The sequence below is a fragment of the Megascapheus bottae genome, unplaced genomic scaffold, assembly GCF_031878675.1.
Source record: "Megascapheus bottae isolate mThoBot1 unplaced genomic scaffold, mThoBot2.hap1 HAP1_SCAFFOLD_40, whole genome shotgun sequence".
Classification (NCBI taxonomy): Eukaryota; Metazoa; Chordata; class Mammalia; order Rodentia; family Geomyidae; genus Megascapheus; species Megascapheus bottae.
The window spans coordinates 2,812,966-2,885,054 of NW_028327715.1; the positions used below are offsets into that span (position 1 = coordinate 2,812,966).

The 72,089-nt window shown below is 39.5% G+C and overlaps 1 pseudogene; it reads right to left on the reverse strand.

The window, feature by feature from the left end:
• Nucleotides 1–24,810: 24,810 nt before the first annotated feature.
• Nucleotides 24,811–58,058, reverse strand: LOC150039352 (vomeronasal type-2 receptor 116-like; annotated as a pseudogene).
• Between the last annotated feature and the right edge of the window lie 14,031 nt (nucleotides 58,059–72,089).

Genomic DNA, 72,089 nt, shown 5'->3' on the forward strand with positions numbered 1-72,089 from the left:
GATCTGTGTGCCAAAAGCAGGCAGCATCAGGGAGCAAAGAGCTTCTGCCTCCCAACTCAGTATGACCAGTCGTGACTTGGCTGCACCTTCATGTGAATCCTTCAGTCCCACTCCTCTTTAGTGGTGGAAGTCCTGAGACAGTTTATCCCTATTGCCTTTCCCCTCAGGCTCTTGCAAGCCAATGAGTTAATGTTGGGGTGGTACCACTGTGGCTTCCTTCAGGGACAATGTTTTTGCATGCTGTTGAAGCATGAGGTTGAAAGGGCCATGCTTAATGCCTGAGCTATCCAGCTTCCACTTACCTCTCCAGAGCCACCATGATGCATTTCAAGATCTCTGCTTATAATAATGGTCCGTGTGTTTAAGGCACAGGTTGTGCTGGACCTAACCTCGGTGATGTTTTTTTTCTCCCTGGCCATTGGAGAGCTGATATGGTCACAGGCAATATAACTTCTCTGGGTATGATTTTCAAGTGGAGCTTGTGCCACATACTTGGCAGTGCTGTTGAGCGGAAGTGGGGCCTTTTCTGTTTGGAGATGCTGGCAGTTTCCGTCTGTGGCCTTAAGTAGAGAGGAGGAAGATGGGAAAGAAAGCTGAAGGGGAGGACCATCCAGATTCAGCCAGCAGGTGTTGAGCAGCTTTGGAGGCAATAGAGTTGGATCAGGGGATACTGAGAAGGGAAAGATGAATGGTAGAACGGGAAGGAAGGGAAACAAAGGGACCATGGTTTTGTGGTCTGTGGCTTTAAGCCATATATTGCCTTTGGCCTCCAGGCCTGAGTAGTGAAGGAACATGCCCTCCCCATAGCTGGTGACCCTAGCTGGTCTGGGTTTCACTATGTTCTTCCCAGAGGGTCACTGGTGGGCAGTGCCCATGAGTTTGTGCATAGCTGCCAGGCTGACAGATATGCAAGGACTTGTTGGGTACAACTAATGAGCCTGGTGGGGGCTGCAAAGTGGAGTGGGGGCCCAGCAGTACAAAGAGAAGCCAGTGTCACATGATAAAAGGGCCTCATGTTTAGGAAGCAAGCTAGTGTTTTCAGAGCACTCTCATATCTATCTATCTATCTATCTATCTATCTATCTATCTATCTCTCTATATATATCATCCCATCCTCAGAGTGAATCTGTGCATGTATCATCACCACTCTGTTCTGTCCTGAGGAGACATTAAAGGCATGGAATAATCCTGCCATTTACCTAAGGTGGCAGCCATTCCTGCTGGGGCCTGGGCCTAGCTGCTCCCAGACTCCACAGGGAGAGTCATTTGTCAGCCTTTGTTCAGAAAGCCTGCAGTGCAGAAAAGCCCTCTTCTATCTATCCTCAGGGGGTGAAGGTAGAGACAACAGTGAGCTTGCAAAGCCTCCTTCCACTCCCCCAATCGACAGCAAGCTCGGAAGTTCCCAAAAGCATGAACTAAAACTAGACACTGGTAGCTCACCCCTGTCACCCCAGCTACACAGGAGACTGAGACCTGAAAATTGTGATTTGAAGCCAATCCAGGCAAAAAAAATTAGTCAGTGACAGCCTTATCTTCAATTAATGAGCAAAAAGCCAGAATAGAGGTATGGCTCATATGGAAGAGTGCCAGGCTTAAGCTAAATAGTTAGGTGCGAGTGTGAAGTTCTGAGTTCAAGCCCTAGTATTGGCACATACACAAACAAAGAAAAAGAATGAAATAGATATTTTTTTTCCTGAGACAATCAGTGTGCAAAACCGAACATTCAATGGAAGAAAGTAGAGATTTAATTTAACGAGTTGGTGGTGATCCAATTATATCAGGCTCCTTGTATTCATTCATTCTGTTATTTATTAGTTGTGCACCAGCAATTGGTGATGCTATGCATTCGTCAAGATCCGTGGAGATGGGGGCCAATGAAAGAGACAGACAAACGTAAATAAGATGGGTCCCTCCCTTCATCCTGAGGCCAGTAGAAACATTTAATGCTCTCTCTCATGTGTCTGTGCCGTGATATAGCATATCACATGAAGGAAATCTTAGTCAAGAGCTGGACAAAACTTCCATCAAGAGAAATCTCCTTATCTGGCCCAGAAGTTCTGCCTCACTGAGTCAGTCTCAACTTTCTCTTGCCTCTTCAGCCTGAAGCTATCACCTGAACACCTCTTCATCTGTCTGTGTTGGTGGAAATGGAAGACAGTGCAGGCACTTTGGGGGCTGTCTCTTTCTTACATACATTTATTTTCTGACTTAGTTAAGCATACATTTACTTTCTGACTCAATTGTGCTCCTATTTTTCCAGAAGAAATGAAACAAATATCTTTACAAAGACATGGACCAGAATGTTTTAGGCAGCTTTAATCATAAGCAAAAAAAAAAAGAAGAAACAAATTAAAAAACATCCAAGGCCCAATGATGCATGAATAGATACACAAAATATGATGTGCTTAAGTTGTAGAAAAGTACAAGTGATGAAAGAAAACTTGTTGAAGTCAGATATAGTGACTCAAGCTTGTCATTCTTATCACTTGGGAGGCAGAAATGGGGTGGGGGGACTCACTGTTCAAGGCAGCCTATGCATAAAAGTTTGTGAGACTCCATCTGAACTATGTCTAGATGCCAGCTACAAGAATACAGTGCCTAAGCCCAAATGAGGCCAAGTTGCTTCCTCGAGGTCAATAACACACTCAGTCCCCACTTGCTCCCATGTGAAGAGACATTCTGAGGACCTATTTGATACTTTTTGATGACCTGACATTTCTATAACTCCACCCCTTGAAGTTGGAAATATTCTCATGAACTTTGAGTATCATCAGCTTGGAACTTTTCTGTGACTGACTGTTGGGAAGGTTTGGGCTGGCAAGAGCTTGGAATTGCTCAGGAAGAGAGTTGATGGTGCCAACCACAAACTCACACGTTTCCACAGTGCCCCACAATAAAGGAACGTATTCTGGCTCTCCAGAGCCCAGGGCTAGCTCAGCAGGAGCAGATCAGCAGGGAACAGTAGCTTCTGGAAGGATACCCAGAGGCAACTCACATTGGCGAAGCTGGTAAGAAACTGTGGTGCACAACACAGCCCGTTTTCCTTTTTATATATGGGATGAGGAAAGGCTTGGAACCACATTGCCTGGCTCTCCTGTCGTAGAAGCTAAACCAGGGAAATCTCCACAATGGATGGATGGTGGGAGAAATAGAAGGATGAGTCCCAATCCAGGCAGCATCGCTGTCGATGGTAGTTTTCGGAAGAGTGGGGTAAAATGTGGAGCAGATAGTGTGCTCAGGATTGCGGCCACTGATGATCTGGATGAATGGGTGAATGATGGAGAAAGGGCAGCCTGATGCCTCCATCAGTATTGTCCAGAGAATCCTTTGGGATTCTGCCTGTGGCCAGGAAGAAAACCTTTTGTCTCCCTTCACTATTGCTGGCACAGTGAACCTAAGGAGGTAAAGTTCAAGTATCCAGGCCCACTATTCCTGCTTTGAAGGTGTAGAGCCTTCCAGGCAGGGGCCAGGAAGCCAGCAGTCAGATCTGTCACCGCTCATCTCACCCTTCTGATGCTCAAGGACACCCTTGTGTGTGGATTTTCAATCCATCCCCACACCATGTGTCAGGGCGGTGGGTAAGATCTGATGCAGGTTCTGAGGGGACTTGGTGCCTCCAGTGGTTTCCTGTTCATGGCTTGAGCTTCCCTAACTTGATTTGGGCTACTAGCCTCGGTGGGCTGGGACATAAGCATGGGCAGATGGACTTTGTACTAGTTTCTGTGAGTGTGTAAGTCCTCCCTGTACTCTCCAAAGGCAGGGAGAGGGAGTCTTTCTTTTAAGTTCAGAATGGGGGCATCATCAAGCGAGGGCCTCCCCTGAGTCTTCCTACTGTGTTGCATGTTTGTGCTTGGTGTGCAGGAAAATGGAGCTTGTACTTGAATCTGTGGAAAGCCCATCCATGAGACTGACTATAAAATATATATTAGGAAAGGAAGAATAGTTCCACGAGTATCTGCATAGGTTTGGGTCTTTACAGGTATGTGCCATTTGACACTCACAGCACCTTGGGGAATGACATGTGCTAGGTCACACAGTTAGTGTGTGACCTTACACCATTCAACATTTAGTCAGTGTAACTTAGCTACTTGAATTTTCACTTTGCTGGTTCATAGTTCTGTAGCTTGCAAAGACCCAAAAGATTGTGTTGGGACAGTGACCCTGATTTTGCTATTTGCTGTCCATAATTAGACACTGAGCTTGATTGAGAATGCCCCTTTGGCACTAGTGGCATATGCTGTAATTCTAGCTACTTGGGAGGCTGAGATTCAAGAATCACATTCCAAACCAGCCTATGCAGGAAAGTCCTGCAGACTTTAACTCTAATTAACCAGCAAAAGGCCAGAATAAGAGCTGTAGCTTAAGGGGTAGAGCACTATCTGTGAACAGAGAAGCTCAGGAACAGGCAGTGATTTTAAGCCTCAGGATTTTAATCAATCTCTCTGTCTCTCTGTCTCTGTCTATCTGTCTCTCTCTCTGTCTATCTGTCTCTCTGTCTGTCTCTCTGTCTCTGTCTGTCTGTCTGTCTCTCTCTCTCTCTCTTTCTCTCTCTCTTTCTCTCTCTCTCTCTCTCTCTCTCTCTCTCTCACACACACACACACACACACACACACACACACAGTGGGGCAGTCAATACAGAACATAGTATGAGATACCACATGTCAATTTTGGGGAGACAACTTACTCAATTTGTGGGGACAGATCCTTCTACAGATGAAGAATCACCTGTGTATATTTCAGGAGCTAATTCTTTTCATAATAAAGAAGATAAGCCAGTATCTTTTTATGCATAGAATGTTAACAAAATGGCCATTTGTACTATTATTATTATTATTATTATTATTATTGGAGTTTTCCCATGGATACAATTTGTAGAGAATTCCTATTGCTCTAAGTTTCTCTCACATAGTGAAGTAGGGCACAAGAAGTGCTTATAAATACTTGGCATACCTATTAATGTAATAATTGGCAGAAATTGATTTGCACTAGTAGTAATGATACAGATCTTTCTGTTACATTTTGATTTAGGGCAACATTCTTTCTGCCATCACCCACCAAGGAGATGCCACCTAACTATGAACTTCTGTAGTTTTCATTGCATGGTGTCTTAGGGTCAGATTCTCCCATTGGCTCCTCTGCTTTCCTCCATTTTTTACATTGATCAGTTTCAGGTCATGATCAGCCACTTCTATAAAGTGTTTTAATAGCCACCGTCTCCTTTCTCATCTGAGTTGATTGTGAAGTGCCAAATTCCAAGTTTGGAAGGATTTGTTATTTGGAGATTATTTTGTCCTCTTTTGTGAATTAATTTCCTCTCCTGCTAAGGCAGCCAAAGCACGGCAGTGATTTTCTACCACAGAGAGGTAATGAGGCTTAGGGGAAAATGCTTAATAGGAAAACATTGTCCCACACTGAGAATTAAAAGCTCTGGATGGAGAAGCAGCCGATGAATATTGAAACCAGACAGTGTGATGTTTGTGCTAAGGGCTTCTGTGAGAGAAACATACATCATGCCTGGAGATGGTTTTGTCTGTGCCTTTACTCGTACTAGGGAGGTGCCTAAGTCTGTGGTGGTTAACACTCAGTCCTCAGGCACTGGAGCAAGAGGAGCTGTAGCAGTAGGCAGTGAGGCTGGGAAGCCCCTAGTGGAAGAGTCCAGGATTCTGCACAATGAGGAGGGCATAGCCTGGAAGATTCTTCTTACAAAATATCCTGAAAACTATATAAGTCTCCCAGGGTGAAAGCCCAGATAAGTAGAAAAGAAAAGTATATGAGAGAGAGAGAGAGAGAGAGAGAGAGAGAGAGAGAGAGAGAGAGAGAGAGAGAGAGAGAGAGAGAGAGAGAGAGAGAGAGAAGGAGAGAGAGAGAGAGAGAGAGAGAGAGAGAGAGAGAGAGAGAGGAAGAGAGAGAAGGAGAGAGAGAAGGAGAGAGAGAGAGAGAGGAAGAGAGAGAGAGAAAGAGAGAGGAAAAGAGAGAGAGAGAGGAAGACTATTACTTTTTTCTCTATCTCTGTCTATCTTCCTATGTCTGTTTTCCTCTCCATCTCTGCCTTTCTGTTTCTGTCTGTCTGTCTTTTCTCATTCCTTCTCCCTGTGCCTTTGTCTCTGTATCTCTCTGTGTAGTTTCGCTGTCTCTATCTCTTTGTCTTTCTCAATTGCTGTCTTTTTTTATCTCTGTCTCTATCTCCTCTTTGTTTCTGTCTTTCTTACCTTCTCCTTATGTCTGCCTCTCTCTTTGTGTCTTTGTCTCTGCCTTTCTCTTCTTTCTATTTGGTTGAGAAATCAAGCTTTGGAGACAAATAAACCTCCTGAAAAACTAGATTCCCTGCAGATCCTGTCCTTGGTTCTGAGGTATTGCAATGGAGTTGAGATTGATGTCTGGGCACTCCTTTAGCAAAACAGCAAAGATGGTCAATAAAGGAGAAGAAGAATTCCAGAAGGTGTAGATTTCCATGTCTAGATTATCCTCTGGATAATGCCCCCAAATAATAAGTTCCTTTTGTTGTTCACTGAAATGTTGACAGATGTTTTAAGCTTTTCTAGAAGTTTATTTTCCTAAGCTGGGTTTCTTGGAACTGTTTATTGACACTGTGAAGTCCCTGATTGGACAGCCCCATCACTCCCACATCCCACTCCCCTCCCACTTGTCATTAGAGGATGCCACTTCCAAGTAGCTATATGAGACAGGATTGGCCTCTGTCTGATTTTTAGGAGGGTTCTTGTGGGCTTAGTGATTTCAGGTGGGTTTCTTAGAAGCAGAGTCTGGCATGTAGGTTTGTTAATGCCTTATGTCATGAGGGAAGTAGATGGAGGCAGGATGAGCCCTTCAAGCTAAGCTTTGGTGGGGCCAGAGGGGCAGGATGTCTCCTGCTTTGAGGAAGAGGCAGGTGTTCTCCAGCTGTTGGATTGTCCTTGGGCTGTGGATGTAGCCCTTGGAGGACAATTCACATGTGCCCCAGGGATTCAATTGCTCCACAGCAGATTGGAGATGTGAGGTTTTAGCCAGTGAAAGGTACTGCATTTTTTCTAGTATCTGCTATAGTTGTGTAAACAAATATCCTTAAGGCAAAGGTGAAAATGAGACAGGTTGCTAGCAGAAGTTTTAGATAACATGAGAAAGGAAGTTCCAAGGGCAGTGAAGATAGCTTCTTGTAGAAACATGTGGGAAAATGCACTGGAGATCCAGCCTAGGAGAAAATCTGGAGACACTGGAGCCACTAGGCACAGGCAGGAGCTTTTCTTCCTTTATCTTTTGGTGCCAGCACTGGAGCTTGAACTCAAGGCCTGGGTGCTTTCCCTTAGATTTTCTTGCTCAAGGCTGGTACTTTATCACTTAAGTGAAATCTCCAGTTCTAGATTTTTTGGTGGTTAGTTGGATAAGTCTCCTGGATTTTCTGGCCCTAACTGATTTAGAAACTTGAACCTCCGATGTCAGCCTCCTGAATAGCTAGGACTGTAAGAGCAAGGCACCCAGGCCCATCGGGAAAGGCTCTCTGGTTTGTATGTAACAACGTCCTAACTCAAGCTCATATAGGCAGAAATGCAGTTTGCAGGTGAGCAGACTATCAGAAATGTCCTGAGGTTGTATATCCTGAGCTTCTTTCTCTCTGTTTGCCCTTTTATTTACCCTTTGATTATATCTTATCACTTTCATTTATTCATTCAATGAATATACAGACTACAAACAAGCCCGGCAACAACCTCTTATCCAATAAACTACTAAAATTAATCAGACCAGAGGCTGGTTTTCCTCATAGCAGGTAGGAATTTGTTTGGCAGTCTCAGACCAAGTTAAGAAGAGGCTAGTAGGTTCCACATTCATGCATTGCCTCTCATCAAAAGGTTTAGTTTGAGCCAGGTACTAGTGGTTCATGTCTACAATCCTAGCTACTTAAGGAGGCTGAGATCTGAAAATTGTGCCTCAAAGCTAAGCTTGAGAGGAAAATCTTCCCCCAAGTCTTTCCAATAAACTACAGAAAATTCTGGAAGTAGAGCTGTGGCTCAAATGGTAAAGTGCTAGCCTTGAGCAATAAATAGAAGGTCAGGGACAGTACTCAAGCCCTGAGTTTTGGTGTTGGGGTACACACACACACACACACACACACACACACACACACATACACACACACACACATACGCACATATACACACACAGTTCAGTTAATTTTTGTCGGGTTTTCACTCAAATCCTGTATCTTGGATAGGAGGATGGAAAGCCCTAACAGCAAGATATTGGGAGTGGGATCTTGAGAATCATCTCTAACTAGAGCCAGATGAGGCTGTCAGGACTGTTTCCAAGGGAAACAGGTATCCTTCATATTCTCTCTCTCTCTCTCTCTCTCTCTCTCTCTCTCTCTCTCTCTCTCTCTCTCTCTCTCTCTCTGTTCTTTCTCATTCTCTCTCTCTTTGTGTGTGTATATATATATATATATTCTGTATACACACATTTTGTATATGTACATATACTCACATATACCCTTGGGAAGGGAAAAAGTGATCATGTGATCATGTAATCAGAGCACTGGGTGTATGGTAAGACCTGAATGCTGGGCCAGGACTTTGGACTTTCTTCTGGGAGACACAGAGAATAGCAAGGCCTGACTCCATCTACAGTGGGACATAAGAAAATCACTCCCATGGGAAGCTGGTACCGGGCATATGACTGGCTGGCTTTGAGAACTGATTGAATTGATTGAACCAATCAAAGATGATGGTAAGGCTGTGATCTGGCTTTTCAATGTTTTGTTTTTTTCATAGGACCTTTGAGAGACATTTCTCTGTAGGCCTTCTTGCCAGGATGGTTTATTGTAGCCTTGAATTCTTAGAGCCTTCTACGTCTATATTTTAAAATGTGGCTATGGAGTTAGCTCTTGCTTTTCTCTGTTTTCTTTTCCACTCTTTCTGGCTAATGTCTGGGATGTATTTGTGATTGCATTGAGTGTTCCTCTCTCTGGCTGGCATATTCCATTAGGATGATAGGATCGCTTTCAGTGTTTTCTGAGCCATATCGCCTCAGGACCAGAGGTGGGAGATTTCCTTCCCTTCTTCCTACTGTCCCCAGAAGAAGACATTGTGCCAGGCCTCCTGAGGAGATGCAAGCAAGGCCTTTGAAAGAAGATGCCAGCTTGGTTGTCTTTAGCCTCACCCTACTACTGGATTTGTCTAACTCTCTCTCTATGAGGGGAAAAGAATGGGATTAAGGATATTGCTCAGTGTGTGTGTGTGTGTGTGTGTGTGTGTGTGTGTGTGTGTGTGTGTGTGTGTGTGTTGTACCAGTCTAGGAACTTGAACTCAGGGGATAGCACTATTCAGGAGGCTGAGATCTGGTGATCAATGTTCAAAGCCAGCCCAGGCTGGATGAGTTTGTGAGATTCTTATTGCCAATTAGCTAACAAAGAAGCTGGAAGTAGCACTGTGGTTCAAGTGATACAGTGCTTATCTTGAGCAGAAAAGTTCAGGGAGAGTGCCCAGGCTCTGAGTTCAAGCCCCAGGACCAGCACAAACAAGTCTGCTCTTGACTAACTACTCCTTATTAAGAAGGAAGGGTTCATCTCTCTTTCTAGTCCTTGTACCCCCTAGATCCCCTTCTCCTGGAAAAATCAGCCCTCTTTCCCGTAGAGAGCCACCTTTCCTGGTTCCTTCTGCCCAGACTCAATCATTGGGTCTTTAAGGCTTCATGCCTTTCCAGTTGGTGTATACTGTAGAGACTTTTGCATTCCTTTTCCCGATTAAAAAACCACAAAACAACAATACTTAATTGAATAAAATAAAATATATAAAATAAGTTGATGTTGGTGGGTCATGCTTCTAATTCTAGTGATTTGGAGCTAAGATCAAGAAGATTGTGATGCCAGGCCAGTCTGGACATACATAGAGAACACTACTCAGTCTACAGCTAGGTAAGGTGGGGTGAGCCTGTCAGCCCTGTTAACAGGAAGCTGAGATCAGGAGGACTGCTGTTCCAGGTCAGCTGCTGAGGAAAAGTTCAGGAGAGTCCATGTTGATCTGGGTGTGGTGGCATAGGCCTGTTAGGTCAGCTATAAGAGGAAACCTAAAACTGGCTGATCACAGCCCAGGTGGTTCTTGGGCAGGCAGTGAGACCTCATCTGCACAATAACCTCTGCCCAAAATAAAGTAAGATGTCATGACTCGGTGCCTGACTCTCAAAACAGGACCCTCAGTTCCAAACTCTGTGTATGTGTGTGTGTGGGGGGGGTGCATGTGCAAGGAAATATCATAGAAGATTATTTCAGAAGTCAAGATAATTCTTGATAGTTTATTTTAAAATAAATAAAAAGGATTGATTTTAGTTAAAATCTTAAATGATTTTTTGAAACATTTAAAAAGATTTACATACTTGAGTACATTCAGAGTTGAGTAAAGTAGCTGTACCTTTTTTTTTGGCAGCTATAAGCTGGTGTTCAACACACAGAAGACTTATTTAATATTGACTGTATCAAAAGAAAAAAAACTATCATCACATGACATGCAATTTGTGCTGTACACAATGTGCCTTCGATTTTGGTGCCACTTATTGCACTGAACTGCATGATACAAGGTTAATGGCTACTGCAAATACCTCCAGAAGACAGGTTAACAATGCCTTAATCTTAATACTAGATTTACCACATAACTGGCTTTATCTTACATATCCTGATGGTTTCAGCTTAAGCAAAGAAATGAGGTGTCTATATGAGGTAGTTAATTCCTGTGGTGAAGAAGGAAATCTGTACTTGAGCAAACTAATGGCTTAACTGTATCTTTAACCACCCCATCCTTGCCCTTTCCTTGGTGTGTGTGTGTGTGTGTGTGTGTGTGTGTGTGTGTGTGTGTTGGTACTAGGGCTTGAATTTAGGGTCTTAACATTGTTTTGCTCAAGGCTAGTCCTCTACCCCTTGAGGCACAGCTTTATTATTTATTTATATATTTTGGCTTTTTGGTGGCTAATTGGAGATAAGAGTCTCACAGACTTTCCTGCCAGAGCTGGCTTTGAACTGTTAGCTTCAAGGTATTACACATGTAGCTGTGTAGCTAGGATATTACAGGTGTAAGGCACCAGTGCCTAGGTTTTCTCTATCTTTTTATTTTGGGGAAATGTATATATGTATACATGTATGTGTCTACATGTATATATGCATGTGTATATATGTATGTATTTAGAGACAGTTTCCAGTGTGGCTAAAGCTGACTTAGAACTTACTCTGCAGCTGTGGCTGCCCATAAACTTGTGTGCTTCCTGCCTCAGTCTTCACCTGCTGGAATTATAAGGGTACATCACCATGCCTGGCAGGCAATCCTTTTTTATTGGATTTTTTTTTTTTGGTATTGTGGATTAAGCCTAGAGTCCTGCATTTGCTAGGCAAGTTCTATGAAATTGGTTTGCTCAATTTGTTTACCGCTTCATTGTTCTATGTGGATAGCCTATATTATTTAAGAAATCATCCATTTCTACTAGATTTTCTTGTTTCTTTGAATATAGGACCTGGTACTATTTATTCATAATTGACTGAATTTCTTGGATATCGGTTGTGATTATTCGCGTTGGGTCTCTAATCTTATTTATTTGAGTCTCCCCTTTCCTTTTTTTGATTAATCTTGCCAGGGTCTGTCAATTTTGTCGACTCTTTCCAAGAACCAACTTTTTGATTTATTAATTTTGTGTATAGTAGATCTTATTTCAATCTCTGATATTTCTGATTTTATTTTTGTTATTTCTGTTGTTCTAGTTGTTTCAGAATTAACTTTTTCTTGCTCCTCTAGGTGCTTCAATTTCTTCCTTAGGTTATTTACATGCTCTTCTGTCCTTTTAATATGGGCTCCTAATGCGATAAATTTGCCTCTTAGAACTGCCTTTGCTGTGTTCCAGAAGTTCTTTTGTGATCTCTTGATTGTCATTACATTCAAGAAAATTTTGAATTTTTTCTTTGATCTGATCTGTAACCCAGGAGTTATTCGAAGTGTGTTGTTCAGCTTCCAAGTGTTTAAATGTTTTTTTGACTTTTACAGCATTGTTCAGAACTAGTCTGACTCCACTTTGATCAGATAGAACATATGGGATTATATCAGTCTTCTTGTATCTGCTTAAGTTTTCTGTATGAAATATGATCTATTTTGGATTGTGTTCCATGTGCTGCTGAGTAATATGTAAAAAGTTTCGCTGTTGGATGGAAGACTCCATGTATATCTGTTAAACCCAGATGGGCTATAGTGTCATTTAAGTCGATGGTGTCTTTGCTTAACTTTTATTGAGCTGACCTGTCATTTGGTAAAAATGGCGTGTTGGAGTCTCCCACTATGACTGTGTTTTAGTCTATCTTGTTCTGTAATTCTAAGAGAGTTTGCTTGACGAATTTGGGTGCTCCCGTGTTGGGGGAGTAAATATTTATAACTGTAATATTGTGGGTATGAATTATACCCTTTACTAATATGTAGTGGAAGTCTTTATCTGTATGTACTGATTTTACTGAGAAGTTAATTTTGTCAGAGATTAAGATTGCGACTCATGCTTTTTTGCCTGGTGCGTTGGAGTGGAAAAATTTTTTTCCACCCTTTCACTTGGAATTTGTTTCTGTCTTTGTCTCTTGGAGGCAACATATGGATGGGTCTTATTTCTTAATCCAGTCTGCTGTTCTGTGTCTTTTGATTGGATTGTTCAGCCTGTTCACATTTAGGGAAATTATGGAAAAGTATTCGGTGTCCTTTGTCATCATTTAATTTTACTTCTGAGTTTCTTTCTCTCTTCCCCCCTTTTGTGTTTAGTGATTTATAGGTAATTGCTTCTTGATGGGAGTTCTAGCTGTTCTGCAATTTGTTCTTGATTGTTTAATATTTTTTTGTAATGTTGGTTTAGTGTGCATGTATTCATATAGCTTCTCTTTGGAATGAAATATTAGTGTTTCACCCTCAAACGTAAATGCTAGTTTTGCGGGATAAATCAGTCTGGGTTGGCAGTTGTTGGTCTTCAAAGTATGGATGATGTTTTTCCAAGCTTTTCTTGCATTTAGGGTTTGCGTGGAGAGGTCTTCAGTTATTCTATTTTTTTCTCATTGTAGGATAGCTCTTTCTTTGTTTTTGAAGCATTTAAGATCAGCTCCTTGGTATTCAGGTCTAGTGTCTTTACTATGATATGTCTAGATGAGTTCCTTCTAGGATCTTGACTGTTTGGAGTCCTGAAACCTTCAATAATGTATTTTCCCTTATGAGGTTGGGGAAGTTCTCTGCTATGATTTTGGTGAATAAGGGTTGCAGTCCTTTATCAAGGTACTCCTCCCCTTCATAGATCCCTATGATAAGAAGATTAGATTTCTTGGCTGCATCTGCCAATTTCTCTTTGGTGAATTCTCACTGATTTCTCCAGGCTGATGATTCTCTGTTCTAGCTCTTGTGTTTTATCTTCCATTCCTGATGTCCTATTCTCCATCTCAGTCAATCTGTTGCTTAATGCATCCATTTTTGCTTGAATTGTGGACACTGAGCTGGATGTCTGCTGAGAGGGTATTAATCTTTTCTTCCTCTTCTCTTTTGAATTCGAGGAGCTCCTTGGTAATTTCCTGCTTTTGTTTTTGGAATTCTGCTTTAATTTCTTTTTTCATGTCCACAATCATCTCCTTGAATAGAGTCATGTTTCATGTTTCTTCAGGTGTCATTTCTTGAGATGGTGACATCTCTCCTCACTCTTGTTTCCTTTTGCATTTTGTGTGGGACTTTGATTATTTACATATGTCATAATTCGTCGTTGTGCTTTCCGAGGCATCGAGGACTGTTGTTGTAGGTTCGCTCTGTGGTGGGTAGGTGGTAGTCTTTACTTGGTTTGGGACTGGTGGTTCTGGGAATCTGTGTATACATGTGTTTCTCAGCCAAATTAGTTCCACTGCTTACTAGGTCAGAGTTTGCAGCTTTTACAGGTGTTCAGCCTGTTTCCAGAGGCTGTGTGTGGTTGCACGGCTAGCTCTCAGCCCAACCAGTGGCCCCACAGTGTGCCCTAGGATTGAGCTGCGAGCTTTGGTCTCAGCTAGCCCCATGGATGGCTAGTTTTCCTGCTCTGTTCCTAGGGTTGGGGCCCTCCCAAGGCCCTGGTGGTTGGGATTTTCCTGGAGCTCTCAGCTAAATCAGTCCGACTGGTTTCTGTCCTCTTCCCAGGGGCTGGGCCCAGCTGAGGACATGGGCTCTGAGGGAGGAGCTGGGCCTTTCTGGCTCTCAGAGGGCAAGCTCGACCCCTGATGGTCTGCCCTTCAATTCCCTGCTGTGTTTCAGCTGCTTTGGCTGAGAGTCTTTTTGTGACTCTTGGGTTGCCCCTCAATGTTGTCTTGCTGGAGGCACCCAAGAGTAGGGCCCCCCTCTTTGGTTTGGGGCATTCAGATGACTGCTCCTAGATTCCCATACACTGCCACCCATTGTTGGAAGGAAGGGTCTCAGCCCCCCACAGTCTCCAGTTTCAATGGCCTGGGAGAGGAGGCTGTTGGGTAGGTGGGAGCAGGGACACCTCTGCCCCCTTTGGTGGGGTGCTAGGTCTTAGAGCCCACCCAACTGTCAGTCTCCAGTCAATGGCTAGGGGAAGGGACCTGTTGGGGGAATGGACAGGATTCTGTATTCCTTCCCCCCTGCACTTGCCAGTCTTTCTTGGGAAGGGTGGGAGGGGTCTGGGTTAAGTCCTGTAGCTTGCCACCAGCTCTGCTTTCCCGATGGCTTTGGGGAACCCACTGGACTGATTACTCATCTCAGTTTGGCTGTGAGCTGCTCTGCTGTGTTAGAGGGTCGTTTACCTCCCCTTTGGTTTCCACCGCCATCTGTGCTGCTAATGTCAGGACTGTGTGGGTTCCTGTGTCTGGATTCTGCTGCTTGCTGGCGTTGGTGGAGGATGGGGCTCCCTGGGGCAGCGCCCTCTGCTGAGGCTTTCGTGGCTTGGAGCTGGCAGCGAGGGGTGGGGGAGTGGTCCTCGTGTTTAGGGTTCTTTGAGAACATTGGATATAAGTTTCATCTGGATGTCTTTTCCAATTTGTGTACTTCTCCATTGCTTCTTGAATATGTAGTTGTGGGTTTCTTAGGCTAGTTGGCTCGTAGGATTCCCTGATTCTCCTTTTTTGTGGGAGAGAGCTAGGCTGGGTCCCTATTGTCTTGGTGCCATCTTTCTCCCTCCTGACCTTCGTTAATTATGTTTATTAATTGCATTTGTATAGCATTTAAAGGACTCTCCTCTAGTTTTGCCATTGATTGCTCCATTGCCTGTTTATATTGGGTGGGAGATGCTATTCCTTGATTTGCCATTTTTCTTGAGTTTCTTGTTCTGCCCATTTGAAAACAGGTGCAAGATTAATACTGCAGAAGATTGCAACTTTTAAGATATAACCAACCTAGACCTCTTTAGCTGGCCAGACAATAGATGCTCAAATTTTAGATTGGTATTAGCACTCTCTCTCTCTTTTTGTGCACTGACAGGCAAATCCAATATCACCATCCATCACCATTTTACGACCAAAAAAATCAATCCTTCAGTCCAATCTCTATTGTATTTAAGGCCATCTGGACCTACGGTATAATTGAAAACCTAGATATATAGGATTGCTTAACAGGCATCAGTTGTAGATCCATGCACTATAAAAGTTGAATGATGAACACAGAACCAAAGATAGAAAAATAGTACGAAAGACAAGAGGCGAGGTAAGAAAAGAGTAATGTAGGAGTGTAACATTAATATAGTAATGAAGAAAAGGGATAGTGTAAGGATAACTGACCGAAGTTGGTAGAAAATTAAAATAGTTGAGTACAAAATTTAGAAAAAATAAAACTTATAAAAATAAGAAGAGTAATAAGAAGAATATATAGAGAAAAGAGGAAGGTATATATAGGAGAGCTCATTGATAAAAATTTTAAAAAGTAAAAATAAACAAAAAAGAAAAATAAAAACATAAAAAAGGTGGGGGGACATCAGATACAATTGTGAGTTCTTAGACAAGAAATGCTAGGGTAAAGAACCAACAGATTAAAAAGCAGGTGACTGTATCAATATAAATATCATTTGTATCCAGTCTCTACCCAGTGCTGTCACTATGTTTCTAGGAACGACCACAATGATGGAAGGAAAGCAGGCAGGGAGGTTTGGGTGGGGGGAAAAGGAAATAATCATAACATTAAAAAAAGCAGGTGGAGGTAAAATGGAAAAAAAAGAACATTAAAAATGCAAATGAAATACAGTAGAAAAAAGGAAAACAAGAAAAAAAGAGAAAAAAAGGGTATTCTTCAGTTTGTTTTATTTTTTTGGGGGGTGGACAGGGTAGGAAACTTGTGTCTCCACTAAATTTGGGATCCAAACCCTTCAAAAAGTCTTTTTCTCTTCCGATTTGGCTTTGAGGTGTTTCTGATCACTTTGCTTGATTGGGCAAAAAAAAAAAGCGGGTGGAGTCACACATGGCTTTGTTTTTTTTTATTTTATTTTTTATTTATTTATTTATTTATTTATTTTTTATTGTAATTAGTAAAAGGGTTACATGATATTTGCCAGATAGAAGGTGCATTAATTCACATACATTGATACCCTTTCACATGTCTTGGTACCCATTGCCCTCCCCCCTCACACCCCCCACCCCTCTTGGTTTTCCCACACATGGCTTTGTTTACCAGGACTGTGTCCCGTCCACGGGGAAGAACTTCTTCTAGGACAGAAGGTGGCCTGGCTAAGTTGCCTCTGGGAAAACCTTTGCCCTTTTGAATGATGGCATTGTCAGCATACTTCTCAGGCTCCAGTTGTTTGGTAGGGTCTTTGTCACAGCAGTCAAGATGGCACTGCTATACAAAAGCTCTGCAGTTTAATGCAGTCCTGCTTATCCAGCATTTCTCTGATTTGTTGTGATTCTTGGTCCTTATTAAGAAAGTTTCGACCTGTGTCAAGGAGGCCTCGTGTGTCTCCTATTCCTTCTTGTAAAGTTTTCAGAGTGTCGGCTTTTACCTCCAGGTCTTTGATCCATTTGGAGTTAATTCTAGTGCAGAGTGACAAAGAAGGATCCAACTTTAGTTTTCCGCATGTGCTTAACCAGTTCTGCCAGCACAACTTGTTGAAGAGGCTATCTTTCTTCCATTCTATTTTTTTGGCTCCCTTGTCAAAGATTAGGTGGCCATAGGTCTGTGGTTTAATATCTGGGTCTTCAGTTCTATTCCATTGGTCTTCAGACCTGTTCTTGTGTCAGTACCAAGCTGTTTTGATAATTATAGCTCTGTAAGAGTCTAAAGTTTGGTATTGAAATTCCTCCTGCGCTGTTCTTTCTTCTAAGAAGTGTTTTTGCTATACGGGGTCTTTTATTATTCCATATGAAATTTTGGGTTGCCTCTTCTATTTCTTTAAAGAATGATATTGGGATATTGATGGGTATTGGGTTGAATTAAACTAAGTAGGAAGCCTACAGAGTGGGAGAAGATCTTCACCAACCATACAACAGACAAAGGCCTCATATCTAAAATATAGGAACAGCTCAAAAAATTGAATCAATCCAAAACTAATCTCCAAAGTAACAACCATCCCATGAAAAGATGGGCCAAAGACTTAAAGAGAGTCTTCTCTGAAGAAGAAACAAAAATGGCCTAGAGACACATGAAGAAATGCTTGACATCTCTGGTCATAAAAGAAATGCAAATCAAAACAACTCCAAGATTCCACCTCACTCCAGTTAGAATGGCCAGGATCAAGAAAACTAAGAATAACAGATGCTGGAGGGGATGTGGCCAGGAAGGATCACTACTACACTGTTGGTGGGAGTGCAAACTCATTCAACCACTATGGAAAGCAGTATGGCAGTTCCTCAAAAGACTAAACATAGAACTCCCCTATAACCCAGCAATTCCACTACTTGACATTTACCCAATCATCCAGAAACAAGGACACACTAAATCCACCAGCACAACAATGTTCATTGCAGCATTATTTACCATAGCAAAGATATGGAACCAATCTAGATGTCCCTTAGTTGATGAGTGGATCAACAAGATGTGGTATTTGTACACAATGGAATTCTATGCTGCTGTCAGAAAGAATGACATTGCCCCATGGAAAGACTTAGAAAAGATCATATTAAGTGAAGTAAGCCAGACTCAAAGGAACTTAGGCTCAATGGTTTCGCTCATTCGTCATAATCAGTAGAAACCTTGGACTCTCCTAGCAGAGATTTGCAATAGAGCAAAACCTTGATACAAAAGGCCATATAGTAGGACACTAAATGAAAGGATCTGTAGGATATAGAAACATAAGCCATATAATGAATGATTGTTGTTCTTAAGGTACTATGTTATCTCTCATCTCTTTTGCTGTCCCTTAGTTATCTCATATTGTACAGTATCTCACTTTGTTACCTGATATATCGTATATATTTGTATTTGGTTATTTGAAATTGGATAGGGAATGGGGGAAAACAAGATGAGTGGTGGGGGTGGCGGGGAGGGAAATGGGGACCAAGACATGTGAAAGGGTATCAATGTTAATGCACCATCTATCTTGCAAATATCATGGAACGCTTCTATTCATTACAATAAAAATATATGAAAAAAATTAAAAATTAAGAAAAAAAAGATGGCACTGCTCTCCGCTAGTGGGGGAAGGGATTCCTTCCCAATGCCATTCTGCGAGCAAAAGTGGAAACGTCTCCACAGAAGTACTCACAAATTGCTGGATTTTCTGGTTCCGTGAAGCTGGCTGGCCCGCGCCATGACCGGGTGACGGCTCTGGACTCACTCATGCTCTGTCTGCCTCTGGAGCTGGCAGGTCTGCGCTGCTAAGAAGCTCTGTCTGCTCAGGTCCTGGAGTGAGGCTTTGTCACTGTGGCAGCTCCAAGAAGCTGGCGCTGCTCCACACTGTCGCTGTCTTCTTGCTCTGGTTTGCTTTTCTCCTCTCTAACAGATCTCTGTGGTGCTAAAGCTTACTTAGGATGGATCTTTGGGTATGAACTTTTTCCTATGATGCTAGAACTTGTACATTGGAGAGAGCTCCGAAAGACTCACACTCAACCACCACCATCTTCCATCGATCCCCTTCTAATAGACTTTTGAAGTTGATATTCCTCCAGCTCTGTCCTGCTAAGGATTGTTTCTGCTATTCTGAGTCCTCTGTTATGCCACATTAACTTTTGGATTGCTTATTCTATATCATGGAAGGATGTTCTTGAGATTTTAATGGGTATTACTTTGACTCATAGAACACGTTGGGCAGGAAGTAATATCATTTTCACAATTTTAATTTTTCCCAATTCAGGAGCATGTAAGGCTTTTTCAACTTCCTTGAATCTGCTTTAATTTCTTTTTTCAGGTTTTGAAAGTTTTCATCATAGATATGCTTTACAACTTTGGTGAATTTCTAATATTTTATTTACTTATTTATTGTTATTTATTTATTTGTAGGGCTTGAACTCTAGGCCTGGGTGTTGTGCCTGAGCTCTTCAGTTCAAGGCTATTGCCCTACCTCTTGAGCCACAGTGCCACTTCTAGCTTTATGGTGGCTTTTTGGCAATGAGTCTCATGGGCTTTAGTGTCTGAAGTGGCTTTGAACCATGATCCTCAGATCTCAGCCTCCTGAATGGTTTGGATTACAGGCGTGAGCCTCTGCCCCTAGCTTTTATTATTATTAATATCATTGTTTTTTGAAGCTACTTCAGCTTCTTTTGTCTCATTATTCGCATACAGTAAAGCTACAAAGTTTTGTATATTAATTTCTTTATTTATTTTCAAATTGTATTTTATTATCAGGGTGATGTACAGAGGGGTACACATGTACATTAGTTCTTGAACATTGATACCCCTTCCCATATTTGTCTTCCATTTTCACTCCCGCCACCCCTAGCAGTCATCTTCTTTTTATCCTTCACTTCCCTATTTCAAACAAACAAATAAACATATACACAATGTACTAGGTACCAAAGACAGATACAATAACAAAGTGAGATAAAGCATAAGGGGAAAAAAGAGAAAATACATAACTTCACATAGTACATTAAGAGAAACAAATAGAAAGACAAACCTCTTGTTTCCATACCTTGGAGTTCATTTTGGGAAGCCTCATTCGATATGGCTGTATATATATAGCTTTTGAGCTGCTGTGATCCTCTGCTGGGAGTGTTGATTAATTTTATACACTGCTCTCTTGTCAAAGTTTCAGATGAGCCCATGTAATTTGGAGAGGAGTCTTTGGGGTTCTTTAAATCCTCAGTCATATCATCTGCAAAAATGGAGCATTTTACTTCTCCTTTTTGTATTTTTATCCACTTTATGGCTGCTCCTTCCCTTAGTGCTCTGGCTAGAAATTCCAATAGTAGACTTAAGAGGAATGGAGAGATTCATCGTCCTTACCTTGTTCCCGATTTTAGCAGAGATGGCTTTTACTGTTCACCTGAAGTATCATGCTGGCTGTGGGTTTCTCATACATAGACTGCACTATATTGAGGAATGTTCAGGGAACATAGATTCCTAGCTTCTCCAGAGCTATTTTTTTTTGCTAGTCCTGGGGCTTGAACTCAGTGCCTAAGCACTGTCCTTGGGTTTTCTCAAGGCTAGAGCTCTACAATTGGAGCCTCAGCATCATTTCTGGCTTTTTGTATGTATGTGGTGCCGAGGAATCAAACCCTGGTTTTTGTGTATGCTAGGCAAGCACTCTCCCAATAGGCCATATTCATAGACCCTGTGTGTATTTTTTTAATTCAGTTTTATTGTCAGGGAACAGGAAGTTCATATACAGAAGAATTACAGTTACATATGTAAGGTGGTGAGTACATTACTTTTTGAACATTGTTATCCCTCCCATGATTTTCTCCCATTTTCCCTTCCCCCCAATACACACATATTTGCACAGGTTTGCTCTAAAATATGGTCTATTTTGGAAAATGTTCTATGTGATTCTGAGAAAAACATATATTCTGGTGTCTCTGGATGGAATGTTCTGCTGATTTCTGTTAGGTCTAGTTGGTCTATGCAGTTGTTCTGTTCTGAAGTTACTCTGTTGAGTTCTTTTTCCAGATGTGGCAGTGGTGTCTTAAAGTCACCAACAATCACTGCCTTTGGATCTAGGTATGTTTTAGTGTAAATAATGTTTAATGACACGGGTGCTCCAGCTTGTGCTGTATAGATATTTAGTATGGTTATCTCCACCTGTAAGAGAGATCTTTTATTATTATGTAATAACCTTCTTGGTCTATTCTTACTAATTTATATTTGAAGTTAACTTTATCTTATATTAGAGTTGCTACCCTGGCTTGTTTATGGACATGGTTTGTTTGATAAATCATATCCCAGCAATTAGCTTTTATAATATTTCTTTTGTGAGGAAGATATTTCTCTTGAATGTCTCAAGAAAGATATGTCTTGCTTATTGATCCAGCTATTCAGTCTATGCCACTTAATTGGAGATTTAAGTCCACTAATATTGAGAATAGGATTGAAAGTTTATAGTTCCTATCATTATGTCTATTTTTAAGGGACTGTGTCCATTCTTGGTATAATTAGGTGGTACTCTGCATAGGTGTTGTATCTCTGACGTTTGTGTTGATTTTCAATGTGTAGAACATCTTGAAGAATTTTTTGTAATGCTGGTTTGGAGGAGATAAATTGCATCCAGTTTTCCTTGCTGTGGAAAGTTTTCATTTGTCCCTCAGGTAGGAATGAGCACTTAGCTGGGAACAGTATTCTTGGTTGGTGGTTACTTGTCTTTAGTGCATGGCCCAGAAACACACAAAAAATCAAAGAAATGTTCTACAAATGACACTGTATTTAAACTGCATTGCTTCTTTATGGCAAAGGATATAGGTAGCAAGATAAATAGAAAGCCCACAGAATGAGAGAAGATCTTTGCTAGCCATACAATAAATGAGGGTCTCATATGTGAAACATGCCTACAGCTCAAAAATTGAATTTCACTAAAACAAATCCAGAACAAGAGAAAGATAAATAACCACTGACATATAAGATAAGTACTTGTATCTTTTATAGCAAAGAAGAGGGATTTCCTATGATGTGCACTTTGCTCTCTACTGTGAGCAGCTGCCTCAGGCTAGAACTGTCATACCAGCACTTAAAAAGAAATGACAGTGATAGAGACAGGGACATTTTCTTTTGTAATAGGAATCAGGTAGTTTGCTAGAATATCTTGAAGTTATGTAAGTCCTTATGTTTCTTTGGTATACACATGTATTAGTGAGACACTCAGTTACAAACCAAAATGCCAAGAATATGCAAGTGCACAAGTAAACAGAACTCTCCTGGGCAGATCCTCTTCTCCCATATGGGCTCTTGGATAGTGCTGAGCTCCCTGGACATATCTGGGCTGTTGAGAATATGTGACATAAAAGAATGACACAAGGATTAGTTGGAAACAGCAACTACTACATCACAGTACTTATGCACGTGCGTGTGCAGGTGTGTGTGTGTGTGTGTGTGTGTGTGTGTGTGTGTGTGTGTGTGTGCCCATCCTAGGGCATGAATCAATGCCTGGACACTGTCTTTGAGCTGTTTTTACTCAAAGCTAGTGCCGTGTTTCTTGAGTTACAGCTTCTCTTCCAGCTTTTGGCTGGTCACACAGATTTTCCTGCCTGAGATGGCTTCACACCTTGATTCTCAGAGATCAGTCATGTAAGTTCTTATCATTACACACATGAGTATCCAGCTTGCAAACAGAATTTTATCAATGCTTTCAAAATATAGGTTTTTCAACAGAAAGTTGTCAGACTGCTGGCCTAAGGGCCTTTTAGGGCAGATCTCATGACAGTGACTCCTTCTGATTTTAATAACATCACTTCATTGTCTGCAATGACAGCTGAAATGGAGGAGATATGGGAAGGCTGGAGTAAAGAATTCACCGACTTGGAAAGACAAGCTGTCTCGAAGGAAATGGAGTCCTAGGCAGAAGAAAATCAGTCAACAGTACACAGAAGTTAACATAATGAAATTGAACGGTTCCTGGTGTAATAGGGATAGAGTTCAGTGTAGAGGACACAGAGAATGTTGATGTGTCTACCCAAACTTCTCTCACTCATTACTGTCCTCCTGACTCTCTAGCCCAACTTGTCAAGTTCATTTCTAGTGTCGCTCTGGAATTGGTTCACACTTTGTCCCAATGCTTCCGTTTCTTTCTGTAGACCATGATTCAGAGGCAAAATCCAGCCTGTTTTGATGAATAAAGTTTTACTATAAGACATAAATAATCATTTCTTATGGCTATATTTTCCTTGTTCTCTTCCTCTTCCTCCTGTATGTCTGTTTATCCAAGAAATTCTCTCTTATGTGTCATAAATTCTCTTCCTGCCTGCCTGCCATACTTCCAGTTTTGTTTCAACATATAAGTTCATCCATGTGTACATTCTCTTCATTCCTTCACTGAAGAGAAAGGAGTGTTGTCTAAGTTCACTGAAATCTCATCTGAGAAGAAATTAGCAAGGAATGCAAAATGGTACGCAAAAGCACTGCAATCTAATATTCTCCCAATATTTGTCACAAAATGAGGACTCATATTTTAATGAATAATATGAAAATAGTCCTAATAATGAAATTCCTCATATAAATAAGATCATGGAAAAATCTCAATATAAACTAATAAGTATTTTGATCATATATTGATTAACATACTGAGTTACTAGACATACATGCAGTATAATTACATTTTCATTTGTTAACTATATGCCTTCAAAAATAATATGGACACAATATGTTTGCAACATATTTTTATATTTTGTATGACATATTTATTTAATAGAAATATACAGTTTTTTAATTAGAAATATAAACATGAAAAGAGTTCAAAGTCAGCCTAACCTGGAAAGTTCATGAGACTATTATTTCTACTTCAACACAAACAAGCTAGAAATAGATTTCTGGTCATGGTAATGGAGCCTTAAGTGCATAAGCTAAGGCAACAAGTTTAAGGATACATGAATACTTTTAAATAGTAACAGAAGAATCATGGGAACAAAATCCAACAGACAATAAATGATTGCAACTGTGTCCATATTTCATAAATATGTAATTTTGTAGAAGTAGTAAACTCAGTAAATCAACATATTTGAAACAATAACTGTTTTCCTTATCAAATTAAGAGATTTTGAATGTGACGGTTAAAAATGCTCATGCTTCAACAAATTGTAAATGTGGCACCATTACAAGACATGCTCTCATGTATATTTAATGAACACATTTCTATATACCAAATAAGGAAGAGTTATTAAATAACAATAAATTAGAAGGCCTGTCCAGGAAAAGAAGAGCAGTCTATGATGTATTACATACTTTAACCTTAACAGAAATTCAAATATTTTATACATTGTAATCCTAAAATGAAGACTATTCTTGGAGTGTATGGACACAAGGAGATATCCAGACAGACATGCAGAAAAAAGGCCCAGAAAAGACACTCAAGATTAATACAAAAGGAAAATCCATGACTTAAAATATAGAACTTTTGAACAAAACAATCTCTTAAGGACCATACCGAAAAGTAAAACTTTGTGAAGAGGAAAATTTTAAGGAAATGTATTAGATATCTATACGGCAGAGAACTCTGCAGAATGGAATTTGCCATAATGGAAAATTTAGAAAACTGAGAATAGACAACATTGAAAATTAACATAGGAGAGGAAGAGAAGATCAAGTGCAGGGTAAATAGGAGGAATAAAAATTATATAAAAGTATTTGAATTTAAATTGTGATCACCGCCACATGTGTATAAAACTGCCTGAAAATTGAGAAATAGATTCTTACTCAGTGAACTAAATATCCCAAAATACAAACTAACAATGGAAAATCCTGAATATTTAAACCGCACAATCTATACATCATGAGTTTAATCATAAGAAAGCTAATGTCTACTACTATGTCTTTTATCCCTGAAGCCATGCAGAGACATTTTATGGGGTATTAACATGATAATGTAACACTTTGGGGCAAAAATGCAGCCCAGGAGGCCTGCCCCAGAGGCCAAGATGGAGAAGACCTCCACAGCCACCATCACTTTCCCCTTGGCACTGTGGTAGACAGGCAGGAAGGTGAGCCACACACTGCAGAACACCAGCATGCTGAAGGTCAGGAACCTGGCCTCATTGAAGGTGTCAGGCAGGTTCCTGGCCAGAAAAGCTGCCATGAAGCTGGCCAGGGCCAGGGAGCCCAGGTATCCCAGGACACAGTAGAAGGCAGTGAGGGAGCCCTTGTTGCACAGGATGATGATGTGGCCATGTTCAGAGTGTGCATCTGTGTCCACAAAGGGAGGAGAGCTTCCCAGACAGAGGCCACACAGACTCAACTGGATGAGGGTGCAGATGGGGATGATGAGATTAGGAGCCCCAGACACCAGCAGCCGCCTCATCCTTCTCCCTGGACAAGTGGCCTTGAAGGCCAGGACCACAGTCAGCGTTTTGGCCAACACTGTGGAAACAGCCACCATGAACACAACTCCAAATGTGATCTGCTGCAGGATACAGGTGACTGTGTTGGGTCGGCCAATAAAGAGCAAGGCACAGAGGAAACAGAAGATGAGGGAGATGAGCAGGATGTAGCTGAGAGCCCGGTTATTGGCCTTGACAATGGCAGTGTCTTGGTGTTTCACAAACATCCCCAGAACAGCAGCAGTGAGCATAGAGAAGCAAAGAGCCATGCAGGCCAGAGCCATGCCCAAGGGATCTCCAAAAGCCAGGAAACTTGCAGCTCTCAGGAGGCACTGATCTCTCTGTGTGTTGGCATACTGATGATCTGCACACATCACACACTGCTCCATATCTGGAGAGAAGTGTAATCTGCCATTAATCAATATTGTGGGCTTCATTTTCTTCAAAGAAATTTGGAAAGTATTCATTAGATATAGTCCTGATATGTCAGTATTTCCTATTATAAAAGCATTTCAGTTTCTTTTCTAAACCATAAACACCCCCCTTAGATATTCTTCTTTTTTCAGAGTTTTTGTTCAACTTGCTTTTTCCTTCATTGACTATTCCTTGTATTTATAATGTGCCTTTGGGATATCCTAATCTCCTAACTGCTATTTTCTACACATTTTCTCACATACTTTAACATGTGGAGCTCTGTGTTGTTCTGCAATCTAATTGAAAATTTTAAACAATACAGATTATGTATATGTAACATGTTAATTTTATCCCTGTGGCACATACTTGAATTCTTCTCATTATATTTTCATTTGCAATTCATTTATGAAGCTGTAGGAACAGAAAAAGTACTCTTAGATACTCTAAGACGTTTCCACTTCTAAAACTGTATCCAAATTTCCGTGCACTTGCTATGTGGCAAGTGCAGAGAGAAATATACATGTTATATTACAATGATTTGTGAAAACCAAGAAATCAGCTACAGACCTATGGCCACCTAATCTTCCATAAGGAAGACAAAACAATAGGATGGAAAAAAGACACACTCTTCAACAAATGGTGCTTGGCAGAATTGGATAAGCACCTGTAGAAAGCTAAACGTGGATCCTTATATGTCACCCTGCACCAGAATCAATTCCAAATAAATCCAAGACTTGGAGGGAAAGTAGAAACCTGAAAACTTTATAAGAAGGAATAGGAGACACATTAGGGCTCCATAGCACAGGTTGAAACTTTTTTAACGAAGGCTAGAAACACAGGATATAAAAGGAAGTTTGGACAAATGGGACTGCATTAAACTGCTGATCTTGTGAAAGGCTGAGGACATGGCTAGAAAGATAAATAGAAAGCCCACCTGGTGGGGGAAGAGCTTCACTAGCCATACATCAGAGAAGGGCCTCATATCTAAAATATAGCCAGAGCTCAAAAAATTAAATCTCTCAAAAACACACCCTCAATGAAGAAACCATCTCTTTTAAAGGTGGACTATAGACTTACAGACGTCTCTGAAGAGGAAATAAGAATGGCTTACAGACACATAAAGAAATGCTGTATATCTCTGGCCATAAAAAATGCAAGTCTTACCCATTAGAAATAAGAAGCATTTCTGAATGTAACTTTGCCTGAAATAGACTAGAAAATATTACTAAAATAGATAATTCAAGCCCTTGGTGTATCACATTTCAAATAGCAATAGAACCACTTGTCAATATTGAATTACTAACAGAGGGAAAGAAAACAAGCTGTGCAATCATAATGTACAAATTTTTCATTGACTTGGTTGGACTGAGGAAAACTAGGAAGAAATGCATCATTTTTTCATAAGTCATGGCTTTACCTGTCTCATTAGCAATCTCATTGTGTGGGCAAGAGGTACAATCAAAGCAACAGGTAGCCTTTCCCTCCTGAGGAGATTTCCTGAATCCAAGACCACAACTCTCACTGCAAACAGAGTGAGGAGTCTGGGGAAAATTAGGGTTTGTCAGTAATTGTGCAGGTTTACAGAGCTAACAATCCAGAGATGCAATGTTAGAAAGAATTGGATTAGTAATCTTAATGTTTTTATGTAGCTATGTGCAGTCTGTGTAGCTATGTGAATTCTGTTACAAACTACCTATCTCACAATTACCATAGGCTTATGTATTACAACCTTGATTTCTAGCCTATTAAAATATTGACTAGTATGGTAATTTTAAAAGGTGGAAAATAATGGTGAGGAAGTCAGTCCTAGTGCAAAGCCCTATAGAATTTCTTATATTGCTGTCACTATCTGTTATCACTACACATCTGTGAAGTGGAGAATAGCACGTAGGAAGTCCTCCTTTTCATAGCATTTTGAGAAGCCCAGGCCCATCGTATTTTCCTCTTAGTTTAACCGTGGCCATGAAGTGAGCATCTTCTCAGAGCTGCCTTCTATTTTTTCCTGTCCCCAAAGGTGCCTAAGTCAGAGGTCAACTAAGAATGGAATGAACCTTCCATAGAAGGGAACAAAGTAAACCTTTCAAGCACGTAAAGGGATCCTCGGGTACTTGATCACAGTGTAGGAAACCTCCTAGAAAGATATAGTGAATATTGTATGGCCATACTCTAAATCAGTATTTAGAAACACATTTAATCTTTCATTGCTAATCCTGGGGTTGAACTTCAAGGTCTGGGCAGCTTTTTTTGTTGTTGTTTTTCTCAAGGTTAGCATCTACTACTTGACCCACAGCTCTATTTTCAGCTATTTTTTGATGGTTCATTGGAGAATAGAATCCCATAAAAGTGTCTCTTTTGGGTGACCTTACACAATGGTATTCAGTTCTTATCTCTCTGAGTATCTAGAGATAGAGGAGAAAGTTGCTGGGACTCAGCCAGCTATAAGTTTAAAGGAACATGTTTGTAAAGATAAATAGATAGATAGATAGATAGATAGATAGATAGATAGATAGATAGATAGATAAATAGATAGATAGATATAGATATATGTCTTTAAAATCATTATGATTAGATCAACACACCTCTGTAGTTCCTATGGCCCACTCTATCATATCTTCAGATATGATAGACCTTCAGGAAAATTCCAGATGTTCAGAATGTCGTACTCTGGCTCTAATTTCTTTTTCTCATCCAAAATCACTTGATCTCCGGCAGGATTGTAAAACTGGATATTCTTCAAAAAAGGATGCAGCTAAAATGGATGGAAAATATCATGGTGAAGAACATTCCAGAATGAAAGCTTAAAACCTGAACTAAGGAAAGCTCCTGCAAGGCTGAGTAGCTCACACCTGTAATCCTAGTAACTCATGAGGCTGAGATCTGAGGTCTGCAATTAAAAGCCAGTCCAGGCACTAAAGATCAGGAGACTCTTACCTCCAATGAACCACAAGAGAACCAGAAGTGGCACTTTGTCCCAAGGTGTACGACAGTAGCTTTAAGCTGAAGAGCTCAGGGTCAGTGCCCAGGCTGAGTTCAAGTCTCACCACTGACGGGCCACCAAAACTGAAGAAAGAAAGAAGGAGAGAAGGAGAGAAGGAAAGAAAGAAAGAAAGAAAGAAAGAAAGAAAGAAAGAAAGAAAGAAAGAAAGAAAGAAAGAAAGAAAGGAAGGAAGGAAGGAAGGAAGGAAGAAAGAGAAAGGAAGGAAGGAAGGAAGGTAGGTTCCTGTTTACCCTTAACTTCTGATTTAGAATTCAAGGATAGTTCAGATATCTAATAAAGAATTCCAGAAGGAAATCTATGGGGAAATGAAAATGTTTTGAATCCTGGTTACTCAGAAATGGACTATAAGGCATGGGAAGGGATAACAATGTTTAAGAAGTAATGTATGTACTTCCTAATGAATGTAACTGTAACCCCTCTGTACATGACTCCAACGAGAAAATGAAAGAAATAAAGAAAGGAATTATAAGGCGTTCTTTGAAGAGAAACTAATGCCCAGTGAATACCAGTGAATGAATCCATTCTGAGTTGTCTAGCTACAGCTTGTAACAACCACTATTTTCACGAATATCTATAGACTGAACCTGGTAAACTCTTAATACCAAAGTTGAATGCAACTAGATGACATGAAAAGATTAAGGAGAAGACATGTATAATTCTGTTCATCAAGACATCCTTTGCTAGTGCTGAAGATATGTAGGGAAAAGCTAAATTTACAGATTTGAAAACATTAGATATAAGTATGTGCAGAATATGTGCAAGTAAACAAATTCAAAATCTGTGTGGGGGTGATTCACACCTGTAATCCTAGGTATTCAGGAGGCTGAAATCTGAGACTTGAAGTTCAAATCCAGCCCAAGTTCATATGTGATACTCTTGTCTGTAGTAAAGTACTGAGAAATAGCCAGAAGTAGTGCTGTGACTCAAGGGGTACAGTGCTATCCGTGAGCACAGAGTCCCAGAAACAGCACCCAGGCTCTGTTTCACACCCCAGGACTGGCCAAAAACGCAAAAAAGGAGGAATTTATGCAAAGGAGTAGACATTATATCCTTTTTACAAACCTTCTATTTCATGTGAGAAGATATAACCACAGATTTGTAGTATCACACACATTTAAACAAAATGGTTTTCTGGAATTTGGAAAAACATCTCAAATATTTATTTTCACAGAGTGATGAGACACAATCTAGGAAGTATCTTTGCACATAGTGTGTACCTTGTAACATAGACAAATTACCTGTTCAGTGAAAGACACTGTCCCTTCTCTCTTTCCAGTTGTTTGAACTTCTGTTTGATGAAGCAGCATCTCATGGAGAGCCTGGGCCACTGCATACACAGTGTTGTAGATGGTGTAACTGTCTGCAGACATGGTCATGTCAAACATATGCCCTGGCAACAAATCCAAGGAGGCGTCAGGAGGACAACTGTCCCATGTCACACAGTCAGACTCAGAAGCTGAGCAATTAAAAGAGAGAAACCACAGCTTGGCAAGGAAAAAGTCTTCAGGGTATTTAGAAGGGTTAGCTGCCTTGGCAAAATCTGTGAATCCAGAAACATCTGCATGATGGTGTGAAAAAATGAGAGGCACATGCAATGAGCCTAGCATGAAATAGCTTCTTTTCATGGTTAAATCCCACTGTGAGTTCATGATACAAACTTTGCCTTTTATTACATGTTGCTCAATACATATTAGCAGAGCTAGTAGGGACTCATTATCACCATATATGATTAGGACATTTGCTGAAGACTTATTTATCTGATTATATACTGCCATTAAATTGAATATATGTGACAAGTTTTGGGTTAAGATCAGTAGTTCATAGGCCACACAAACTCTGTTCTTGATCATCTCTTCTTTCAGTTCAGAAATAATCCACGAACCATTCTCATCTTGTGAGGTCAGCAGCCCCACCCAGGTCCAGCTAAAGTGGAGCAATAAAGAGACCATGGCGGCAGCGATTGATGTGTCCTTCTTGGCCATCTGATAGAGAGCAGGAAACTTGTTATGGTCACTCAGGGCATGATCAAAAGGCCCAAAGGTTAGCTAAAGTGGAAGAGAATTGTATGCTTTATAAATGAAAAGATTGCCATCCATCACAGTCTCAGTCTTGAAGTATTAAGAACCAGTTGAAGTAGATGGGAGGTAATTTTTATTCCATTTTTTGATTCATTTTTAAGAGTTGTATAATATATCAACTTATCCCTAAAGTGCCTTTTGATTTTTCTCAGTTGCATCAACTCCTCCCATCTACATCAATCTCACCCACTCCCTAGTTTCCCAATTCCATTTTTCACATATGTACATACAATGTTGTGTTGTTTTTCCCATGCATCCATCCCTTGTTCCTCTTCAAACTTTCCTTAACATCTACCTTTGGCGTGTATTCACCTTTGTGGTGTGCATTATGAAGATTGTCTATAGATCAGTAAGGTTTCACTATGAAGTTTGACCTCTATGTTTACCATACTTCAGTCAGATTGATCATGTCTATATGTACATACTTACATGCATGTTTCCTTTTCAATTCAAACTATTTTTCCTGTTTTAGATTTCACTTTCATAGTGATAGAATACTTGCCTCTATCTTTTTCTCAGCCTAAATAACTTTATACAGCATATCTTGCATTCTTGTGTGTATTGTGTGTATATATATATATGTGCATGCCTGTACAAGTGCACAAACTCAGAGCCTCCTGCACATACTTGGCTTTTTCCATCAAGAGCGCTGCTCTGCACATTCAGCCAGACATCCTCTTCTTGAGTTTTGCTATTTAATTGGAGATAAGACTCTTGAGTAACTAAGATTACTCATGTCAGCCACCAGTACCATACTCAACATATCTTGACATTTGAAAGTCATTTTCCATTTCCTTGCTTGTGTTGAAGAAAATTTTTGAATAATCCATTTGCCTGACAAATGTTTCCATCTTGCTTTCCAGACAGAAGTAATATACAGATCCCAATATATTTGAGTCCTTACTTGTTAATATCACAAAATTTGATAGGTTCGTAAATTCATTCTCTTCCTATCAATATAATTCCCAAATTGGATTTTTTATATCCATCCACCCCTCCAACATTCACCTGTGGAAACCTGTAGAGTTCCATCACTGTTCCAATCTCAGCAGACATTATTCCTAATGGTCCTGTAATTGCTGCGATAGACTTACTCTCTCTCATACAGGAGTAGTTTGGAAATGTATATTTCCCAAAGAGCCAAATGAAGTGATTCTTAAATACGCCCCAATATGCATGGTGAACATTGTAGACATCAAATCCCAGAGAGAGGCTATATAAAAGATCAGGATTTTTGTTGATCTCCTCAATAGCAAAAGCCAAGGCCAAAACCGACTGGTAGTTCTTGAAGATAACCCTGCATAGTGAGTGAACATAGACACTGAGAAAGAGTATATCAAAGCTCATGACATGGATGAATATTTATTTTTTTGCCAGTAAATTTGCTAGAACATTCCCCTCATTGGGATGGAATGAAAGTGTAGTGTCTTATGCTGGTATATAGGGTCAGGTACAGACTTGAAGGAAATTATGTCTTGCATGAGATTCAAAACTTATTTAAGCTGAGAGAAAGCTTGCTTTTCCTTACTGCCCAATTCACCAAACAAAAGGTTGTTGTCCATTAATTATAGATTAGAATTTCAGAAGACATCAGACATGCTGTTACCTTTATCTGAGGAAAACCAGCTCAACCTGTGGAAAAATTAATCCTTCACTTAAATCAGCAGGTATGTGTTATGTGTCATCTAACTAATGAATGTTCGACTTAAGAGCAACTTCAGAAGCAAAAGTTCATGTAAGGAAGATTCTATAGCAAGATCTCCTCGCAGACCCAGCATATTCAACAACTCTTCCAGCAATATCAACTAGAAGAAGAGCTCAAACACAAGCTGCTGAATTTCTCTCATATTCCTGTAACAAAATCAAAGAGGTACATCCAAGTCAAAGAACTTCACCCTGGAGAGAGAGGCTCCAACTTGGATGAGGAAGAAATATTGTAAGCAAGCTATACATGGGAATTTCAGTGCCAAGGTCAACACATGGTAAAAAGATGCTGAAGAGAATGAATACTAAGGACTAAAAGTGATCAAAGTACCTTTCTTTATTTCTTCTATCTTTCTTTCTTTCTTTCTTTCTTTCTTTCTTTCTTTCTTTCTTTCATTCATTCATAATCCAGGATATGATAAGGATACCTGCTCAGCCATGTTCATCTTTGCACTATTCACAATAGCCTAGTGATGGAAGCACCCCAGATGCCCCAATACAGATAAGTGGATTCAACAAATGTGGTACATATATACAGTGGAATTCTACATAGCCAACAAGATAACATAATAGCAGTCTCTGGCAAGTGGATGAAACTAGAGTAAATCATGTTGAGCAAGATAAGTCCAGACAAAAGGAACAAAAGGCGCATGGTCTCTTTGACATGTGGATATTAGATCCAAACAGTACGAGTGATGACTCTATATTCATGTATCCAAGCTTATGGACATTGTCAATAAGCACAACTATACAGACATAAATATCTATGATGGGATATATACTCTATAGATATAATGTTATATAGATTGATAAGTAAATATGACATACAAACTCTCAGCTTAACTTCAATTATGTTCTAAAATCTATATACCAGTGATTACATATAGAGTTTTCCTTCTTGAATACTTATTTGTTAAACATGGCATTTGGAATATGATGTAAAAATCAGTGCTAATAAAATCTTTCCAAGAAAAAAGTAACAATGTAGGCATGATGGAATTACATATGTTCATCATATAGAAAAACAGAAACAAGACACAGCAAAACCAGTACATGTAAGGAAATAATTAAAATTAGAGGAAAATTAAAAGAATTAGAGACTAAATAAAAAACCACGCAGAGAATATGCAAAATGAAAAGGTGGTTCTTTGAAAAAAATTGGTAGGCCTTTAGCAACATAACTAAGAAAAAAGGGAAGCCACTCAAACAAATAAAAATCCATATGAAATAGGAAACATCACCACAGACTCAAGCAAAACTCGAGAATATTAAATGGGAATACTGCATAAGCATCTGTGACAACAATTATGATATACTAGTCTGACAGAGATGGGTATATTACTAGAGAAAATAACAATACCCAAACTGAGTCAGGAAGGCATAAATCAGTTAAACAGACACATCACACGCCATGATATCAAATTGCCAATAACAAACGTCCCTTTTACAGCCAAACTCTTCTTATTTTACTTGTATTATATTGTTAGGGTGAGGTTAAGAGAGGTTTCAGTTACATTTCTCAGGTAGTGGGTACAACACTTGTCCAACACTGATATCCTTTCTGATGTTTTTCTCCCATTTTTCCCTCCCCCACATACCTCTCAGTCATCTTGCTTTTCACCTTCCTCCCCGATTTCAAATAAACAAATAAATGTATGTACAATATATCAGGTACCAAAGTCAGGTACAGTGACAACATGACAATATGAGATAAACCATAAGGAGAGTAACAAAATGAAAGAGAGAGAGAGAAAGAGGGGGGGAAATAACCTCACATAGTAGATTGAGAACAGCAAACACACAAACTAAACTTTTGATTCCAGATCCCAGAGTTCATTTTGCTTCTCCTCATCCTTTATGGCCACATGTACATAGCTCTTTACTATTGTGATCCTCTGCTAGGAGAATCCTGGATATGTGTTACTTACTGCACATGAGGGAAACCAAGAAACCTATCTTCCTTTGGGTCTGGCTTACTTAACTTAGTATGATTTTTTCCAAGTCTTTCCATTTTCTTACAAATGGGGCAATGTCATTCTTTCTGATGGCAGCATAGATTTCCATTGTATATAAGTACCACATTTTCTTGATCCAATCATCTTCTGAGGGTCATCTGGGTTGGTTCTGTATCTTAGCTATGGTGAATAAGTCCAGCCAAATTCTTGGAGACTTTTAAGGGAGAATTATCACCAAATAGTTCTCAAACTCTTTAATAAAATACAAAGGGAGGAAATACCACCAAATTCATTCTATTAGCCAAAAATACAGTTCTTTCAACTGCTGAAGGACATATTGAGAAAAAGAGAACATTAGAACTATTTCCTTTATGAACACTGATGCATCTCTTCTCATCAAAATGCTGAGAAGTGGAACATAACAACTGGTGGAGAAAACCTTACATAAGGATCAAATGGTATTCATTCCAGGGATGCAAACACAGTTTTCATCTGTAAGTTAATTAATATATTACAACCCATCAACAGAAGCAAGGACAAAATGACATAATTATATACAAACCTACATGAAAAACCTACAATCAGCATGATGTTTAATAGTGACAGTCTAAAGTCATCTCCCCCCAAAATCAGCAACATGATCAGGATGTCCACTCTCTCCACTCCTCTTCAGCATATTACTGGAATTCCTAGCAAGAGCAGTGGCAAGGAGAAAGTCATTTAGATAATCAAAGTAGGGAAGGAACATTTAACACTCTTTCTTTCTGACTTAACATAGAGCTCTCCTATGACACTGCAATTCCACTCCTTAGTATTTATCCAAATGCCCAGAAACAAGGACATACTAAATCCACTAGTACAGCGATGTTCATTGCAGCACTATTTACCATAGCAAAGATATGGAATCAACCCAGATGCCCTTGAGTAGATGATTGGGTCAAGAAGATGTACTTATACACCATGGAATTCTATGCTGCCATCAGAAACAATGGCATTACCCCATTAGTAAGGAAATGGAAAGACTTGGAAAAAATCCTATTAAGTGAAGTAAGCCAGACCCAAAGGAACATAGGTTTCATGGTTTCCCTCATTTGCAGTAATTAGTACACATCTAGGACTCTCTTAGCAGAGGATCACCATAGATCAAAAGCTATGTACATATGGTCATACAGGATGAGGCTAAAGAAAATGAACTCAAGGACATGGAAACAAGATGTTTATTTTATTTTTTTGATACTTTTTATTGTAATTAATAAAAGGGTTACATGATATTTGCCAGATAGAAGGTGCATTAATTCACATACATTGATTGTTGTTCTTAATATACTGTGGGAAGTTATTTCTTATCTCTTTTTCCCCATATGGTTAATTTCATGTGGTTATTGCACCTGACTTTATTTCTTGGTATATTGCATATGTTTGTTTGTTTATTTGAAATAGGGAAGTGAAGGGGGAAACAAGATGATTGGGAGGGGTTGGGGGGAAATTGGAACAAGAACATGAGAAGGGGTATGAATGTTTGAGAAGTAATGTACCGACTACCTGATGAATGTAACTGAAGCACTCCTATAATTATCCCTATAATAAAACAAAAAACTCTCTCTTCTCTCTCTCTCTTTTTTATAGATAATGTGATCCTGTCTGTAAATATCCCCAACATCTCCTCCTGAAAACTACTAGAACTGATCCAGAGCTGTGGGGAAAGAGTCAGGTAAGAAATCAATCCATAAAAGTTATTAACAAGGGCAGGAATTTGGCCTAGTGGTAGAGTGCTTGCCTAGCCTGCACGAAGACCCGGGTTTGATTCCTTGGTACCACATACATAGAAAAAAACCAGAAGTGCTGAGCTCTAGCCTTGAGAAAGTCCAAGGACAGTTTCAGACCCTGAGCACAAGACCAGGACTGACAAACAAAAAGAATACTTTTCTTTTTGAAAAATATCACTCCTTCCCTTGCTTTCTCTATTTTTTCACACATCCCTACCCACAAGTATACAGTTCATTTTAAATATATTGTTCAGTGATTACTGCTGCTACATTTATTCATCCTTTGTCCCACAATTTCTCTGCACCCTTTACCTCCTAAAGACACATGAATGAACAGTAAGGAAAGGAAAAAAGAAACACCATCAAAGAAAAAAAATCTCTTCTTTCCCTTTCAGTGAGTTCATGTTCCTAAATATTATTTTACATAAGATGCACACTGATTTTTTCCTACCTTAGCTAGTTTCAAACCTTGCTCCTCAGATCTAAATCTAATGAATAGTAAGAATATAGAATGATCCACAAGCATTCAATAAGAAACATTATCAATGTCCTGAAAGTATTGCTGCTCGTAAAAAAAAAATTCTGACACTTGGTCTAGGGGTGAAGAGAATGTGGCTGCAGCCTTTTAGATCAGAACAAGAGGCAGTGACTCAGGTTGATTTTTAAGAATATCACTTCATTTTCAGCAGTGACAGCTGCAATGCAGGAGATACAGGGATGCTGGAGTAAGGTGAAGAATTTACCAACCTGGTGAGAAGAAGCTGCAGGGAAGGAAATGGGTGTCCTGTCCTTGTAGCATGCAGAAAATCACTGCACAGTAGATGTAAGACAAAATAATGAAACTGAGCTGTTCCTGGTGCAATAAGAATGGAGGTCAGTATAGAGGAGACAGAGAACATTGATGTGTGCACTCAGATTTCCCTCAGCCCTTGACCATGCTCAGAACAAAACAGGAAAAGGGAAGAAAATGATGAGTTACTTACAGCTTGTGCTCTTCTTGACTGGAAGCATCGCTGTTACCACGTTCTGTTCCCAAAGTGTAGAGAGGGAAAAACCCAGCAACCATCACATCTCCATCCATGTGTGCTTTGTTCTTCAGGGTAGAAAAGCAGCTGGTGCCAGCCAAGGACCTGACAAGGTGGGGAAGCTGGAGAAGAAGGAGTATTAAAATCACAGGGCACATCTCTGAAGCATCTGCTAAGCTGCAAGTCTGACTGGGAGTGAGGCCCAGAGTTTCAGGTATGTATATTCAGATATCTCCTTCCATGTGTATAAGTGTCTTTTTATTGATAGAGATTGGTACTATAGCCTAACTTTTATCAAAGCCAGTTATTGGTCTCCCGAAGTTATGTGCAAAACTATTTCCTGGGGTTCTACATCTGTGGCCTTCATCCAGGAGAAAACATGAGCTAGAAAACATGTTTGTGGATTGGAACCTCAGGTGTTATGAGTTCACCCAAGACCACAGAGAGTGAGGCCCCAGAGACAGAGTTAGCTTGGATGATTTTGTTGTTCATCATCTTTGTCAGGAAACTTGGCCTGAAAGCCATTTGGGATGATGCAATTGGATTGCCTCAGCCTGAGCAGGAAAGTGCAGGGTGTTCTCATCTCCAATTAACCACTAAAACTTTGAAAGTGGAGCTGTGGCTCAGTGGCAGAGCACAAGACTTGAGCACAGAAGATCAAGGACAGGTGAATCCTATTGGCCCACCTTCAAGAATGATTCAAATATTATACAAGAGACTAAAGCCAAGGAGTCTCCTAATACCCTCATCAAATATGTCACAGAAATGAGGATTCTTTAATACCAGGAAGGAATATGAAGAATAAGATCATTAGAGGCAAATATTTTCTCCTAATTTGATAAACATACTGAGGATATTGCAAACATAAGAATACATTTTCATGTGCTAAATCATACCACCCAAAAGGCAACATTAATACATTTTCCCTAAAACATTGCTATAGTTCCACAAGAATCAATGAAAAGAAATCCATACTTGGATATCAGATATTTAATCAATCATCATATTAATAATATGAAACAGAAAAAGAGAAAATGATGAATAGAATAGAAAGAATTTCCATTATGTGAACATGTGTGATAATCTTAGGATTCTATAAACTAGCATTCAATGAATTTGTTTGAAATGCTTTCCTTAATAAGTTATTTGAGTTGTTGGAGATAAATATTTTTAGGTTATTAGCATAGACTAAAATATTAATTGATAATGTGATAAGCAGTTTCTATAAATGGTATTTAACAAGTATATTTGTGATAAAATAAAGGGTACTTTTTGAAGTATAAGTTGAAAAGTTTCCAATCATAGTTGAGCAGATTAGTATTATCTTGCTTGAATAACTTTCATCAAGTAGTAATCCATAAATTCATTTTATTGTGTGACTGAATTTAGGAGAACTTTTGTAGAATGTACCCGACACGGCTGGAATTCTATTCTTATAATGTATATTTTATTGTAAACGTGCTGAACATAGGGGTTACATCTATGTCAGTAAGGCAATGAGTACATTACTTTTTTAACATTGTTAGCCCTTCCCTCAGTTTTTCCCCTTGTGCCCTGTCTCCCCTAACCCCAAGTGTCAAGTTCATTTCTAAAACAGTGTCCAGTGACTTTCACTGTGGAATTGGTTCACTCTTTGTCCCACTGTTTCTGAGATTCCTTTGCCTTCCATAATTGATAAACCTTTTTACATGGCAAAAGGAATAGAAATAAATAAAGTGACAACAGGGAATAAACCAAAGGAAAGAAATGAAAATTAAAAAAGAAAAGAAATACCTGCACAAATTACAATAAAACCCCTCTTGTTTCCTTTTCTTAGATTTCATTTTGGTCTGCATCATTTTATATCATCATGTGTACATAGCTATTGAGCCACTGTGATCTCTACTAAGAATACCCTAGACATCATTTTGTTATTATAAATGAGGGAAATTGTAGATTTAACTTCTGCACATATATAACCGATTCTGCCACTATTATTCGTTGAAGAGGCTGTCTCTTTTCAATCCTATGGGTTTTTTTGCTCCCTTTGAAAAGTTTAGTGACCATACATCTGTGGGTTCATTTCTGGCTCTTTTATTCTTACTGTTACTCCTCCGGCCTGTTCATGGGCCGGTACCAAGTTCTTTTTATAACCACAGCCTTCCTATTGACTTTTGAAGTTAGTATTGATATTCTTCCAGCTCTGTCCTGCTAAGGATTGTTTCTGCTATTCTGAGTCCTCTGTTCTTCCACATTAACTTTTGGATTGCTTATTCTATATCATGGAAGGATATTCTTGAGATTTTGATGGGCATTACGTTGACTCATAGAACATGTTGGGCAGGAAGTACTGTCACTTTCACAATTTTAATTTTTCCCAATTCAAGAGCATGTAAGGCTTTTTCAACTTCCTTGAATCTGCTTTAATTTCTTTTTTCAGGTTTTGAAAGTTTTCATCATAGATGTGCTTTACAACTTCGGTAAATTTCTAATATTCTATTCTATTCTACTTTATTTATTTATTTATTTATTTATTTTGTTTGTTGGTCATAGGGCTTGAACTCTGGGCCTGGGTGTTGTGACTGAGCTCTTCAATTCAAGGCTATTGCCCTACATCTTGAGCCACAGGGCCACTTCCAGCTTTCTGGTGGCTTATTGGCAATAAGTTTCATGGACCTTAGTACCTGAAGTGGCTTTAAACCATCATCCTCAGATCTCAGCCTCCTGAGTGGTTTGGATTATAGGTGTGTGCCTCTGCCACCACCTTTTATTATTATTATCAACATTAATTTTTGAGGCTACCACAAGGGTTTCCTGATTTCAGCTTCTTTTGTCTCGTTATTTGCATACAGAAAAAGCTACTAAGTTTTGTATATTAATTTCTTTCTTTATTTTTAAATTGTAGTTTATTGTCAGGGTAATGTATAGAGGGGTTACATTTATCAGGTAGTGGGTACATTAGTTCTTGAACATTGATATCCCTTCCCATGTTTGTCTTCCATTTTCCCTCCCGCACCTCCTGGCAGTCATCTTCTTTTTACCCTTCACTTCCCTATTTCAAACAAACAAATAAACATACACAATGTACTAGGTACCAAAGACAGATACAATAACAACTTGAGATAAACCAAAAGGGGAAAAAAAGAAAAGACACATAGTACATTAAGAGAAACAAGTAGAAAGACAAATCTTTTGTTTCCATATTCTGGAGTTCATTTTGGGAAGCCTCATTCAATATGGCTGTATATATACATAGCTTTTGAGCTGCTGTGATCCTCTGCTGGGAGTGTTGATTAATTTTATACTCTGCTCTCTTGTCAAAGTTTCAGATGAGCCCATGTAATTTGGAGAGGAGTCTTTGGGGTTCTTTAAATCCTCAGTCATATCATCTGCAAAAGTGGAGCAAATTACTTCTCCTTTTTGTATTTTTATCCACTTTATGGCTGCTTCTTCCCTTAGTGCTCTGGCTAGAAATTCCAATAGTAGACTTAAGAGGAATGGAGAGATTCATCGTCCTTATCTTGTTCCTGATTTTAGCAGAGATGGCTTTTATTTTCATCATTAAGTATCATGCTGGCTGTGGGTTTCTCATACATACATTGCACTATATTGAGGAATGTTCCATAGATTCCTAGCTTCTCCAGGGCTTTTTTTTCTAGATTTTTTTTCGCTAGTCCTGGGGCTTAAACTCAGGGCCCGAGGACTGTCCTTGGGTTTTCTCAAGGCTAGAGCTCTACAATTGGAGCCACAGCACCACTTCTGGCTTTTTCTATGTATGTGGTGCCAAGGAATCAAATCCTGGGTATTAGTGCATGCTAGGCAAGCGTTCTACCACTAGGACAAACTCCCAACCCCTCTCCAGATGTTTTAATAAAGGGCTTCAGGATCTATCTTGTCAAAGGCTGTTGTTTATTTTATTTTTTCATCTATTATGTTATTCATGTGTTTCTTACGTTGAACCATTTTGTGTGCCCAGAACCAATGTTTTTTGATCATAATGTATGATTTTCTTATGAGTTGTTGAATTCAGGTGCCCAGAATTTGAGAACTTCAGAATCAATGTTCATTAAAGAAATGGGTGTACAGATTTCTTTCTGTGATAAGGCACTATGTGTGTGTGGTTCTTGGCCAGTCCTTGAAGTCATGGTTTTGAGCTTTTGTAAGGCTCCTGTACTACCAGTTCATTCACAGCACCCCTTCTGGCTTATTAAGTTTATGTGGTACAAAGGAATCAAATTTAGGTCTTTGTGCATGCTAGGCAACCACTCTTGCACTAGGACACATTGCTAGCCCCTGTGTGTATATTTTTAATTCAATTTTATTGTCAGCGAGCAGGAAGTTCATATACAGAAGAATTATACTTACTTAAATAAAGTAGTGAAATGTTCCATGTGATTCTGAGAAGAATAAATAATCTGGTGTCTCTGGGTGGAATATTCTGTTGATATCTGTTAGGTCTAGTGGTCTATGCAGTTGTTCTGTTCTGAAGTTTCTCTGTCGAGTTCTTTTTCCAGATGTGGCAGTCTTGTGTTAAAGTCACCAGTCGGAAGAAATGGAAGAGTTCACGTAAGGCAGTCAGCTAAGCAGCAATGGTGTTTCCATGTGTGATACCACATATCCCACATACAGTTTATAAAGAGTTGAGCCAGGCGCTGGTGGCTCACACCTGTAATCCTAGCTACTCAGAAGCCTGAGACTGAGGACCATGGTTCAAAGTCAGCCTGGGCATAAAAGACCGTGAGACAGTTATCTCCAGTTAACCACCAAAAAACTGGAAGTGGCACTGTGGCCATATGATAGAGCACCTTGAGCTGAAGAGGTCAGGGATGATGCCCAGATCCATAGTTCAAGCCCCACAACTGTAAAAAGAAAAAAAAAAGCATGAAGTCGTGGTGGTCTGGTCTTTGTTACTTGATGAAAATAATGACAGAATTGGCTATTGAGGTACACATTTTTGGATGTCATTTTCTTTTCCTCCAGTAGACTAAACTAAACTAAAATTATATTACTTCTAAGTTTAAAATAGTAAGTATAATTATAACAGTACTTTGGGACATTTTTATGTTAAATAGATATTTGGAAGTCATCCATGCACATTCACTGAGTAGTTAGTGAGCTACCATTCTGTAATGCAGGCTGTGCTAAGCAGTCAGAACCCAAAAAGAATCTGTGGTGTTGCCATTAATAATGGGAATGAATCTGAATCTTTTGGTTTTAGCTCATTCATATATAAAATAAGAAGTCAGACCCGGTATTTTATGAGATTCTGTCTCGCTTTAAAATTTGTATACTTAATAAGTGATAAATCTTTTTAATTTTACATTAGAATCCAGTTCTTATATTCATCTAGAAAGAGTAAGTAGCTTAGGAAATAACTCTTCATCATTTTTCCTTTACTTTTAGTTTTATATATGCTCTAAAAATCTGGCATACACAATATACAAAAATGTTCTATATTTGCTTTCAGAAATCTTACATCTTCAACTATTTGTGTGTCTTTGTGTGTGTTGTTGTGTGTACGTGATGTGTAAGACAAAAGTTTGGATTTGGTACTTATTTTGCTTTTATTTTTTTCTCTAGATATCTGGACGTAATCATGAGTTTTCTTGGTACTATTGATATCAATCAGTTGACTATATATGTGGCACCATCTTTGAAATTTTTGGTACATTTTCTATGCTTAATACATTATCTAAGTCATCATAGCATCCTGTAAGATATTAATAGAATCAGGAAAGGTCCTAGAAGGCAATTATTTCTACTTTTTCTTTTTTTAAATTTTATTGTAGGGATAAGGGATAGAGGGGTTAAAGTTACATTTGTCAGGTAGCAGGTACATTACTTCTCATACATTGATATCCCTTCTCACGTTTTTGTCTCCATTTGCCTCCTCACTTCCCCTCCCAATCATCTTGTTTTTCCCCATTCCCTTCTCTTATTTCAAATAAACAAATAAATGTACATACAATGTACCAGGTAACAAAGTCAGTTACAGTAACTACATGAGGTTAACCATAAGGGAAAAAGAGAAATAACGTATGTACATTAAGAACAACAACCACACAAGATAAACTACCTGTTTCCATTTTCTACTTTTTCAAAACAAGTTTGGTTATTCTTTGTATTTTCAAATAAACACAGACACTTGCAGACTCATCCCTTTAATTCCAATTACTTAAGAGGAATAGGAAGTGACAACTGGAAAGATCAGAAAAAAATAAGACTTCCTTCTCTGCATCTCAAACAATGAGGAAAATGTAGTGGTATACATTTGTTATCCCCATAATAGGAGGCATAAATGGAAGATTTACAATCCAGGATGGCCTAGCAAAGACATGAGACTCTATTTCAAAAACCATTAAAATCAAAAGGGAACATGCATGGCTTACCTGGTAGAGTGCCTGCCTCACAATTGTAAGGCCTTAAGATTAAATACATATAACACTAAAACAAAAGCATATTATTACATATTTCACCAAGTATATTTTAGAACTAGGTAGTCAGTTTCTATTAAATAAGTCTCATTGTTTTTCTTTTTATCAGACTTGGGTTGATTCAGTTGATCAGAACCAATAACACAACAATGTAGGTCCTTCCAATAAACATTTCTAATATTATACTGATCTTTAATTTTTCTCAGTTTTCACTATGGAATTCTTGCTTATATTTTATTAATCTAATTGCTAAGTGCTTTTTTTCATAGTATTCTAAAAGGTTTTTTGAAATTCGATTGAATAGTTATCATAATATATAAAATACAATGAATATTTCATATATTGGCTTTACATTTTGTGGCATTGATAAGTTCAGTTATTATTTCCAATAGTTTTGAAGACCTTTAAAAACTGATGTTTCCTTAATCATATCTTTTGTGAATAGAATTTTACTATTTGATGATAATCTGCATTCCTCTTTCTTTTTCTTCCTTATTGCACTAGCTGATTAAATGTTTGCAGAAACATTTTTAAGAGCAGACAAACTGCCTTATTCCTGAATTTACACAGGACATTGATCACCACTGAATATGTGGTGTATATTTTTCTTTGATTTTATTTATCCAGTAAATAATCTTCCTTTCATTTTTGCTCTCTCTCCTCCCTTTCTCTCCCTCTCCCTCCCTTTTTCTTTTCTGGCCAGTCATGGGCTTGAACTCAGGGCCTGGGCACTGTCCCTTAGCTGCTTTTGCTCAAAGCTAGCACTTTACCACTTGAACCATACTGCCACTTCCAGCTTTTTCTGTGTCTATGGTACTGAAGTATCTAACTCAGGGCTTCCTGCATGAGCACTCTAGCACTAAGCCACATTCTTAGCCCCCTTCCTTCCTTCTTGTGCCAGTACTTCACATTATTGCTTGGTATTTTTTTGCTCAAAGTTGGCATGCTCCCATTTGAGCTACAATTCTACTGGCCTTCTGCTAGTTAATTGTTGGTGAGAGTCTCAGGGACTTTCCTGCTTTGGCTTGCTTTGAATTGTGCTTCTCAGACCTCAGCCTCCTAAGCAGGTAGGATCATAGGTATGAGCTACCAATACCCAGCAGAAATTTCTATTTTAGTGAAAAAATTTATTATAGATTATTGATGAATTTATTGAAGATCTTGAGCCAATCACATACATTTGTCTTTTATTTGAATTCTATTTGAATTGATTTTTAAATATTAAAAAGCCTTATATCTCTGATAAACATGGCATGGTTATCATATATATGCATATATATTAAACATTTATTACAGATGCATATAACATATACCAGAACTATATTCCACATTATATACATATACAATTCATATATGGTACATGTCCATATATAAATATTAATAATGCCTGAACTTTATGCATACATTTTGTTGTTGTTGTTGCCAGTCCTGGGGCTTGAACTTAGGACCTAGGGGCTGTCCCTGAGCCTCTTTGTGCTCAAGCCTAGTGCTCTATCACTTGAGCCACAGCACTACTTCTGGAGTTTTCTGAGTAGTTTATTGAAGATGAGAGCCCCATGGACTTTCCTGCCTGGGCTGGCTTCAAATATCAGTCCACAAATCTCAGCCTTCTACGTAGCTAGGGTGAGCCACTCAGGGTCCTGGACCTTATGTATAAAATTTTGAGGATGATTGCACACTTAAATTCATGGTTTGTAGATTTTTGCAATGCATTTGTACCAGGGTAGTGCTCCTTTTGTAAACTGAATTAGAAGAATTTTCTCATCATCCACTTTCTGAAAGAGCTTATAAAGAATTAAATCACTTTATTTTTTCTTCCTAAGTATATTTGGGATTTTTTTTCTTTTTTTTCTTGGTTAGAAGATTTTCAAGTATAAATTCTCCTAGTGGTGAGACTGGAACTCAGAACCTAACACTCTAACACTGAGCTACACCCTGAGGCCTGAGGGTTTTTAAATTATTTAATTAATTTACTTAATAGACTTTTTTACTTTATGTATGGTGTAGTCACATATGCATCCTCAGGTGATTACGGGGAAGATACAGAACAGGGAAAAGGGTAAAAAAGTACAGCAGTGGAGATCACTGATCAATGAAGAAAATGACACTGGTAAACAACTCATGGGTAGGCTGGGAGTTTGGCCTAGTGGTAAAGTGCTTGCCTAGCATGAACTAAGACCCAGGGTTCCATTCCTCAGTACCACATATATAGAAAAAGCTGGAAGTGGTGCTGTGGCTTAAGTGGTAGAGCTCTAGCCTTGAGAAAGCCCAAGGACAGTGCTCAGGCCCTAAGTTCAAGCCCCAGGACTGGCCAAAAAAATTTCAGGACAACTCATGGATACAGATGGGAAGGAGGGACTGGGAGAGAGCAAGGAAAAGAAGACACTGCCTGGAAGGAAATGGACTCGTTATCTGACCTGTGTAACTGCTCCATCTATCGCCTTTATAATAACAATAACGTAAATTAATTATAAAATTAAACTTTGCATTTAAATAAAAATCTTGTTTGTGAAATTTGAATCAGTGGTCTTATCTACCCTTTCTATAAAGGTTGACTCATCAACAAGTATTTGTTACACACAGAACTCTACTTAAATATTTGTAGAATCCATGGTGATTTCTTTTATCTTTGACAATGAAAATTTTTGTCTTTTCCTCCTCTTACCTGTAACAGATCAGTCTTAATAAAGGCTTAACAATTTATTCATTTATGTTAAGAGATTGAAACTGGCTTCAGTAGTTTTCTCCTTTTTCATATTTTACTTTTCTGAATTAAAAAAAATAATAAAAAAATTGTAGGGAGCCAGGAGTTTGGCCTAGTGGTAGAGTGCTTGCCTAGCATGCACGAAGACCCGGGTTCAATTCCTTGGTACCACATACATAAAAAAAAAAGCCAGAAATAGTGCTGACGCTCAAGTGGTAGAGCTCTAGCTTGAGAAAAAGTCCAAGGGCAGTGCTCAGGCCCTGAGCTCAAGCCCAGGACTGGCAAAAAAAAAATTGTAGAAGGAAATGTATCAGTGGAGGCAGAATTACGTTTTAAAAATAGATTGGAAAAACAAATGAATAAACAATGAATAAACTTTAATTTTCTCTTCTTTCCTTTTGCCCTTTAAAAACAATAAAATTCAATTTCTGTTAGTCATTTGACTTGGAATATCATATACCAATTATTGCACAAATGTGTAGAGAATGTGTTGCTACATTGGACACTGCAGTATATCTAGTTTTTTTAAAAAAATTTCTTTTCTTCTCTTTTTTGTTTTATTTCCTTTACCTACATTGGATTTAACTTTTAAAATAATAACTTGAGTTGTCAGCCCAGAAAGTGGCCAATAGTCCACAGCATTTAATATAAGGATTGTTTCTTCTGTGTCTTACACATTTTGATATTTTTCATTTTTATGAATTGGGGCACACACTCAACCACTTTCCAATCCATAGCACTCACACATGTGCCTTGCAAGACCATCGCGGCCATGACATCAGCCTCAGCCTCTCCCTGCATGGTGCCATCAACATAGTGAACCAATGTACATAAAATCTGTGGGGTTGTGCAGGAGAGAGATGACAGGAGATGGCAGTCTCTGATGATTAACTTGGGTATGACAGGGAGCTATCACTTGACATGGATATGGGAATGAGAATGTATGCAGTGGTACTGATATTTTAGAGAAGTGAAGAATTGGATTCTTGTGTTTGCTGATTATTGCTACATGAGAGAAACCCTTCTTCCAGGTAAAGAGCAGCTTACAACATCTGGTATTTATGGATTCCCTACAGGAAAGATATCAATAGGGGAAAGCAGATGCATTTGCAATTAAGATCTAATCGAGTTTATGATAAAGCCACTCTATTATTCAGGACTTTGCAATTAAAAATGCAGCAAAATTTTGCTAGATTGATTTTATTGGCAACATCGGGTTGCATTTTGTAATTGATTCCTAGGAGATGGAGGAACTTAACTATCTGTAAGGACCTGGAGGAGCGACTGTTGTTAGGTAGTTTAATCATTGGTAAGTGCTATGAAGCACTGTTAGATACAGTGTTCAGCTTCAATTCTTGACTGTAAACACTCTTCAGTGTGTGTGGATGGGTGTGGGCACACAGGTAGATGTGTGCCCATGTAGATGTGCGAATGAGCAAAACAGCATGAAACTGGTCGGTCAATTCTTTTAAAGGCAGAGACCCTTCCCCTCAGCCTGGCACTGGGAAATGTCAGCTGTGAATCCTCTCTTCTGTCCACAGCAGGGTTTGCCCTTGTGTCTTCACAGCTGTTTGGACACTATGCCTGTCATCAGTTTGAAAACTGCCAGGACTCCTGCCAGTGAAGCCACCACACCAGCTTCGGAGGCCTTGTCTTTGTTTCCTTGCTGGACTTCCTGCACCAGCCTCTTGTGTTCCAGGAAAGGCAGTCCCAGAGGACATACGATGACCTTGAAGCTACTCTCAATCAAGAATAGGGCAGGGGACTCAGGGACCTCCCTCGGGGACTCAGCCTAGACAGTGAGCCATTGGTGAAACCTGGGCGGGGGGAGGGGGGAGCTGGGAATCAAAGATGCCAAAAAAATCAAGCTCAGTTAATTCTTACTTGTTGTTAGCCTCAACATGCATTGACAATGTAAGTTCAGATCTAAGCAGATAGGCTTAGTGACCGTGGACACAGTTTCAAGGCTTCCTACTCCACTGTGGTCACCAGCCTGGCTTCTCTAAACACTTGCTTTGTGCAATTCTATCTTGGTAAGCACTTTCCTATGGGGCAGCTAAGATGCCACTCATCCATGCATTGACCCCACACTCCACGTGGACTGTGCAGAAATCCTGCAGAGGCCATTTCTCAGTCACAGTATGGTTCCTCTAACACTTCATTTTTTGCTTTAAAATCACTCGTAACAACTCCAAGGGACATCAGCGTAGATAACACCTTGGGACCTCACAAAAAGCATTGCCCTAAGGGTCTCTCTGTTTGTCTCCATCTGACTGGATATGTATGTGTCTGCCAGTTATATGTCACATCATCTGTTAAGGACAGAAGGGGTTCTAAGGACCACAGTTTATGATACCCAGAAAGCCCTGATAGACCTATCATAACTGGGCAGTGTTGTTAATTCAAGGTACACTGAAGACTTTTAACCTACTAACCATCTTGACTCAGCAATCCAGTACTCTGTAGGCTCTCATGGCTGAGTATGGCTGGGTGCTGGGACTTACTATTTCTGTCCAGTAATGTGACAGGACTGGCATTCCTCTACTTACCCTGGGGTAAAACATCACAAGTGAAAATTAGAGAGATAGTTTCTGTTTAGCATTTGTTCCTGTCATACTACTGTAAAATTGAAAAGTGGAGCTTTTACTGGAACCATGAGGCTGGAGCAAGGAGGCATCCTACCCTGGAGGGTAGGTGTGGACCTGACCCTCGGGTGTTATCTCTGAGGACAAGATCTTCAGTTTTTGGAGTCTGCAACATGAGTCGATGGAGACACATTAGTGTTGAAGTAGCCGAGCAAGGAGTTTCACAGAGGAAATTGAACGAGCAATAATGCACAATTAAGGGAACTGGTGGGTTCGAGCCAGGTGGCTCAGAGATGCTGAGAATGGGCCTCTGTAATAGGCTCAGGGAATGTGGGAGGAGTCTGAGGCATGGGAACGAATTGGTCTTAGGGAGATGAGGGCTCAGGATTCAATCAATACTTAAAAGGGATCTGTGCATGTACACTCCCATAATTTTCAGTATATATGCGAAAGCTCTCATATGCAAGAAGACATAAGAAACTTTTCTGAAGAGGCAAGGCTAAGGACACACCAGTCTTCACTGAGTTAGAATCTGCCTGACCTTTGCTACAACCTAGAAAAGAAGTTCTAGCCATACAACTGCAAACTAAATACAAGGAGGAGGGTAACAGCTTGTTCTATGAAGGAGACAGAAACTTTCGGGTGCACCCCAGAGTATGACAAAGATAAAGGTGGGTTGGGATTTACTGGTAGCTAACCTGCCCCCAAACCAGGTTTGGAGTATTGAGTGTTGTGTCCTAAGGAATTCAAGGGATCATGACTCAACCTAAATAATAAAAAAAAGAATAAGGACACAGCAGAGGTAAACACCAAGAAAAATAAAGACACTTAAGACATGACACTAAAAAAAGCAATGAAAGGGAAAATGGAATGTATGAGGAATGGGTCTGGGCATACCTGAACAGAGGCTCATCAATTGCTCCAACACAGAGGTGTGTTCAGTGCACAGTGGGTCAGGGCTTGGATAGGACTCGCTCCAATGAATGCTGGTCTTTGTTCTGTATGCCTGGTACAGTTAATCATCTCGCTAATGCAATTGCTTTGACTGTCAGTTGGATTTAGAGATATAAAGTGTTGCCAGTTTGCTAAATTGAGGTCACTGCGACATAGATGTCTATTTCTTTCAAATAACTATTTCTTCTCAATTAATCTGCCTTAGTACTTTTGTCATAAAGCCATGGATATAGACGTAGAGTTATCTCTAGGCCTTCTATTAAGTGTCATTGATCATTTTGTCTATCTTAAGTTTTATTTTTAATAATTATTCCTTGAAATTAAGGATGTAACTTCTCCACCTTTGTCTACAACTTGCTTGGGTTTATTTGGTATCGATTGCTTTTCCCCTGTGAATTTTACTATTAATGTGACTATTCCTATCAAACAAAGGGCTTACTTATGTTTATTTTGACTAAACTTGCATGGAATTGATATATCATTTAGACAAAACTGGAATGATAACAAGGCTTTCCTCCAACCCATACACAAGGAATACATCTCATTTCAGCAATATTTACAATATTCAGTGTGCATTTCTTATGTAGTTTTGTATTTTTCCCAACACATTTTATATTACCTTTACTATATATAGTTGTTTTTCAATTTATGATTGGTATATAGGAATACCACTGAATTTTTGTCGTTGTTCTTTATATCTATGGGTGGGGTGAGGTGGGGCATGTATCCTGGGACTTGAACTCACAGCCTTTCCTGCCAAGGCTGACGTGGAACTGTGACCCTCATGTCTGGGCCTCTTGAGTAGTTAAACTCACAGTGGCTCAGCCTTTTTGTCATTGTTCTTGTATTCTACAACTTTCCTAGCTTTATTTTTTATTCAGAGAAATGTAAAAATACAATTTCAATTTACTGCCCAGGAATCAGATTTTTCTTATTCTTGAGTAAGCCCTCACCTACTTTTCACTATTAATATGTTGGAACAGTCCGTGTGCCTCTGCTCAGGTGTAAGAATTGGTATTATCTCTTCCTAAAAGATGCCTTTTAATTTATCTCTATCACCACAATGTGAGAGTCGTATAGTCCTCCATATCCCACCCCCCTGTCTCCTTTCTATTCAGCGTATGTTCTAACAACAGTAAGGGCTTGCTTGCTTTTTTTTTAGATCCCTCCCCTCTTTTTTTTTCTGTTAGTTGTAGGATTTGAACCCAAGACTTGGGTGCTATCCTTAAGATAGTTTGCTCAAGGCTGGAGTCCTACCAAGTTGAGTAACAGCTCACTTTTTGGTTTTCTGGTAGTAAATTGGACATAAGAGCTTCACAAATTTTCTTGCCTTGGCTAGTTTTGAACAGCTATTCTCACATCCTAGCCTCCTGACTAGCTAGGATTATGGGCATGAGATATCAGTGTCTGGCTTTTTTAGACCCTTTGAAAATCTTGGTCTTTTAACTGGAAACTGTTTACATTTAATGTGATTATTAGTGTGGCTAGGTTTGTGGCCATGATGTCCTTCTTTTATAATCTTATTTGCTTCTTATCTGTTTTAAAAGTCTTTTATCTTGTCTTTATTCTTTTATCCAATTTGTTAAATGGTTTGTGTATTGTTTGCCTTTTTATGTTATATACTTTATTGGATGTAACACAAATTGCTTAATGGTTGAGTTAGAATTTATAATATATATTCTAAACATATATGTGTTATATATATGTATATATACATACACACACACACACACACACACACACACACACACACACATATAAAGATCACCATCCAATACTCAGGTCTTGGGTGCTGGGAAATGATCCTGAGGATTTCAAGAATTCACTCTTTTTCCTTTAGAAGTGAATTAATTTGTTCCATATGAAGTTACTTTAAATAGCTGATCTTTATTTAGTTCAGGAGACATTCGGTGGTGTCCATATGAAATTCTTTCCATCCTGTTGCTCCATTTGAAATTCAGATGCAAAATATAAAGAAGATATCAAGCCAAGGAGGACTTTTAAGTGTCTCATCCAAAGTTAATCTCTTGCCAATGCCACTTGCCTTCCAGAGTAGTAGACTGTTATTAATATGTCAAAAAAGACAAACCTTCAACACATCCAGGATGGTTTAGAAACCAAGGCCAGAAAAACTAATTGAGGAACAGCTGCTTTTGCTTTATCAATTTTAATTAAAAATTCCAAAGATGTCCATCTTAATTTCCCATTTTTTTTGCTAGTCCTGGGGCTTAAACTTGTGGCCTGAGAACTGTCATGGGGCTTTTCTCAAGGCCAGCTCTCTACCACTTGAGCCACAGCACCACTTCTTGTTTTTTTTTTCTATATATGTGGTACTGAGGAATTGAACCTGGGTCTTCGTGCATTCTAGGCAAACACTCTACCAGTAGGCCAAACTCCCGGCCCCTCTTAATTTCCCATTTTTAACTTTTGGCATTCCAAATTTAGAGACAATAATAGTTTTCAGGTTTCCTCCACTTCCATGAGGCCAGGGTGCATGCTCGCTCACAAATGGAAGTTAGGTGGAAGAACATGCTGAGAAGAATTTTCCTCAGTAAGTATATGTGTTTACCAAGAAAGAGAATCAAACTATTAATGATCATATCTGTGTACATGTATAACAATAATTTAATTCATCACTAAGTATTCACAATGGAATTTTATGCTTCCATCAGAAAGAATACATTGCCCCATTCATAAGGAAACAGAAAAAAATCATTTTATGTGAAGTAAGCCAGACCCAAAGTGACATAGGTTCCATGGTTTCCCTCATTTGTAATAATTAGTATATAGCTTAATAGCTATGTACATATGGCCATATAAAATGAAGCCAAGCAAAATGAACACCAAGATATAGAAACAAGAGGATGTTGTTTTAATGTACTATATGAAGTTATTTTGTTTTCTTTTGTATTTTTCCTCTATGGTTTATCCCCTGTTGTCACTGTATTGGATTTCAGTACCATATGCATACATCCTTGAAACTCCTCTATACATCACCTTGACAATAAAATTAAAATAAACAACCTTATCACATGTACATGAAGATAATATTTTACATTATTTTAAGATAATGAATAGGTATTTTGAGACGTTAAGGACTTTGCTCAAGATTAAGTGGTAAAGCTAAACTTATAAAGATATGCTATCAAAATGTACAATATGGACCAGGAATTTGGCCTAGTGGTAGAGTGCTTACCTAGTATGCACAAAGACCTGGGTTCAATTCCTCCATACCACATACATAGAAAAAGCTGGAAGTGGTGCTGTGGCTCAAGTGGTAGAACTCTAGACTTGAGAAAGCCCAAGGATAGTGCTCAGGCCCTGAGTTCATGCCCCAGGACTGGTAAAACAAGAAGATGCACAATATGATGTCATAAGAGCATCAGATAAAATGGTTACTAAATGGACACAATTAACATAGCTGTAATCTCACATTCTTCTCTTAAGTGCACATTTAACAAAAGTCCTGAATAGAATAAATACACTGTTAATGGCATCAGTCCTACTATTTTAGACATTTGTGTTTCTGGCTGTCAATCATACACATTTACTACTCTGCATATTTTGACTTACATATTCACAGTTTCTCCCCAGCCCCAATCCTGGATTGGGATTTTATTCTCTATCTCTATATAGTTGACTTTACAAATCCACATATAATATGATTACTACAGTATTTTCTCTTATTGATCTGACATTTAACTTGCATGCTCTGAATACCCATTCAGATGTCAAGTTCTCTTCTTTTTCAAGTCTGAGCCTTATTCACATGTGTGTATATAATGTATATACATATGTATACACACATGCATATATGTAAATATATACACCTGCATATGTGTACATATATGTATATATATGCATGAATTTAAAATTGTACCAAAGTATCCTCATCAATTCGTCCATTATGGAAACTTTGGTTGTTTTGATATCTTGCCTTTGTGAGTAACGCTATCAAGAATGGAAAGGGAATATGTCCTGACAGGGATCCTCACTTCCTTTGTGTACACATGTAGGGAGTTGTTGAGCCACAAGGAGGCTCTGCTGTTAATTTCTCGAGTTTCCTTACTATTTTCCGGAATGGATGCACCAATTTGCATCTCCAGTGTCATAGCATGAGACTCCCCTTTATTCCCTGTTTTCATCAACACTGGTGATTGTTCATTTGTGTGTGTGCTTCTCCTATGAAGTTAAACTTGTGTCCAATTACATCTGAATGCCAAATCTATTCTTTTATTACTATTTTATATTCCCTGTAATTAATACTTCGAACTCAATCTCCCGTGACTGAGAAGTTGCCTGACATGCGTTAGCTGTGTTCTCATCACAAGGGAAGCCTCGATGACTGTTGGTGTGATCCGAGGGCCTGTAGCAAGATCCAAAATGTCTAAACACTCCAAGAAGTTGTTTCTGGTAAGAAATTGAACAAGGGGGAAGATGGCAGAAAATTAACAGTGGACCAACAGAGCTCCCTCTGAAGAAGTAGAGTTACGGGGTCCCACTGAATTTTCTGCATCTAAACAGTCACACGGAATACAGAGATTTATATAAAAAATTTACAATCACCCTGCTTAAAGAAGACCTATTTAAGAACCCACTGGTGGTGGAGGTAACCAAAGGTAGCCAGGAGAAAAGCAGAAAAGACAGTGTGCTCAGGCTTTCCACTCACTCTCAGCTTAAACTTAAAGACCAGGAATGGGAATCCACATCCCAGCCTACCCCAGACAGATATAGAGACAGCTTGTTACACCACAGATTGTCTGAAACACCCCTAAAAGACTTTCTCATTCCCTCCCAGAGAACAACATCTGGAAGGAAACCTTCCCTCCACCCAAGAAGAAAACCATTTTTGATAATGGCATAGAGCCTGCCAGAGCAGTTAGCTAGTAACACGGGACAGAGAAGTCAATGACATTTTTCAAGAGGGCAAAAGATCTGATAACCTAGAAACAACCCTCTCTGGCAGAAAATGAAGAACTGAGCCAGAGAGAGGCAGCTCCAGCCAGTGGAAGGCAGCTCCACTCAGGGGGAGAAAGCTCCTTTCAGGGAGAGATAGCTCTACCCAGGGTGGGACATCTCTGCTCAGAGGGAAATAGCCTTGTCCTGGAGGATGCAGCCTTAGAGAGATACCTCTCTTCAGTGAACAAAGACAAGCTCAACGCTCTAGACATATAGCAGTTCAACCTATAGCCAGCCTGGACCCCTGGAATTAAAAAACCAAAAGTCTGTAAAATTTCACTGGGAAAATAAAAAAAACCACTCTCAACAGGATGTAAAGCTGAGGGCAGCTCCAGGCAGGCTAAAAGGAGAGTCTCTAGAGCTAGTTCCTCCGTGAAAAGCCACTGATTCCCAACAGGCCACAGTCCAACATGCACTCAAGATCACTTACAGAGATTCTAACCAACACAGTACAATCACCTCCTTCCTGATGTACCACACAAAGCAAATCCCTTTTCCCACTAAGTTAGGCTGGGAAGAGTAGTAAGAAGACTCCAACTTTGTAAGGCAGACCTAGGCTAAGATATAGAACCAACCTAAATGCCCCTCAGTAAAAATGGATCAAGAAAATTTGGTAAACTACACAATAGAAATCTATGCATCCATCAGGAAGAATGACATTGCCCCATTTGTAAGGAAATGGAAAGACTTGGAGAAAATTATATTAAGAGAAGCAAGCCAGACTCCAAAAACAAAATCATAGACTGCATATTTCTGTCATTTGTAATCATTAAAATGTGCCTATAAATTGACAAGTAAACCCAAGGGATAGTAAAGGACAAAAAATTACACTTGGACATGAGTAAATAGGACTCTGAACATTCACATAGTAAGAACAAAGGAGGATATTCTTAGGAGAGGATTGTAAAAGCTCAATATCTATGTTTCCTGGGAAACCTGTTCTGAAGGCCCTCCTCTTACCAGACAGAGTAAGTGGTGCTCACATGTATGTCATATTACAGTGTTTCTGGTGCACAAAGTTAAGCAAGAGATCTAGACACAAGTCCAGAGTTTACATGAATGAGGCACTTTGAAGTGGTTTACAGAATTTTGTTTTGTTTTTGTTTTTGTTTTTGTTTTTGTGTTTGCCAGTAATGGGGTTTGAACTCAGGGCCTGAGCACTGTCCTTGGACCCTTTTTGCTCAAGGCTAGTGCATTGCCACTTGAGCCATAGCACAATTTCTGCCTTTTTCTGAGTATGTGGTTCTGGGGAATAGAACCCAGGGTTTCCTGAATGCTAGGAGAGCACTCTACCAACTAGACTACACTCCCACCCCACAGTATTTTTTTTTTGGTAGAGGAAAAGTTAAAAAGAAGGGTCAACCTAAGTCAGATTAATTATTCATGGATTTTATTGTTCCTGCAGAAGTCTCCAGCCCCGTCTAGCTCAGGAATGCTTCCATGAATACTTAAGGGAAATAAAACAACATTACTCATGCAGCAAATGGCTCCTGGAGACTGGTTCCTGTAGCTGATTTCTGAGTTGAGAGTGAGCTGACTGAAGCCTGCTGTTAATGCATGGGAAACTCAGATCCATTGATGGTTTGCATACTCCAGTCTGAGTTATTGCTGAGCCTGTGCTTTATCTTGTAATTGATAAGTTTCCTTACATTTTCATCTTCTTATTTAATACACAAGAATTTAAAATCAACCCTTTGATACAGTCAAACTATCACTGCCAATAAGAAAGTTTCCTTCCCATAAAGGGATGGAAGTAGAACAATCGAGTCGATGAGATAAGCCAAGACCAAAAGAACAAAAGGTACATGGTCTCTTTGATATGTGGGTATTAGAATGAAACAATACAAGGGTGATGGCTCAATATCCAGGAACTCCAGGTCCTTAACATGAATTTGGAGATATACATATATCTATATAGCCAGGCACTGGTGGCTCACTCCTATAATCCTAGCTACTCAGGAGGCTGAGATCTGAGGATCTCAGCTCAAAGGCAGCCGATCACTAAAAGACCAAAAGACCATGAGACTAATTTCTTTTTTTAAGCTTTTGTTTTATTTCAATGCATAAGGCATTACAGTTATATTCATCAGATAGAGGGTGCATGACTTCTCACATATTGATATCCCTTCTTATGTTTTTGTCCCCATTTCCCTTCCCCCACTGCCTCCCCTCATTTTCCCCTCTTATTTCAAATAAACAAGTAAATATCTATATAATATACCAGGTAACAAAGTGGGATACTGTAACAATATAAGATTAACCAAAGGGCAACACAAGAGAAGAGAGAAAAACATAATACATAAAGAATAACAGTCATTTATAATTAAGCTCTTGTTTCCATATCCTGGAAGTCTGTTAATTTGGCCTCATCCTATATGGCCTTATGTATCTAGGGTTTGAGCTATTATAATTCTATGCTAGGAGAGTTTTAGATATGCACTAATTATTACAGATGAGGGAAAACATTAAGCCTGTGTTCCTTTGGGTCTGACTTTCTTCACTTAATATGATTTTTTCCAAACCTTTCCATTTCCTTACAAATGGGGTGATGTTGTTCTGATAGCGGCATTGAATTCCATTGTGTATAAATGCCATATCTTGTTGATCCAATCATAAACTGAGGGGCATCTGTGTTGGTTCCATATCTTCACTATGAAAAATAGTGCTGCAATGAACATCCTTGTGCTAGTATATTTAGTGTGTCCTTGTTTCTGGACCAATGGGTAAATGCCCAGTAGTGGAATTGCTGGGTCATAGGGGAGCTCTATGTTTAGTCGTTTGGAGACTCTTATTTCTAATTAACCACCAGAAAACTCAAGTGGTAGACTCAAATGGTAGAGCACTAGTGTTGAGCTGAAGAGCTCAGGGACATTACCCAGGCTCAGGCCCAGTGTTCAAGCCCCATGACTATTATATATGTATATATATATATAGTGCATATATAATGTATATATAAATACACATGTGCATATATGTCCATATGCACACTATATGTATATGTGGTGTGCATATATAGTGTATATATAGTGTATACATATACTATATAGTACAGGGCTCCTCCACTCGTCTTTGCACTGATTGGTGGATGGCTCCTGCATACTTTGCCCTCTTTCCATTGGCTGAGCAGGCACCCACAGCATGATGGGAAGCAGCAGCTCAGCAGGCACCATAGGAACAAGAAATGTCACGATGGATCACAGTATTAGCTATGTGTTATGTTAACCACTATTTTGCCCTATCTCCCTAACAGTTCCTCTTCCTCTTGCTGTGACTGTGGGTGTTTGCTTGAAGTGATGTGGGTACTGTACATCAGCTCAGATGTATTGTTGCTTGTTGTAGGGGACCTGCTTTGCTTGCTCTCATTTTTTTGGTTCCTGTTACAATATTACATGGCTTTTGTTTTCAGTCTTCTTGGAGAAATGGAAGTGGACTCATAGGTGTAGACACCTCGGCTCTCATGGAATCAGCAGGCTCTCTCCATGCCATTTGTTTTCATCAGCATTGTGTGAGTATCTCCGACAGCCCTTATGTTGCTGTGCGTTGCACATCTACAGCTGCTAGAGAATTGAGGGCTCTCTAATACTTGCCTAGTAGCAAGTCAGGATGGTTTGGTGTATGGTTATGTTAAAGAATGACAATCAGAGCATCTTTCTGAGCCACCACCACCTGTATTGGTTTGCTTTGTATTATGAAATCATTTCTCTTAAAATAAATTACAGAAAACCCACAGCATCTCCAAGATCCCATTGGATGTGAGTTTTCAACAGAACTTCAGTTAATGGGCTTTCACTTTATTGTTTGGTTCCATTTGTTGTGGTGGTTGTTTTTCTTTGGCACAATGACAGATTACCTTTCCCTGCAGCTCCCACAGTGGTGCGCTTGGGCTGAGTCCCTTCCTGTGAGGGGCTGATAGACAGTGAGCTCTAGAAACTGCACTTCTCTCCAGAATTACAGCCAGCTCTCACTTTCCGCTTTGTTCAGAAAAGAGTTGTGGAGAAACCAGTTATTTGGAGTGAGGCCAGTGACCGGTGTTCTTGATTTTGGAGATTTTTTTTCATTTTTGGTTTTTAACTCAAAAATTCCCTAGAGACACATGAAATCATATTTCTTGAAAGGTTGTTTCCTCTACCAAAAAAAGAAACTCAAATACAAAACACAGCCTTTCCAATTGTTTTGAACCTAAGTTGATGACATTTCTGATGTTCTGGAGACAAAAACAAGTACCAGAAGCTCAAAAGTTGACTTTTAAACAATTTATTGTCAGGGTGATGTTTAGAGGGGTTACAGTTACATTAATCAGGTGCTGGGTACATTATTTCTTCAACACTCTTACCCCTTCCCGAGTTTTCCTCCTACGTTCCCTTTTCCTACCCCCTCCCAAGTTAAAAGCTTTTTTTTATGTATTTTTATTGTAATTAATAGAAGGGTTACATTATATTCACCAGATAGAAGGTGCATTAATTCAGATACATTGATACCCTTTCTCATGTCTTGGTCCCCATTTCCCTCCCCCCCACCCCTTATCTTTTTTCCCCCCTTCCCTATCCAATTTCAAATAACCAAATACAAATATATCCAATGTATCAGATAACAAAGTGAGATACTGTAACAATGTCCCTCAGTTGATGAGTGGATCAACAAGATGTGGTATTTGTACACAATGGAATTCTATGCTGCTGTCAGAAAGAATGACATCGCCCCATTTGGTAGGACATGGAAAGACTTAGACAAAATCATATTAAGTGAAGTAAGCCAGACTCAAAGGAACTTAGGCCCAATGATTTCCCTCATTTGTCATAATCAGTAGAAAAGCTGACTTTTAAGAAGATATTCTTTTCTCTTTTTCCTACATTCTCTTTCCCTGCTCTAGGTGATTCAAGTGTTATCAATTTGATGCTGTCAAAGCAACCACTAAGAGTAGTTTCTATGTTCTATGCGTGTAATGAGTTCTAAGAAATGATATGCTAGGGTGTCAGTAGCTCTCTTCTGGATTTTGTCAATGAGCAAAACAAAGACCAATGATGGAAAATAGAAATCTGCCAGTGGCTTGTGAGATTACATGCTTTGGGAACTGGGCAGTTTTTAGGGCTAAATTTTAAATGTGATTTGGGGAAGAAAGTGATTGGGGATACATTGGGGCACTAAGAATACAGACAGGAAACCCTAGAATATGGTGTTTTGGGGGAAATCTTTCCTCCTCTAAAGCACTCTAGAGAGATGTGGAAAAGGAAGGATTTTGAGTATTCAGGTTAGCAAAATAGGGAGGCCATGTTTTTTTTCTCTCTCTATCCCAATAAATTGAAGAGAAGGGTTTCAAAATGTCTTCTTATGCTATTTTCTTTTGCAGTGTATTTTCATAATATAAAGGAATGCATTTACCTTATGTAGCTACCAGTCATAGCCACGATTATTTATCACAGGATCCCACCAAGATACATATACATTTCACCTTCCCTTCCTTTCCCTTCCCACTCCTTCTCCCCCTTCCCCTCCTTTCCCTTCCCCTCTCCTCCTTTCCTCTCCTTTCTTTCCCCCCTCCCTCACTTCTCCCCCTCACCCCTTACTTCCTCTTCTTCTCTTCTCATTCCCATTTCCCTTCTTCCTCCTCCCTCCTCTCCCTTCCCTCCCCTCCCCTCCTCTCCTTTCCTGTCTTCTCCTCTCCCTTCCCTTCCTTTTCATTTCCTTCCCTTTCTTTCTGCTTTTGTGTGGCTGATTTTCTGCCACTTTAATTAACTGCTGTAGCCAAGAATTTTACTGGCCAATTAGAGCTAGAGTCCTATCTGGCTTTGAACAATGACCCTGTGAATCTCAACCTCCTGTATTTAATTTAGCTCAAAATTCACTTGATGAAAATATCTTTGCCAGCAAGGCCCTACTGAGGGCCATTGAGTCCATAATGGTTTCAGATCCTAAGGTCCTGTGAAAAATGAAACACAGTGAACATTTTAGTTCTTCATAAAAGTAATCCCTCCCCCTGCTAGTATCAGAGATGAAACCCTGGGTTTTGTACATACTAGGCTGGTGCTCTACTATTGAGCCCTCAAATAAATATTTCTAGTTTCAGATTCTTCACCATATGAGCTGAATGACACATATAGACAGTCCTGTTTGTTTCTGACATTAAACTTTTTTTTCCTAGTCCTGGGGCTTGAACTCAGGGCTTGGGTGCTGTCCCTAAACCTCCTAGTGTTCAAGGCTAATGCTCTACCACTTAAGCCACAGTATCACTTCTGTCTTTTACTGAGTAGTTTATTGGAGATCAGAGTCTAACAGACTTTCCTGCCTGAGCTGGTTTTGAATTATGCTCCTCAGATCTCAGCTTCCTGAGTAGCTAGGAATGCAGGCCTGAGCCATTTGCTCATAGCCTCGCTATGAATTACTTTTTGAAACAGTTAACCTGAAGAACTATTTGATATAGATTTAAATATGTTTTAAACAGTTCTTCATTGGCACATACAAATTAAATTCAAGTCTTCACTTCTGGCCAGTTTTCTATCTCTTCTGGCACTTGTAAGTTGAGGGGCCATTAGTCTGGCATCACTTAGGCTCAGAGATTTCCATGAGCCATCCCATCAAGGTCACTTTGGGATGTGATGCCTGCATTGATGTCAGAAATCAATTTTCCCTGTGTGGTCTGGACCATACTGCTATTTGCTGATCAATTGGTTAGCTGGAGCCTTGGGAGGGATCTTCCGATTTCTTGCTGGAATACATATCACCCCACTCTCACTGGGCTGGCAGATGCTTGATATTGAGAGTCCCTCAGTCCTAGGTCCCTGCCGCCTCTGTCAACCCCCATCTTCCCAGCTCAGGGAACATAGTTTGCAGCTCAGTGAGTATGCTAGGGCTTCTTCTATTCTTTCTCCTCCATACTCAACTCCCTACAATAGCTCACTACATTATCCAATGTTCTTAGACCTGGGTTTCATTATTATCTGTCTCAGTTTCCTATATCCATTTATCAAAGGTTAATATATCTCATTAAATAGGAGTTTTCCTCTTCTTCTCCGTGCCTGGCTGCACATGGAGGTGGGGGTGGGGAAGCTACATGCCCTCACAGAACTCTCCAAATAAAATGTTTTGAAGCCAGGCACTGGTTCCTCATGCCTATAATCCTAGTTATTCTGGAGGCTAAACTCTAAGCAACAAGGTTTAAAAAGCCATCTTGGGCAGAAAGTCTATGAAACTTTTTCTATAAGTAACCACCAAAAAGCTGGAAGTACAATATTATTCCATGGATCCATGGATCCATGGATCCATTCATCCTGGGCTTAGTCCATATCTTGGCCAAAGTACACAATGCCGCAATGAACATCATTGTGCTGGTGGCTTCAGTGTGGCCTTGTTTGTGATCTATTGGAGTAGAATTTCTGGGTCATAGAGAAGCTCTGTGTTTTAATTTTCTTGAGGCACCTCCACACTGCTTTCCAGAGTGGCTGAATAAGCTTACCTTTCCAACAGAGTAATAGAATTCCCTTTTGGCCATATCCATCCCAGCATCTCTTATTATTAGTAGTCTTTGTATTGACTTTCTAATTGCGATCAGGTGGAGTCTCAGTGTTATTTGGATCTATATATCCTTTATGACCAGCGATGTTGAACATTTCTTCATTTGTCTATTGGCCATTTTCCACTTCATTTTTTCTGAGAAATCTCTAAGTCATTAGCCCATTTATTAATTGGGTTGTTTTTTCTTTGAGGGTTTCTTTGGGGATAGATAATTCTTGAGCTCCAAGAATATTCTTGATATTAGGCCCTTATTTGAGCTAGTAAAAAAAAAATCTTCTCCCATTCTCTGGGCTTTCTATTTAGCATGTTAGCTATGTTCTATGTCCTTTACCATGAGTTTGATGCAATCCCATTAGAAAGAGTGATGTTGTACCATTTGTAAGGAAAGAGAGAGAGAGAGAGAGAGAGAGAGAGAGAGAGAGAGAGAGAGAGAGAGGAGAGAGAGGGAGAGAGAAAGAGAGGGAGTCTCATGTTCTGTAGTACCTGGCCTGGCTTTGAACCTTGATCCTCAGATCTCAGCCTCTTGAGTAGCTAGGATTACAGGCATGAGTCACCTCACCTGGCTAGGCAGTCTAATTCTTCAAAAAGACTAAGTCATAGCCCAGAAAAATAAGTACCAAGAAATGGGTACTTATGGGAGAAAGGTGGGGCCAAGGGAAGAATAATCAAAACATAACCTATAATTAGGAGAAGTAATGAAAGGGGAGGGGTGGGTGAGAATGCTGCAAGGAGTGACATGGTTCAAGCTTCACTGTGTCCATAAACTGCTTTGGTGAATGATAACTCCTCTGTACATCTTCTTAAGGGTAATAAAAATGTTCAAAGTAAGAAAAAGCTGGAAGTAGAGACTTGTGACTCAAAATAGTAGAGTGACAGCCTTGAGTGACAAAGCCAGGCAAAAGCACAAAGCTCAAGCTAAACATACATGCTACCCCCCCAAGTCTGATCTTATGAAGCCAGGCCCCTCAGGAAAGCCAGAAACTCCCTCATATCACCTCCCCCCACCAAAAAAAATAGGGCTTTCCTTCTGTCCTCCTGGAGTGCTTCAACCAGTGCTCTCGAAGGACACACAATCCATAGAGCACAGTTCAGCTTTTCTCCCAAGGTACACAGCGGGCAGTGCATTCTCCCACAGTTCCGCGGGAAGGAGTAGCCTCACTCCTCACACAGAGCTGATTTCCCTCTCTTTTTCTCTGTCTTTGTCTCACTGTCTTTCTTTGCCTTTGCCTGCCAGTGTCTGTCTGTCTCTGTCCTCTCTCTGTCTGTCTCTGTCTGTCTGTCTGTCTGTCTGTCTGTCTGTCTGTCTGTCTCTCTCTCTCTCTCTCTCTCTCTCTCTCTCTCTCTGTTGTTTTTGGCTTTAGCACTTAGAGCAAATCTTATCTCACAAATGAAAACAAGTAAGCTATTCTAAATTACAGCGTCCTCCATTCCTATTAGATTTCCTCTGTTGCTAATAAGCTGCAATTAACCCTAATGATAGTAATAACAATAAAACAATCTTAATTTCATTGTTTTAAGAACAACTGCCTCATCAGAGCACTCCTTATTTCAATTAACTATACAAAAGAAACAAGTGAACGGATTAGAAATGAGCTCCCTTGGAGTGGTGATAAATGCTAGAAAACAAATCAAGAATAGCAATCTTTCTACAAGGGATTGGTTCTTACTAAAAATAAAAATTAAAACATTAGTATAATTCAAGTGGACTTGGAACAAGGCTATCTATTTATAGCTTTCTGTTTAGATAAATATTTGGATAGGCTGAAGTTTGAACTCCAACACCCCACACTCTCGCTTGGCTTATTTCCCCTCAAAGCTAGTGGTTTATCTCTTCAGCCACAGCCTCATTTCTGCCATTTTTTTCTGGCTGATTGGGAGTTAGGAGTCTTCTAGCCTTTCCTGCCTGGGCTGGCTTCAAATCTTGATCTTCAGACCTCAGCTTCCTGAGAAGCTAGGTGTGAGCCACTAGAACCTGGCATCTAGCAACAAGAGTACTTTTTTTTGCCTGTCCTGGTGCTTGACTCAGGATCTGAGCACTGTCCATGGGCTTTCTCAAGGCTAAAGCTCTACCACTTGAGCCACAGCACCATTTCTGGCTTTTTCTATGTATGTGGTACTGAGGAATCGAAACCCGGGCTTTGTGCATTGTAGGCAAGCATTCTGCCACTCGGCCAAACTCCCTGCCAATAAGAGTATTTTTAAAGGGTTACCCCCCCACCCCAAATAATGGGAACCCTTAGTTTGGATTTAAAATTCAAGTTCTGAATCTTACTTAAGATCACAGAATCATTGCATTTACAGTCCTGCCACCTCCCTGGCTGCCTGGTTAATTTACCCCTAATCTTAGAAACAATGCTTCTGCCTGGGTAAGTCTCCTCTCTTTTCCCCATGGCAGCTTCATGAAGACTAGTGTTCTCACTTTTCTTTTTAAAATTGACACATATTTATTGACCTTTGTGGAATACAGCCTGATAATTCAATGTGTGTGTGTGTGTGTGCAATGTGTAATCAACTACCAAATCAGAATAATTAGCGCTTCCTTCGCAAATGTGCATAGCTTCTGATTATTGAGAACCTGGACTGCAGTTGGTCTGAGAGTACCACCGCAGGGTGGGTGCAGCGCCCTCCAGTGGTCTCTTTGGTTATGACCATGAGATATGGTCATGCATTTTTGGAAAACTGGTGACTCTCCTGCTTATTCCTCTGAAGAGAGGGTCAGTCCATCTGCCAATACTCCTAGGTCAATAAATACTATGATGAATGGATTTTTCTGAAGGAGAAGCAGATATTTTTCTTTTATCCTAGAACTTTCCTTGAGGCTTGACTGAACTGGCCAATCAGTTTGGTAATCCTGCAGCCTCACCTTTTGCTTGATGAATCAACCCATGGGTTTAATAATGAACAGCTAGAAGCCGACTCACAGAGGGACCAGAGCTAGAACAAGCAGCCCTGGGCTTGGTGCATGATGTTTGCTACAGCATTTGCAAGTCCTGTTGTGGTCCATGGGACAGTTGAGGGTGTGAGTAGATCTCACTCCAGCTGGAGTAGAAGTCTCCTTGGGGCTAATTGCCTGGCCTGGATCAAAATGTAGCATGGCATTAGAAAGATTGAGGAAGCTTTTCCCCACCTGAACTCATTGGTGGTCTCTCATGGTCCTTAGGCAAAGCTATCTTTCGGGCTAGGAATTTGTCACTGGGTGAACTACAAGGACACATGCCTTTTCTTCCCTGTACCACCCATGGCAGGAAGCCATCATGCATCTTCAGAGGGTGGTTTCGGCACCATGCTCTGTCTGCCTGGGACAGGCCCTGATTTGCTGCCTGGCAAGCAGAGCCCTCTGGACAAGACTTCATTTGCATACATACACAGCCTGCCTTTGGCTTCCCCTCAAGCTGTTGTTTGTTGCGCTCTGAGTTTCCATGGGCACACAGTACAGAAATGCTTCCACAGCCTTAGCATTCACTTTCTGGTCTTTCTCAGCTCTTGTGTGGTATCCTTAAAGAAAGGCACATTCAACATGTCTCCACCATCTTTGGGGGAAGCTATAATTAAGTGTCTCCAGTATTACATGATTCAGCATCCTTTTTCTAAGGTAACTGAGCTACCCCAAATTATCTCCTGAATTCACCAAGTGGTACATTTCTGACTTAGATAATGGAGAAGTGAAAATGTATTCTGTGAACAGATTCATTGGAATGCATTTTTGTGAAGAAGAAGAAGAAGAAGAAGAAGAAGAAGAAGAAGAAGAAGAAGAAGAAGAAGCAGCAGCAGCAGCAGAAGCAACAGCAGCAGAAACTTGCTTGCTATTCAGGCACTTTGAGATATCATCTATTGGCTTCCCTATGATTTCTACCTGTCTAGATACTATTTTGCAGTCTGTCACCACTTATTTGAAGAAAAGGAAAGGATTCTATAAGAAATGGATGAATTGTGTTCTGCCTCATTTTCACATACATTATTTCAGCAAATGGGGTGATGTGAATGGGGACAATTGATATCAGTGTGCATTGTGAATGCTCTGTTGCTCCCAGCAGAGTATCATGGGCCTGGGCAAGATGTAGACATGTAGGTTGATATTTGTGATGAATGTCAGCTAAAACAACACAACTTTACTGTTTCTCTCATTGCATTGAGATGAATGGCTTAACCTAACAGTTGATCCTGAATCAAATGCATTTGAGTTCAAGACTCTCATTTCTATATGTCTTTCTGATCAGAAAGTAAAGCTTGCCTGGTACTAACTTCTTGCTCCTCTTCCCACCCAACCCTCTTCCCTGGAGCTCCATAAATGATTAAATCTGTCTCTTATGTTATGCAGGAAGTCAAGTTCACATAGGAATTGTATGTTTTGGAATGGATTTCTGAGACTCATTCATGAGGCTTCAAAAAATGGAGGTATGCATGAAGTTTAGGAAATTAAATCTTCTACTGAATCACTGAACAAAAAATACAGTGCCTTATTCTGAAATAAATGCTTAGTTTCACATAAAAAAGAAAACATTCCAAATAAACACAATTTGCATCACAGGGTCAATTTAAAATGACAATGCTAATTTTTAAAAATTCCCTACAGAAATACTGATAGTTTGTGCATGGAAATGTGGAAGTGTAGAAATGGAATTGTGAAGCAGGAGTATGAACCCCTATCTTGTCCCTTCGTCCTGCTATCTGAAAGCTCTGAAGTTGCTGGACCAGAGATGGTGGCATTTTATGGTCCCTAAATGCTAACTTACTTGGTGTCCTTTGTCTTCTGTTGCAGTTAGCTTCCCAGCACATGCAACTAATTTCATAGACACAGTCATGCTAGTAGATGTACATTTTATCTTTCATGAGTTCAGAGACTCCTCAAGGATGGTTGGGGTTCCAAATGAAGTACATTAAGTTCAAATCAAGTTAGAGAGCTATATTTTAAGAACACGACTCATCTGGAATTAACCATACGATTGCTATTGTGTCACACAAGCCTGAAGTAAATCATAAGACCAGTTCAAGAGCAGATACACATAATCCCATTTTAATCTCCATAACTATCTCCTGAGTTAACAGTTTAAATTCCAGATCCAAACCATAGCATGCATTTTATGGTTTGGATCTGGATTCTTCTCAAAAAGCCATGTAGTAAGACTCTATTGTCAAAGACTGGTAGAATACTAAGGGCATGGGAGGTCTAAAAGATATTGAGGACCCTGGGTGAGGTTAGTGGGGTGTCTGATGCCTTCTTCTTCCTTTTTGCCAGTCCTGGGGCTTGAACTCAGGGCCTGAGCACAGTCCTTGGGCTTTCTCTAGGCTAATGCTCTACCCCTGGAGCCACAGCACCACTTCCAGCTTTTTCTGTGTACATGGCACTAGGGCTTTGTGCATGCTAGGTGAGCATTCTACCACCAGGCCACACTTCCAGCCCTCTACTTCCTTTTTGGTCCCTGGATATGAGGTGAATGGCACTGGCTTCACTCAACAACATGTTTCCACCTGATCTGCTGCCTTGCCTAACTTTGGGAAGCAAAAGGGGCAAATCAACTGTGGACTAGAACCTCCAAAACCAAAAGTCAAAATAAACCTTCTCTCTTTATAAGTTGGTTATCTCAGGAATTCATTACAGTAATGGAAAACGGACAAGGGCTGTATTGAGGCTCAGAGAATTTGACAATTGGCCCAGTTAAACATCTAGGTAAGAGGTCATGACCTTTTCTAGTCATCATCTAAACTCTGTGTGCTCTTGCACTATTTACTGTGGTGGTCTGAAGAGTGAGCCTTTGAGGGGGCGAGGGAGGAGCCCCCGGACTGATGCATGCCTCTTCCTGGGCTTACCACCCAGCCAGATTTTTGTGGTCTTTACTTTGAGGGTTGTAATTGTCCAGTTACTTGCTGCTACTCACTTGAAGCAAATATAGCTTAGATTTTTCTAGCAAATAAAATACCCAGTTGGTTAGAGTCAAAAAGTCATCTGAGTCATTTCTCTAGTTACAATTTAAAAGAGAATAAAGAGCTCTGTGTGCTGAACAAAAATATCCTTAAGAAATATAAGGGTAGGAGTGCCCGTGGGTAATTGTAGTTGTTTACTGGCAGAAGAAAGCATGTTTACATTGTTTGACATTAAAATTTAAAGAGGCATACATGATTGCATAATTTTGATTTGGGGTGTGAATAATTTTTAAAACCCTATGAAAAGGAGTAACAAAATTACAACTTCCATTGACCGCAAAGCATCTTTCTTATTATACTATGAAATTGTCATGCCTCCGCATTAATTTGCACATTTCTTTGGCATGCTTGTTACTCTACCTGACTTTGATACCTGGTATATTGCGTATACATTTATTTGTTTATTTGAAATAGGGAAGGTAAAGGAAAAACAAGATGAGTGGGAGAAGGTGGGAGAAAAACATGAGAAGGGGGGACAAATGTACATGAAGTAATGTACCTCACCCCGACCAAAAAAATCTATTTTATTGTAGAAGGAGGTTATTATCAGCAACAAGAATGGCTGTGAGTGAGATATCAGTACAGCCATAACAGCATGGTTTTATTGTTTTGTCTTTTCTGGAAGGAGAGGAAATGATCAAGGGTTTGAACTCAAGATCTTTGATCTTACTTGGCTTTCTTGCTCATAGCTGGTGTTCACCCACTTGAGTCATACGACTAGTCCAAAATTTTTCTGGTTAGTTGGAGATGGAGTCTCAACTTTTTTTGTCTACTGAAGTTGACAGACCTCAGTCTTCTAGGTTTCAGCCTTTTCAAATACTAGGGTTACAGGCTTGAGCCACTGGCACCAGCTATCTACATCAGATCTAGTTGAGCATTTGATGAAAAGCTAAATTTTTGAAGTCTCACAAAAGACCTATTGGATAAGACTTTGGGGTTATTAAGCATGGGATTTAGCACTCCAGATGGTCCTTGGAAGACCAATTTATTCATCAGGATTCAACAGTAGAGACATGAAATAAATATCTTGTAAGTGGGCACAAGCTTTCTTATTTCATTAACTTCTGTCCAGAATCATTTCCCAGCAGTGGATAGAAGCTCGGAGAATAGACAAGTAATAGGAACCTTACTGAACGGGAGAAGGTGGAAGGGAAGGGCTCTGAGTTTCCAGTACTAGTGGCAACTCTATCTATTTATCCATTTATCTATCTATCCGTCTATTCATCTCTCTCTAACTCTATCTTCTATCCATCTATCTACCTGTCTATCTACCCATCTACCCATCTCTAACTCTATCGACCTATATACCGATCACTCTAACTCTGTACATCTATCTATCTATCTATCTATCTATCTATCTATCTATCTATCTATCTATCATTTCTGTATTTGGTATTAAATAGCAATATTGACCACAATTGAAATAAGTCTATGACTATATGTAGAGATGAATGGAGTTTAGAATGAAAAGAAATAATGGGAAAGGATCTTACAAAAGCAGAAGAAATAAATTAATATTCGTTGTTAACATAAGTCAAAGAAAGGAAATATAGCAGGATTGGTGCAAACATCAGGGGTATATTCTGAAGAGAAAAAAATATTTTAAAAAAGCAAAAGCAAAAAGTACATAAGGGGAAAATGAATACAGATGATGTAAGAAGTGGGAAAAGGAGGAAATAACTAGAACACAGCTATAAAAAGTGGGTTAGGGCTAGGCATTTGGCCTAATGGAAGAGTGCTGGCCTAGGATGCACGAAGACCCAGGTTTGATTCTTCGGTACCACATACACAGAAAAAAAGAAAAAGAAGGCCAGAATTGGGTGCTGTGGCTCAAGTGGCAGAGCTCTAGCCTTGAGAAAGTCCAAGGACAGCGCTCAGGCCCTGAGCTCAAGCCCAGGATTGGAAAAAAAAGTGGGTTACAGATATCTGTTCAAAACAAGGCTAAATGTAAGACAAAAAGTAAATATAACTGTAAATCAGTGAAAATGAATCAGATGTTGACCTAATCTCAGAAGCTTTAAACGGAAATTATTTCAAACTTAGATGAAACAGATGGATTTTTCTCTACTTTTGGTTGCTTTAAAGGTACCCAATTGCTTTTACATCATCCATACAAAAACTGCAGTAAAGTTAGCATATAATATAAAACTATAGATCAGTATCATTTATAAATATTGATGATACATACATAATATATTAAGAAATGGAAACTGGCAGTACAGTGGAAAGCTGCACATTAAAGGTAGTAATGGATTATAGCTTTTGCAGGAAAGAGAAAGGAGGGATGGAGGGAATAGATAGGAAAAATGTGATCTCATACAGTAAAATAGCAACAGATACACATTAAAAGAAATGCCAAAGTATGAAATGTCATGTTAGCACCAGCATAATAATTTTTGATTGAGGTAAAAACCATGAAGTCTAGAGGTGAAAAAGATGCTCTATAGATTCCTTATCAGATCACTTCCAATATATTTTGCTTACTTCGCTTCCAGAATTTGAACACAAGGTCTAGAACATACACAGTGTTGAGCTATATCTGAAGTACTGTGGTTACTTTTTAATTAAAATGGAAAAAGTGGTATAATCTAGCAGACATTGTGGTTTCAAAGCCAAGCATCTTAGTCAGTTTTCCCTCGCTTTAATGAAATGCCAGAAGCTGAGTATTCTGTAAAGAAAAGAGGTTCATGTGTGTTTTAGCTTTAGAGTCTAGAAGTACAATGTCAGGGCCCCTTGCTCTTCCCTCTGCTGAGTGACCACATTAAGGAGAGTCTGGGAGGACAACCAAGATAGATGAGGACAGGAAGCCAGGGAGGGTAGGGATCTAGGCCTAAAATCAAGACTAAAGCCAGTTAAGATCTTGTGATGTTATGATTTTATTCCTTGACCATATTTAGAGAAAATAACAAAAATGAAAAACAAAAGGATGAAATCTTACTGAAGACCACAAAGGAAATTTACTCCTTAATACACTCTGCACTAATTTTATGGGGAAATGTTTTTTTTCCTGAAATCAACAAGTTTCAGACCAATCCTAGGAAAACTCTTTTGAACATCTTATGATAGTCATCATGCATCCACATTGAAAACAAAAATCCAGGAGAAATAGGAACGTATGTGCTATGGAAGCTTCTGTGTACTTTGAGAAGGCTGTGGTTAGCACAGCATCATCAGTGAAATGCTAGACCTTGAATGTGTGGGGCAGAGAATCCAAAACTACAACTAAGATACCTTTGAGCTGCCATATAAGATGACAATTTAAATTAGTAGATGACATTAGGGCAATAGCACTGGGATTTGGACAGAAGGCCTGCAGTCAGTCTCTCAGCTTGCTTGGCTCATCACTAGAGTTCTACTATTCAAGCCATGCCTCCAAACCTTCTTACTGCTGGTAAAGTGGAGAGGTAGTATCTAAGGAACTTTTCTGCTTGGTATAGCCTCAAACCAAGATGCTCCAGCTCTCAGATTCTTGAACAAGGATTATAGATAACAAGAATGACAGGGGTAAGCCACTGGTAACTGGCTCTTAATATTTATTTTTTGAAAACACAAAAGTATATCCTTAACTCATTCTTAAAATGAACTCTACATGTACAAATATTTGTATTTAAAAATGTTACTAGAAAATACAGCTAGTAAAATTTTACAGGTAAAGATGAAGCCTAATAGTAGAGCCTTTTGCCCGGGACTCTCAGGCCTAGCACTAGCCAGCATGGCAAGAAGGCTTTATTACCCTGTGTACCTGTGCTGATGCCAGAGAACAAGAGGAA